The 55,592-nt window shown below is 40.8% G+C and overlaps 2 protein-coding genes across 5 annotated transcripts; one reads left to right on the top strand and one right to left on the bottom strand.

Moving 5' to 3' along the window:
- Positions 1–5,981: 5,981 nt before the first annotated feature.
- LOC131592975 (E3 ubiquitin-protein ligase Mdm2-like) lies at positions 5,982–24,060 on the top strand. Of its 3 annotated transcripts, none has more exons than XM_058865016.1 (11): positions 5,982–6,026; positions 6,548–6,620; positions 9,277–9,351; positions 9,716–9,849; positions 10,009–10,058; positions 11,333–11,400; positions 11,548–11,641; positions 14,194–14,354; positions 15,360–15,515; positions 16,871–16,948; positions 18,472–24,060. In XM_058865016.1, the coding sequence occupies exons 2-11, from the start codon at positions 6,552–6,554 to the stop codon at positions 19,036–19,038; spliced, it is 1,452 nt and encodes a 483-aa protein (XP_058720999.1). In that variant the 5' UTR covers positions 5,982–6,026; positions 6,548–6,551; the 3' UTR covers positions 19,039–24,060. The 3 variants fall into 3 exon arrangements, with proteins under 3 accessions (XP_058720999.1, XP_058721000.1, XP_058720998.1); XM_058865017.1 differs by lacking the exon at positions 5,982–6,026 and adding an exon at positions 6,123–6,456 and having other exon boundaries at positions 14,197–14,354; XM_058865015.1 differs by lacking the exon at positions 5,982–6,026 and adding an exon at positions 6,125–6,456.
- Positions 24,061–25,286: 1,226 nt separating this feature from the next.
- On the bottom strand, positions 25,287–53,907 carry LOC131572703 (carboxypeptidase M-like). 2 transcript variants are annotated; one of them, XM_058825987.1, is made up of 8 exons: positions 53,837–53,907; positions 53,533–53,689; positions 30,847–31,019; positions 29,209–29,393; positions 28,788–28,958; positions 27,830–27,982; positions 26,645–26,793; positions 25,287–25,972 (listed from the first exon to the last, which is right to left on the bottom strand). In XM_058825987.1, exons 2-8 carry the CDS (start codon positions 53,584–53,586, stop codon positions 25,733–25,735), a joined length of 1,125 nt encoding a protein of 374 aa, XP_058681970.1. In that variant the 5' UTR covers positions 53,587–53,689; positions 53,837–53,907; the 3' UTR covers positions 25,287–25,732. The 2 variants fall into 2 exon arrangements, with proteins under 2 accessions (XP_058681970.1, XP_058681969.1); XM_058825986.1 differs by lacking the exon at positions 53,837–53,907 and adding an exon at positions 38,180–38,277 and having other exon boundaries at positions 53,533–53,669.
- Between the last annotated feature and the right edge of the window lie 1,685 nt (positions 53,908–55,592).

Genomic DNA, 55,592 nt, shown 5'->3' with positions numbered 1-55,592 from the left:
AGTAATTGCAGAATACTTTGTGAGCTCTTAGTATGAAACTACTTTTTATAGCTCTAGAGCATGTATATACATACATATATATATAAAATATGCTGTGGAAATATTGACACAATCTGAAAAGCAGAAATTACATGGAGGAGAGGAGAATACAGGAATATGCAAGTACTGGGAAGAATACACTGTTGGAGGCAAAGTGGAGAAAATCAGAGGTGAATGTGAAAAAGAGGCTCAAGACAGTGTTGGTCATTCCAACCAGTGTCTGCCATCTGATCTGGAGGATGCTGAGTTTCCACTTCCTTAGTGTTTCTTACTGCAGATGTGAGAATGTAAAACATGTGTCAGAGATTTTTCCTTGACCCAGGGGAAAACATGACATTTTCCCTTGATTTCTGTGACAGTCATGTTCCAGGGCCTTGGAACCCAGCTTGGAACAAGCAGGTAAACCATCTTTGTTGTTGCAGTGGAATTGTGCTGCATCTCTGTGGGTCACAAAACTCCTCCCAGGAACACCCAGTTCTGCACCAGCTCTCTGCTGAATGCTGTGCTGAGGTTGCTATTCCCTTGCTCCACAGAGACAACTGTTTCATCATGAATGTGCTCCTTACTTACATGCCATTGTTCCATATTTGTGTTTAAACAGGTGCTAACTCACAGGCAGGCAACTGGGCACTGTAAAAAACTTCTCTCACTTGGCAACAAGCTATTGCATACCAGCTGCTGGGTGCTGAGGTGACTTGTGATCAGGATCCACCTGAATCAAGAGAGGGCATATGGGCAAAAGAAAAAAGACAGACTGGGTAAGCAGTGTGGTTTTTCAGAAGGATGACTTAGCAAGATAAATCAGCTTGTTTCAGGAGATACGTGGATTTATGCCTCATTTGGGGGTATATTTAATCTCAAGGAAACTATTTGCAGCAAATCTACTTCGAAAGTGGGCTTCAGAATATACATGCAAGGTTGATAACTTAGCCCTGTCTGTGATGGCAATGAACTCTTGGAGGGAAACTACTCTTACTTGCCTTGAGAGTTTCAGGTCAAGGCTACATCAGACACTAATGCCTCTAGTAAATGCTCCAAACTACTTGTCTAGCTACTTGCACTATTGTTTAACTACATGTGCTACAACTGTATGCTAAAACTTGTACTGAAGAAACTGTGCTCCCAAACATAGAGAGCCAGCAGAAAAGTGACTTTGTAATTCATCTGTAAATCAATTGTATTAGGAAAGGAAGAGGGCTGAGGCTTTTTTCAGGAATGGATGGTTCATCCTGTGTCAAGTAAAATCATACACCAGTCAGTAAGGCTACATCAACCAAACATTAAATTGTGGAGTGGAGCACAAGAAGGTCTGCAAGGAAGGATTTTATAGATCCTGTGATCCAAAGCAAAGCATATATTCTTTGTATAACAGGCAGCTAGAAAGCAAGTATAGAGCATGCAGAGGAGATGTGGGCAACTGGGTCAGCAAGACTGGGACAATTCTGGGAGATAAATGATCAGGTACCTAGAATGGGTCTGAGTTAAGAAGCTGGTTGTGTAATAAAATCCCTTCTGGGTTTTGTTGTTAGAAACTAACAGTTCAAGTAACAGATGGACACTTAAAATATTTTTTTGTCTTTTCTTCCTCTAACCTAGACTGCAGCCTGACTTGAACAGTACTTCAGGCCTGACCTCATCATCAGCTGTAGTTGTCTCCATGCATAGCATTCCAAACAGACTGGATTTGGATTGCATGTTGTGTTTGCTCTCAGCTTCTCCTGGATCTAGGTTGTCCCTGAATAAATTTCAGTTTCAGACTGAAAGATACCACAATGTTTCACATAAGTCCTATTAGCCTGTGCACACCCCACACACCCTTCTGGGCCACTCCCTTGAAGAGAAATGGTTTTTTGTGCTGGACTGAACAGCACATTTGAATGACAAATGAGCATTGAATTAAAAGAACAATTCTAAACTGAACTGGCATTATCCTAGTTTGATTAAATAAGGCAGATGAGCATGATTATACTGGGGCTTTTCTGATCTAATTGCATACAATCAAGTATTTCTACCAAAGGAGAGATCACTGGATTGTTTAATTTTCACAGTTTAGTGAAGCAGGATATGGTTACAACCTAGTCACATAGTTCACTCCTGCTTAAGAAGAAAAGCATGTTTCTTCACTCACTGATGTGCTTAACAAAAACTATTTGAAAGCAAGAGGAGTCTTTTCCTGAGATTTCTCCCTTTTAGTTCTTTAGAATTGTTCCATTAGCTTCATTCAAAAGTGAGGACTAAGCAGAAAGCTAGAGTGGGAAAAAACAGCCGAGCCTTTCGTTCTGTGATGGATATTGAGCTGTGTTGGATATTTGAGTTCAAAAGAATTGGTTTATATTTTTGCCAGTTGGCTTCTCTTCAGAAAGCATGCTCTATTTTTTGTTTAATTGTGCTTGTGGCTGACTGCCCTGCTGCTAAATAGGAATCAGATTTGGGCAGACAGATTACCAATGTCTCCCAGATGGATGAAAAGTACACCAATTAAACAAAAGCAGAAGAGCTGCTGTTTTTTGATGTGGGGTAATTCCACCTCCAGGTGGTTTTGAAGCAGCTGTAGTTAACGTGCTGGAGAGCAAACACACATGAACTGAGTGCCTGTGGGAGGAAGGTAAGAGCTCATGAACAGCTGCCAGAAAAGTTTTTTTTTGAGACCCTCTTTTCCAGTACACCTGAAGTAATTTTACATTTTTCAGAATAAATACCTGAAGTTATGGAAGTGTAGGAAACTGGCGATCTCGTATCCAAAGCACTCACGGGGCACATGGTGTGATTCTCAGAAGTGTCCTGTGCAGGGCCAGGACTTCGATTTTGATAATCCTTTTGGGTTCCCTTCCAAATCAGAATATTCTGTGATCCTGTGATAAGACACCACAGCCCAGGGTGTGCACCCAGGTGAAGCTGTAAAATGCCTGCTGTGCCACACAGCCTGCAGAGTAACTGGGGTTGTTTGGAATGGCAGTGCAGCCCTGGGAAGCTCAAACATGCCTCCTGTACACCAGGAAAACACAAGCTGGACAGCAAGGAGAATTTACTGTTCCTTGTTAAACCGCTGCAATAGCATTGCCTGTGGTTTTGGGGTTCTCACTGCTGCTATGAGCTGCGCTCTTGATTCCTGCCTGTCTGTTCAAACTTGCTCCCAGGAAGGTTGCATCTGCTTTTCACTTAGTAGAACCTGAGTGTCATTTCTAGTAAGAATTTCTGGTGGAGGTGCTGACAGACCTCTCCACTGGGATAGGTGTTAGATTATGAAATATAGTTTCACTGAATCAAAAATGCTATTACTGCCATGAGGATTTCTTACTGCTGTGCTTTTTCTTACACAACAGGAGTGTCAAGAAAACAACAAAATTCTTTCTCCTGTATTTGTATAGAATTGTACTGACCCACTGTCTGGCACGTGGGGTCACAGCTGCAGCAGGCAGCCCTGGCAGAAAGCCACATTAAGCAACACATGTCCCAGCTGCATTTCAGCATCTTTCTTCCTTTGTCCTTTTCCCTTGAGATGCCTGATAATCTGCAACACACAATGGACCCCAGACCCCAGCTTTATGTCACAGTAGTAGAGATGCAGTCTAAGGCTACAGAAAGCATATATCAGCACAGTGCAAAGCCCAGGAGGGTTGCTTTGAATGTATTTCTTTTTTTGTCTGGGTGCAGTTCACAGACAGTACAAGATTATTCTATCTGATCAGGAGCAAATGGCTTGGAGATGAGACCTGGCAAACCCTGGCCACCTATGCCTCTGATCAGCATCATGTATGTGCTGGATGCTGAATAGGGAGCTGCTAGGAAAAGCTAAGTAGGACATGTTGGGGGGCAAAAAAATTACAGTGAGGAACAAAAATCAGAAATTGAAGTGTTTTAATGGTTCATCCATTCACTTGAGTTGAGCACTCCTGCAGAACAGGGGCCCGACTTTCTTCTGGCGCATGTGCCTATAGGGAGACCAGATCCATCTCAGGAAATGATTTAGCTGGTAAGCATTAAACAGGGAAATGTCTACAGTTAGAATCTGAATTTATATTAAAAAGGGTCTCATACAATGTTAGTTAACCACAATGTAAAGTAAGTTAGTCTCTCCAGTTAAGGCAGCTGGGTCTTAACTACTCCAGATATTTTCTGTAGCACTGTAAGTAAAATACACAGGTATAGTGACATCTCCTTTTCTTTTTACAACCTTCAAATAGCGGAGAAGCCAGCTCTCGTAACTATACAAGCTTATTACTCATCCTTCAAATAAAACTTTTTAATTATACTTGTCCTGAATTATCAAGCACATAATAATAAGAAAATAATAATGTATGTTGATGACATAGCAACACCAGCGGTATTAGTGACAAACAAGGGTTGCAGCACTGCATATCAGAAAAAATCACCCTTTTTACTTAAGCTAGCACAGACAGCATATTTTACCTACTTGCAGTCTCCTTTAACTCAAGATTAGTCTGTTGGAGAAAAGAGATAAGATTGTCCTTGAAGACTGATAAAAATTCTAGACAGAAACTGTTGGGGGTTTTTTATCCTTAGCAGTTAATGAGTGGGTAAGGGAAATTATTATTTAAATAGTCTCAAAATCATTGGTCACAAGATGCTTATTGGTAGAGAAGTGGGAAAAGCAAGTCATAGTAATGAGTTTGGCAAGTCTTGGACTGCAGAAAATTTATTGCTAATTTAAAAAAGCTCTTTAATTTCCAAACAGCCATAGCAAAATGGTACTGTGCTTAAGACAAGGATCAATAAATAATGTGATAGCTTGGGGAGAACTACATTAACAGTTTGGTTTGATTTCAGTTCAGTAAAATATATTTTGCATTGGAATTAAATAGTTTTTGTGTTGTCTGCATGAGGAAAAGGTTGAGCATCAGTAGTAGAGCTGTTTAGTAGCTATTCACTTCCATCCTCTTGTATTTTTGTGTAGATGGAGTTTTCTCCTAACAATGAAATTAGCTAGCTAAGGATCTCAGGAACTGGGGTGCTGGGTGGAAAAGAGCAGATATCTGACTTTGCTGCAGGACATTCTTGACTCCACTTGAAACAGATTTCTGTTTGCCTTGAAATCCCAGCACTAAAAGGAGGTGAGCAGGCTTTGCAAAATTTTGGCAGCTTCTCGGTTGTCCCTCACTAGACCTTGAGTTTTATGCTCTAGAGGGACAACAAAGTCATCTTGAAAATCCATCATCACACAAATATCTAGATTTAAACAGTTGCTGGAATTTTTACAAGGTGCCATGGTTGCTGAGAAGCTGTATTTGGCCAGCAGACAAGTCCAGGCAGTTATCCGCTGCTTGTTTGGACAAGTTAGTTGTCATGGAAAATTTAGCGTTACGATCTCCCTGCTCTAGCCTATCTTTAAACACTGTCTGCAGCATTCATGTTCTCTGACAAAGCTTTTCATTATTCAAAAATAATTTTAAAATGTCAATGGGCAAAGAAAAAAATCTGAGAATTAGAAAAGGCAGGCAGAATAAATACGAACCACTTTAAGTTGGAGTGTAGCAACTAATAAGTACCTGTAAAAGTAATATACTTCCAAACGCCATACATTTAAAAGATACAGAAAATTATAGAATGGGAGATGACAAGAAATTAGGTCGACAACATCCAATTATCTTTGGATGCAGTGTTTTCTCCTACTTCCATCTCTTAAATATATCTGAAAAAAAACCAACAAAAACCCAAACCAAAACCAAACGACTTAGGAGGCATGAACGGCCGCTGGAAATGGAAGCGGTGTCCGGAGGCGCAGTTGGGCTGAGGCGTGCGGCCCGGCAGCCCCGGCCCTGGAGCGCGGCTGCCAGCGGCCGCCTCTCCCTCAGGGCCGCCTCCCGCCGGGGCTGGGCGCGCGCGCCGCGCCAGGGGGCGCTGCGGGCACCGGCGTGGCGGCGGGCGGCGCGCGCGGCGCGGCGGGGCCGCGGTAGAGGGCCCGGGCAGCGCCGCGGCGGTCGCGGCGCTGCGCCCGCAGCCGGGCAGCGGAGCGGGCTTGGTTGGCGGTGCGTGGGAATCGATCGCGGCTCGCACCGGGGCCGAGGGGGCGCCGGGGGGTCTCGCTGGTCGCTCGTGCGGCCCTCGGTGCTGGGGGAAGGGCTCCCGGAGGGGCGAACGGGGCCAGGCCGCGCCGCGGCTGGCGGGCGGGGGGTGCGGGAACGCCGCGGTTCGTGCACGGCGCCGTCTCTCCACGCCGCCGGACCCCCCCGCCTTCGGCGGCCGCGGTGAGTCAGCGGCGGGCCCGTCGCGCCCGCCCGCCCCCCGCGGTGACTCGGCGGCGGCGCTGCGGATCATGCTCAGGCATGTCGGGCCGGGCCGGAGCGGGAGCTAAGCCCTGACTTGCCTCCTGGCAGCGCTATATAAGGCCCGGCTCGGCCCGGCTCGGCCCAGACACCGCCGGCGGGGTCCAGCGTGAGGGCGGGACGAGGCACCGAGGTGAGTGGGCCCCGCCGGCGTGGCGGCTGCCGCCCGCCCGGGTTGTGTGGCTGAGGGCCGCGTTCTGAGGATGTTCTCCCCTTAACTGCAGGCAAATGTGCAATACCAAGATGTCCTCCCTTACGGATGGCTCCTCTGTCGCCGCTTCGGAGCAAGAGGCGCTGGTCAGTAGCTCTGTGGGGCGCGTGGGTTTTTTGCATGCTTTTTGCAGAGTTTTTAGTTTCTCATTCAGAAGAACCGCTGTGCTTAGCGAGCGATGGTTGGAGAAAGGCCAGGAAGTCCAGCCAGTGAAGGGTGGTCTCTCTTTGGTTCTGTAGTAAGCAAATCTTAATCATAATTGAGAGTACAGGGTGATGGTGTAGATGTAGACTGTTTCCTGGAAACGTTTGATGTTTTTTGCTTTCTGTTAATAAAAAGGATCCTATGATCCGATTTGATCGTGGTAAGTATTTCGGGTAGAAATTGTTAACAGATCATAACTGAAGAGCTGTGGAAAGTCTCCATCGTACAAAACATACTGTTGGTGAAATAATCTGAAGATTTTCGACTCCCTTCTCTATTGGAATTTGTAAGACGGTTGTAAGAATCACTAGTCTTCATTTGTATTTATGGCTTTGCATTTCCAGGCTTTCCATGATACAGTGACAGTTCTGTTGTTTTGTCTGTAGTTTTCCTGAGGATGGAAGCCTTTTACACCTGAAATGCGAGTTAATAAAGTACATACGTACAATGATGGCTGAACTGGATTATCTTGTGTAGAAGAGTAAAGCTTAATGTGGACTTTGCAGTAGAAAAATTTCAAAAATTAAATTGCAGAACAGCAGACTGTTCAGATTTGATTTTTTTTTCATTTGTGACTTGCTTTTTTTTATGTCACCGTATCGTGATATTGCTGTCTGCTGTCAGATCTTCAAGGCTGCAGTTCTTCATGCTTTGAGGAGTCAGGAGGAGAGGGCTTGGGAATAAAAACAGACTTAGTTGTGGATTCAGAGTTCTGAAACCGTGCCTTGGTACACTTAGCTGTCAGTAGTACTTGAATAAGTTGTTTGCTTCCTTTATGAAACTCTAATATATATGCCATATGTTCTAAATAATTTCGTTCTTAGGAGGGAGTGAATGGACAGTTAATGTTGCCCACAAGCTCAGTTATTTTTTTCATTATGTGTAATTCTTGCAGCTAATACTTTGTTAACTCACTAAAATGTAAGGTTGGTTTTAGCAGATCTTTGGGATGTAATGTAGGGTAGTTCCCCTCCTCCACCCTTCCGTCAAACATTTATTCCTTGTCTCATGATATTCTATTCACACTTCTCTGTTTTGGTTTGTTGTTTGTTTTTGGTTTTTTTTTTTTACTTTCTGTGTTTATTTTTTATATTTAATTTTAGGTAATTTATCAGGATAGCTAAATATTAGCCTGGTTTTAGAATGGTTACACTATTGTTCAAGAGGTGACATGAGAATATACTGTGCTGGGAGTATCAGTGGCTCCACAGGCTTTGCTGTTGTGTCAGCCCCTGCAGCTTGTTCTCATCTGCTGTACTGGTGCTGGGCACAGCTGTGTGGGACAGTGCAGTTTGTAGGCATGGGGGAGGTGACTTTTCTTTAACTTTCCTTCCTCTGCCTTGGAAACTGTCATAGACTGACTGTACATTAAACTGCTGGCACGGTGGGTGGGAGGCCACTGCAGAGGTAGGAGTGAGTGAAGTATCATGGAAGGGACAGGGTGTGCTTGTCCCAGAGAAGAAAAGTGTTCAGAGGTAAAGCAGCCCAGCTGGCAAATGCAAAACAAAAACCCCAGAAACTAAGAAAGAGGTGGACAAGTGTTTTGCTTTATGACTTGCAGTCTGGACCTGAAAGTTTCCTGTTCCCATTCTCCCTCCCCTTTGGGAATCATGGTAATGGTTAAAAGAGTAAAGCTGAACTCCAGAGGACCTGGCCCTGGACTTGGAACTAATAAACAAATCCTGTAGCTCTAATTAAGGAATTTGTATTTACCAGTGTGTTGAGGTTTAATCCCAGCTGCTAACTAAGTAGCATCAAGCACCTTGTTTCCTGCTCCCCAGGTCCTTCACGGTGGGATGGGGGAATCAGAAAAAAAGGCAGAACATGTGGGTTTAATAACTGCAGTGTAAGAGTAATAGCAAAGAAAAGGGAGAGTGGTTAAATCCAAGGAAGACAAGTGTTGCACAATGCAATTGCTCAACACCTGCTGATGGGTTCCCAGCCTGTCCCCCAAGCATCAGTCAGCACCTCCTGGCCAGCTCCCGTGTTCATAACACTAGGCCTGACATTCTGCGGTATGGAATATCCCTTTGGCCAGTTCAGGTAAGCTGTGCTGGCCATGTTCCCTCAGGGCTTGTTGTGCACCTCCTCACTAGCAGAGCATGGGACACTGAAAAGTCCTTGATTTAGTGTGGCTACTTAGCAACAACAAAAACATCAGTGTGTTCTTAACATTATTCTCCTGCTAAATCAAAAACACAGCACTGTGCCAGCTACTAGGAAGAAAATTAACTATCCCAGCTGAAACCAGGGGACAATGAACAACTGGGGTTTGATCTAAGATGTACAGTGTACAAGAAGATTAGTATGATTTGGTTCATATTATTTGCTTTTAAGTTTGAACTTTGCAAAGTGAAAAACTTAAGTGAAGATAGGTTTTAATGCAGTTGTATGTTTGCATATCAGATTAATACAGAAGGAGGGAGACAACCTGTATAAAAAAATTCTGTATTCTGTATAAATTCTGTATAAATAAATAATGTATATTTTTTTTTGGTGAATGATTAGTGCATACTGTTTCTCTCCTTCCACACACAGGTTAAACCAAAGCCACTGTTGATGAAATTGTTAAAGTTAGCTGGTGCTGAAAAGGACACTTTTACTATGAAGGAGGTAAGAACTTTTAATCACTAGAGGTAGACTACAGTGAGTACAGATAGATTGTTTTGGGTTGGGTAAATGGGGGGCCAGTGTTCATAGCTTTTCTAGAAATTTAGTTAAGACACTGTGTTTATTCTCCTGCTGACTTGTAACTGGGTGTTCAGCAAGTTTCTCAAAAATCTGAACTAAAGTTTCTGGTGATCAATAGAATAGCAGTGTTCTTCTAGAATGATAGATGAAAATCTGTTGGCTCAAAGAGAGTTTTAGGCAGAGTTTGAAGAGCAAATTACAATGTATTTAATGTGCTTTGTCTCTTACACTTAAACTTGAAGCAACAACCTGGGTATTTAACATTTGTATTTCATTTATTTCACAGGTAATATTCTATATTGGACAATATATTATGTCTAAGCAATTATATGATGAAAAACAGCAGCATATTGTACACTGTGCAAATGATCTCCTGGGGGATTTATTTGGAGTAACAAGCTTTTCAGTAAAAGAACACAGGTAAAATGGGATTCTTTTCTGAGAATCTGGTTGGGAAATAATGAAGAACAAAGTGCATATGTCCCTTTTTTAACTCTTCACGTCTACAAAGATGGTAAGCTCTCTTTTATGGTTATGTGTAGCTAACTTGTATCATATTTTTCTTTATCCCTATTTAAGGAGACTATATTCAATGATTTCCAGAAATCTGATAGCAATCAATCAACAAGGTAAGCTTGTTTAGGAAGGTGATTTGTTTGGGAGACAGCAGTAGGGAAAATAAAATTTAGAGAATGTATCTTGGAGGTAGTGATCAGATAACAGTGAGCTCTCCCATTATTAGCTATTTGGCTTTGCTCACTATAGTCCAGAGCAATCACAAATAGTGAATCAAAGTAAACACTTGTTTCTTCAGGAGGAGAAAAATACTCTGAACAGAGCATTTGGGTAATTTTTTTTGTCTAGAACCAGAAAAAACAGAGCTGAACAAAAAGGCTGCTAAGTTACAAACTGAAGTAATGTGCTTGTATTTGTTACTAATAAAGCCCTAAACAACATATAAAGTTTTAATATGAAAAATTAGCTTCTTGAACATATGCCAGTGATGAAATCAGGGCAAAGGCTTTTTTTTTTTTTTTTAATGTTGAAGTTCTATTTTAATTTTCAATTTTCACAACTGAGTGTGAAGTACATTTAGAACTGGTCATTCTTAGCTATACTCAACCCCGTTTTAAATGGGCTGTATATGTTTAAATAAAAATAGCTTTGTGGTGGTGCTCTGGAAAGCCACTCCTTCAATGGGAAATTGTTATACAGTCCTGCAATATAAAAATGCTCGATGTAGCTGTAATTTTTTGCCTAATACTGGGCATGAAACAGAGGTTAAACAATGGAAGCCATTTTGTGTAAATTGTCCTCTAAATCTGTATAAGGATACCCTTTGTTTCTAATTTTTCCTAAAGGCAAGTGTTCAGCTGCTAAAGATGGGAAACTTGCTGTCTTTGTCATCCCCATTGTTAAGCTTGCAAGCTTAAATTTATTTTTCTATTCTTTTTTCATGAAACACTCTTTATTAATTCAGGATCTGTCTTAGTAAGCATAAATCATTAATGATAGCTAATTTTCCTTCCATTATATGTCTTTTTAACTCAGGGTTCCCATAAGATAAGTAGCAAAAAGCACTTAGGAGAGGAGCAAGTAATTACATTTCATGCCTATATTTTTCATATCTGCAGAATCACAGTTTATGCACAGACTTAATTTCAAGCCATTTATAATAAAATTCTGACCTGTTTTCAGTTGACATTTCTTCTTTCTCGGTATTTCCACTTGAGTAATGTTACAGGGAAGGTGCTGCACACACCTGAAAAACAAAGGAACAGTCTTTTTTTTCATTGTTGCAAAATGTCTGGATTTTAAGTTTTACTTAGAATTTATTCTTTGAGCCTGAAATTTACTTTTTCTGCTATATTGTATTATGGGTTTCATTTTGGTTTGGTTTCAGACTCTACCCTTGGTGACACACCTGAGGATGATGCCGCATCTCCACTTGAGGAAGAAAATGTTATTAAGGTGCTATTTTTATTTCATTTGAATACATTTTATTCAAATATTCTATTCAGTTTTGCCTGATAGTGTCAGTGGTTTAATGCAGTAAGTTGAATCTTAGCTCTTTACCTCATATTCATGCTCAGGCTTACTCTGTCTTTCTGTTATCAGGAGTCTATGCAAGAGCTAGAAGAGAAGCAGACTTCATCAAATGTGACTACCCGACCAACTACATCTTCTAGGAGGAGGACGCACAGTGAATCTGGTATCTGCAGATTTATGATGCAGAGCTTTCAGTAGCATGGCCACTTAGGGGGGAAAGCTACATTCTCTTGCCTTGCTGACTTGAAAGATGCTGATAAATATTATTTGTGTTTCTCTGCTTATCTAAAACAAAATGTTCAGTCTGAAAGAAAAACACAATTCCTTTTATTGCTCGAGTATCATGTTGCAGTTTGGATCTCTAGAATTGTTAGTAAGATGATGGAATAACTTGCTTCACAGCTCTGTTAAACTTTTTCACATCAGCAGGACTTTATCAGTTGTATTATCTTCATGATGAGAACACTTTTGTTTGTAATCGACTGATACCATCAAATTCATTTTAATTCCCTCTGTAGAAAGCCACAAAAATTGGCATTTTGTTGGTTCACTAAAGCCAGTTTTCTTTGGATTTCAACTGGTGAGAGGCATCAAAGGTGTGGTAGTAACACAGGATGATTTTGGATATATTCAGGTACCTCACCATTCATTAAGCACTTGTTAAAACATCTGGTGACCTAAGCATCATATTCGCCTCCCCTTTGTCTTTACTGTGGTTATTCTATAACCACTGGCAGATACATTTTCAAAATACAAAATGTTTCTTCTGATTAGTAGCAATAACAATCTGGTCAGCATAAACCTGAGTAAGTTTCTCAATGGAAGTGTTCTCTATGGTTCTACTTAAATATTATTCTCTGGAATTTCTTAGGTTAGTTTGTTCCATCACTTACTGTCTTCCTCATGACTTAGTAGTTGTAGTTACCTGGGCAGTGATACCCTTCTGTCACTGTGTAGAACTTCCTTTTCTTCACTTGCTCAGGGACATTTTTCAGTTTTTCAGCTTTCAAGTAGTATTTTTTGTGTCCCTCATAGGCCACTGTTACATTAAATCAGTCCCAAACCAGTGCTGCGTTGCTGAGCGGTTTGCACTAAATTAAAAGAACATTTTAATGTTGTAACTAAAACTGATGAAAGGATGGAAAGTCTCAGTTAAATATCACAACCTGTAATATTTAGGCATGACACAGAGCACATAAGGTCCTGTGTAGTGCTTACTTATTGTAGGTTTGATTATTAACTCTTGTCTTTGCATCCATTTATTAGTTTGTTACAACCTTAAGAGTTCTTTTAATATAGTGTTTTTATATACACTTTTTTTCTAATTTATAGGAAATCTTCCCTTTAAACCACTATTCTTGTTAAATTGGGATGGTAGCGGCTCCTTTGGAGCCACTTAAATAGTGTGTAGAGACCTTGTGGTGATACAGTATCAGTACGGCATGGAGCCATGACAACTAAATGAGGACAACGATGGACAGGAGCAACCTTTGGGCCTGGGGGCACCAAGTTTGGTGGGGCTCTCAGGGCGGAAAAAAGAAAAGAGAGGGGCTGAGCCAAGAAGCACCAAGGGAAAGTAAGAGAAGTCTCAAAGTATGTACAAGTGTTTTGTTCTCCTTTTTTTTTTTTTTTTTTCAATGAAAGATTCAAGACTTGAAGACTTGTGGATTGTCACAGTGTGATTTGCAAGGCGAGGGAGAAGCTGGGCAGCAGAGGGTGGGTGCAAAAGGCACCTGTGGGAGGGCAGCAGGCTCATAATGAGGCCTGTAGAACCAAAAGTTGTTGGCAACTTAGGAGGTTTTACTCTGCTGCACTGAAATTCTGAATTTACAACGCTTTTTTATATAAAATCATTTTTTACCAAACGCTCTAGAAGTCAATGGAGCTGGATTTTGACTTGCCTACCCCTAAAATGCTCTACCTTTAGTCCTTGCGCTGCTGTAGTTGGTTGTTCTAAAACACAGTGTATTTACAAAGCATTGTCTTTTTGCCGTCAAACCAAGCATGCTTAGTAAGCAGAGCTTAAAGCAATGCTTTCAGAGTTCAGCTTTTGCATAGTATGTCTTGAAGATTTTCTTGCTGGGGTGCATGACAGTTCTAATAGTTTGTTACAAAAGTCTTGTTGAATAAATACAATTACATATAGTGCAACTATTCACTGATAAATATGTTGAGATGTCTGAAACTTGAACCTGAACTTACCTTGCTTAGCACAAGGTGTTCTGCATGCATGTGACCTGGGAGCTAATTGCTGTCTCCCTACAAATTCTGGGATGGATTCAAAAGCTCTCTGAAAATGCCTTTCTGTCTATTGCCGGTAGAGGGAATGAGGACAAGTAAAATTCTAATTGTATTTCTTAAAATTAGGAAGGGTTTAACATGTCACGTATGGAGTAAAAACTCTTTCAAATTTGCTATTGTTTTCCATGTGGAGTCTGCCATTCATAAGCTGTACTGGTGGGACAGATGGGGAAAGCCAGCCCCTGAAACACTGGTTTCAGAAATGTTTCACACTGTATGGGTTAATAAGTGTTATTGTGTCTTTTAAAATAAGTCTTCGTGCCTTTTTGCCCCATTAAAAAATACTGAAATATTTTACTTTAATTATTAGATTTCTTTATTGTAAATTATATTTTAAGCTTCTGTTTAGAATATTCAGAACTGCACATTGCATAGATGTTTTTGAGTAATAAAGAAATTCTTGACTATGCCCAGAAGAAAATTCTTCAGATGATCTGCACAGTGAGAGAAGAAAGCGACACAAGTCAGACAGCATTTCATTGACGTTTGATGAAAGTCTCTCATGGTGTGTAGTCAGTGGTCTGTGCCATGAAAGAAGCAATAGCAGCGATTCAACAGATTCTCTTTCCATTCCTGTAAGTTGAAATAGAAATGTAAAGTATTTTTGTGGTATAAATTTTGCAGATGCCACAAGTGCAAACATGCATCTGAAAACACAGTGTTCTTAATTAAAAGCAGCAGTGCCTTCAGTGGTGTCTGAGGAAAGAAAAGAGGTTGAAAGAAAAGTAGGTGTGTGGGTGGTGGGGATTTTCGTAGGTCTGCTGGCAAACCTGAGGTGAAGTTTTTTAAAATATTGACCTTGAATATTCTTTAAAAACCAAGATCCTCGCTGCTTGGCACAGTATGGAAAAAAAATATTTTGTGGTTTAAAATAAGTTTCTTAGAATGCTAGGAGACAAAAAGAGTCACAGACTTCCCATAATTCAGAGTTAGGTGGTAGTTCTGGTACAGCTTTGGTAACTGTACCAAATGGTACTGTATCCAGTGGAATGGATGCTGGTGGTGCATTGTATTCATTTGCCATGCCATTGTCTTGGAAATTTTATACTGTTTTTAGTAAACACCAAGGCAAATTATTTGTGGTTTGATTAAGTCATGAAGAGCTGAACTAACAGTGTTCCTAGTTAAATACTGTATTCTAAATTGACAGAACTAATACTGTATCTTCAGTCTTCCTGTTTTGTAATTGTTAAGCCATGGTCTCAGACTAAACAAAGTTTATGAGTATAGAGAATTTAATGATATAATGCAGCCAAAAGATACCATCTTCTTGTATCTGTTCTTTCACTTTTTAGGAGGGACTTTCGAAGCAATAACTGCAGCCTTTCAGCTGCCTGTAAGCTGAGTGCAGTTTCTTATTACAGAGCCAACAAAAGGCCTCCAGACCTAGCTTTATTTTTACCCACCTGTAATTTGTTTATCTCATAAAAAGTACTGTGTCTCACAGCAGCTGGTCCTTTCCCTTCCATATCTAATTATACAGAGTAGTACAGCTTTTATCCTGAGAGTTGTTTTAAGAGTAATGTTATGTATATGGACTGGTGAACTTGAATGTGTCTTTCTTTTTTTGTTCTTTTCAGGATCTTGATGGTAGTTCATTAAGTGAAAACTCTGATTGGTTTGACCACAGTTCTGTATCAGACCAGTTCAGTGTTGAGTTTGAAGTTGAGTCTATTTATTCAGAAGATTATAGCCATAATGAAGAAGGGCAGGAGCTCACAGATGAAGATGATGAGGTACTATCTGCTTTCCTTGTTTGACCCTGGGGGTACAGGATGATAAATAGAAGGAATTTCAACATGAAACATTACTGTAAGTTTCCAAGGAGAACTCTTCAGGTGTATTTTTGAACTGCATGTGCTGGTGTCACAGTCTGCACCCAGTTGTTCATTAAATCAAATTACACATCGATGCATCTGGGTCACCGTTATACAGCTCACCAGCCAGTGACTGAAACGGTGCTGAGACTTTCTGTAGGCTCTGAAACAGGCTGGGTAGGAAAGTCTGGGTGCTTAACTTCTCTCACTACCTGTTGGAATCTGTGGCAGAATGTGTACTTTAGTCTTTCTGCATTTTTAGTTCTAGAAGTATGTGTTGAGCTTTGACAACACTTGATACCAAAGGAAACCTTTCTCAGTAACTTTTTCCAAAGGGATATGTCCAAGTTTTTTGCCTCTTTGAATGTGTTTCATAGAGATGCTGAACCAAAGTTTTAGAAATCATTATTAGTAGGCAAGAAGACAGAAAAATTTGGATTACCACAATTTTAAAGAGATTTCTGGAATGTCGGGAATGAAGTGAGAATATATGTGGGGTTTTCTTTCTGGGTTAGTTTTCTGTTACTTTAAGAGAGGTTAATCAGCTCATGGCAAGCTTGGGTAAGTACCAGAGGCAGAATTCACCAGGGACATACATGACTGTGGTACCTGAGAGGCTGAATGGGACTGACCGTACTGATGAAGCTGTAGTGTAGTGCAGAGCTGCACCCTGAGAGGGGATGGTAATTTGGAGGAAGACAGGATTGAGGTGTGCCCCTACTCCAGACAGTATTTTTGGGAGTTGCAGAATGACTGGTGTTTGAAGGGGCCTCTGGAAGTTGTCTTAAACACCTGCCGTGGCTCAGGCAGAGCTGATTGCCCAGGTCTGTGTCCAGATGCCTTTTGAATATCTCCAGGGATGGAGGCTTCATAGATGCTCAGGGCAGTGTGTGCCAGTGCTCCTTCATCCTCACAGGAAGAGGTGTCTCCTGATTCTCAGAGGGAACCTCCTGTGTTTAGTTTGTGCTGGTTGCCTCTTGTGCTGCCACTGGACACACTGAAGAGTGTGGCTCTGTGTTCTTGATGCCAGCCTTTCAGGTATTTATGTGCATTGATCAGGCACCCCCTGCCCTGAGCCTTCCCCAGGCTGAACAGTCCCAGCTCTTTCAGCCTTTCCTCACGTGAGAGTTCCTCTAATCCATTAATAATCTCAATAGCCCATCCCTGGAGACTCTCCAATGGCTTGCTATCTGAAAATCTCATCAGGTTAAAAATATTTGGGGTTTTTAATTAAACGCCAAAACCCAGTTATGTATTTTTTAAATTTAAACCAGGTTTATCAGCTGACTATTTACCAGGATGAAGATAGTGATGCTGATTCCTTTGATGAAGATCCAGAGATTTCTCTAGCTGTGAGTAAAAACTTGTCTGGTGATAAATTTGGTAAACTGACATGGAAGAGATGAAGAAGTATAGATTAATTCTATTGCTGTAAGTGATTTTTTTAAGAATTAAATTAACTTCCATGTGGGAAGGTTCCAGTACAATATTTTAATTACTGAAAATGTGATTATTAAGGAATCTTGGAGGTTTTTTTAATGATTAATAAACTTCCTAATCCATTAAAAAAACCCAATCCCATGCTAATTTACGATTTTGTTGACTTAATGGAAGTAAATTATTTAGAGCCTAAATCTGACTTCCTCTACAAAATGGAAAAAACTTTAAATCTTAGTCATGTGCATTTAAAAAACTTTTCCTATAAGTTAGAATACCTGATTTTATTGTCCAGCTTGAACAAAGGTATCTGTAACATACAGATGTGAAGGCAAGCCTTTTTTCACAACACTACTGTAGAAGAGGCCTTTACTACATTCTGTGAGACCATTCTTGAAGAGTGGGAAGAAATTTACAGTCTTGAGGCAAAGTATGGAGATATTTGTGAAAAGACACTGCATTTTAATTCTAGAATGTGCTATCTCCTTATTTATATTTGCTTTTCACATTTGATGCTTGAATTAAAGCTGTTATGTGGAACCGTGAAGTGTTCAGCCCCTTGATAGTCTGTTGGACTGAGGGACTTTGTGTGCTAAAGAGCTGGCCACCTTCTGAAAACATAGCAGTGCTTATGTGTGGAAAAAGAGACCTGTACATTATTTTTAGGATTTAAAATTGGTCTTACAAGCTTTTGATGTTGCTGATGTTATTCAGGACTTACATAAGTTTTGGGTTGTTTTTTTTTTTTTTTTTTTTTTTTGTTTTGATTTCCCCTACAGCCTGCATTTTTTCTAAGAAGGGTCTCTGTCCTTAAAAAGAAAATGTGTTTTTAACGAAATAGTGGTTTATTTTCATTGCAGTATATGGAGTAGCCTCTGAGAGGCTGATGCACCACTTTTTTTTTTTTTCCGTTTTATTTTTTTTCCTTCCCCCCTTCTTCGTCCTTTTTCGCATTGGCCGATGTTTTGTGTCCTGCGGCTGTGTCTGAGCGCCCTCGCGCGGCCGTTCTGTGCACCAACAGCTCCGCAAACCGCAGGGGAGGGGTCCCTCAGGCTGGAATAGTCCCCGTTGCAGAAGTCCGTAGTCGAAGGGGAATTATGACCTTCTTAACACGTTTTTCAATTCTTACCCTGAAGAATTTTGTGGTCTGTTTCCTGCAGTTTTGCATAAGAAATAATAAATTGCTCTATTCACAGACCTAACTGCAAAACGAAGGAAAGGCAAGGTCTTTTTAAAATAGGAACCATTTTAATCTAGAACTGTGAAATGGGGCCAAAACCACTGAATGGAATTTTAAAATTGTAAACAAGTTGATAGTTTGACATAATAATTATTTTGGCAGTAATAAATTGTTTATAATGTCTGAATACTTCAATTGTACTTGAATTTGAGTACTCCAAAAGTAGCTTAAGCTGTTCCAACCTTTGATTCACTAAAGGATTATTGGAAGTGTCCCGAATGTAATGAGATGAATCCTCCGCTTCCGCGACATTGCCACAGATGCTGGGCCCTTCGTGAGGATTGGCTTCCAGATGAGAAGAGTGAGAAATTGGAAAAGAGCAAATTAGAAGCCTCCTTTCCTGCAGAGTCTGGAGAAGGTTTTGATGTTCCTGACTGCAAGAAAAAAATGACTGAAGAAAAAGAGCCAGCAATGGATGAGAATGAGGATAAAGCAGTACAGTTTTCTGAGTCCCAGGAAAGTGAAGGTTATTCCCAGCCATCAACATCAAGCAGCATGTTCTGTAGCAGTCAGGAGGACTTTAAGGAACCTGAGAAGAGAGAAACACAAGACAAAGAGGAAAGCATGGAATCCAGTCTGCCTGTTACCAGCATAGAGCCATGTGTCATATGTCAGAGCAGACCTAAAAATGGCTGCATAGTACACGGCAAAACAGGACACCTCATGTCATGTTTTACGTGTGCAAAAAAGCTCAAGAAGAGGAACAAACCCTGCCCAGTGTGCAGGCAGCCCATACAAATGATTGTATTAACTTATTTTAGTTAGACACATGTTGACTGGAAAGCTGCAAAAGAAACTTCATAAACTGGTTAAGAGAGTAAGAAATTATTTTTGTATGCTTATTGGAAAATTAATATTCTGTGTCTCTTGGCATTCTGTGTGAAAAATAATTGCTGACATAAATGCACTGGAGTTATTAAGAGGTTTGCCCTATACTCATAAGTCAACTTGGAGATTTTAAATCCCTCTCAGTAGAAGTAACCAGGTCCTCTAAACCACCTGCCTCTCCAAGTGTTTATTGTTCCTTGCAAGTTAGTGACATTTGTTTTATTGAATTAAATATATGCATTAAAACCCCAAATTCAGTGATTGTTAGAGGACAGACATGTTGAAGTGTTTATTTCTGCAAGTTCCTCATTTAAGAAAATAGATGATTATCCAGGTTCCTGTTTTTGTTGCCTGGTGAAGACATAAGGCTCAATCAGACCCTTCTGAATAAGTCAATAAAATTAATAAATATAATCTTTTCTTAAATTCCTCCAAGTAACCAAATTCTGTGGGAGATCTTACCAGGAAGTAGAGAAAGATGTGGTAGAAAATAATTAATATTTTGGAAACAGAAAAGGGTATTGTGTGTCTTTTATTTTTATAGTCTGCAATTGTAAACTTAAGGGCTGCATGTCCCCCATGAGAAGTCATTGATCCAAGCTCAGTCATACTGTTCTCTCTCAGATATCCTGAGAATCTGACATTTGTGGGTTTGTAGGTCTGTACTGATTATGATAATGGTTATTATTAGTTTAGCAGCATTGAGCAAGTCTCAGGCGGACAAGATAAATGAAGGATATGCTATGAACTGTCATGTCAGGCAGTATTAGGGGACAGTTGTTTTCTTTTTCCGCACTTGTTTCTGACTTAGCAGAATACATTCAGCTGCATTGCTGCATTCACTGTAATAAAAATAGAAAAGAAAATCCATCTTCATCTGCAGAAACAATTGAGCTATGCAGTTCCTGTTCACAATCTTCAAGTGCAGTCATCTTTCCAACTCATTGTTCTTATCTGTATCACAAGAATTCTGAAAATCTGAAAATCATTGGCCAACTCAAAGTTGGTCTCATTGGACCTGTTCTTTACTGCTTTTAGCTCTTGTCTCCTCGCTGTACTTTGTCAGAAACTTTGTGAAACTTAACAGTTCTGTGCCCGGGGAGCCTGCCTCAGTTCTGGGGGCCTTCAGGCGAGGTAGTGTGAGTGTGGGAACCAGGATGCGGTAAAGATCACTCAGCTGCTTTTCACGTGGAGTTTCTGTACCCAGTGAGTGATAGTTATTCCTTTGGAAAGCTATGTTACAAGAGGAGTTGTATATTTTTAGCACGTTTTATTTTTACAGGTGGTTGCTGATTGCCTGTCCAGTAGGGAATGGCAGATAAACAGTCAGGGGAGTGCCAAGAGTGAAGGTGTAGTCCAAGTGCAGGAATTGAGCTGTGTTACCATCTTACAGGCCAAGGCTCAACAGCTTCCCTAACACCAGCAGTACAAAATTGCTGATGCCTGTGTGCTGGCACAGAGACTTCTGCTGCTCTTCTTAACTCCAGGGCTGCAAATGCCTGCAAGTGCCCAGGAAAAGGATATAAAGCAAGGACAGGAGACTTAGTAAATCCTTGGTTGTGACTTGGTTGAAAAGTAGTAACTTCATAGGTAAAGACTGAATTACTGGGATCATTCACATTTTGTTCATACATTTGAGCTATTTCTTTAAGAATACCACTAAAAGATACTGGTATACCTGAAGTTTTAACATAGTTCATTTTAACTAAACAAAATATAAACCCCAATTGTATACATTCAAATTCTTACTGGCAAGTTTCTTGCCTCCTGCAGTTTGTAAAGGGGCAGCAGGTAGCTGGAAGCTCTTGGAGGTTTTTTGATCAGCAGAAACCTTTCATGGGTTTTATAGGATTTGATAATCCTTCAGCCTGAGATAGAGAAGGCCTTTGGGTAGATAGTTAATTTTTCCAAGTAGGAGTACTAATAGAGGGCTACCTGCCTTACTTTGCACTAATTAAAAATTAATGTTTTTTTAATTTTTGATTTGATAAACTTAGGTGCAGTGAGGCTTGCAGAGGCTCTTCATTGCACGTGCAGGTGAGGGAGAACTGTAGATATGTATATGCAGCAGCATCAATAACATGGGGACTGTACTTAAAAAGTTACATCTTCTTAAGAAGCTTTGTCCACTGCATTGTCTACCATGTCTTCCCCTCTCTCCATACGATGCCTTCTCTGCCCTGCCTGTGTAACTGCAGTGCTGGGGGAGCAGCTGTCCTTACCTAGTTCCTGTTGGGACAAATTGTACCATCCCACTCTTGGCATTCTTTTCCAGTCACATGCCTTCTGTTGCAGAGAATAGCCCTGGAAATACCTTCCACTCACTACAGTGATGAGGAAATGGGGAATTTTAATTTTTGCATCTGCAAATCACTGTGTCAAGTATTTGGGTTTCAGTTACATTTTATGGTTTAATATGCTTACTGACTTCTAGTACAACTTCAGTTTGTTTGGTGTGGGTGCTTGCCTTCCGAATGGAAGTGATGGGTATTGATGCCGGTTCCTGTTCCTGCTGGGGACACTGGGAGTGCAAGTGCAGGCCTGGTGCCCGGGGGCTGTGTTACAGTCATTCCCCTGGTGACTCCCGGCTCTGCCTCCACCCCCTCTCCCAGCATGGCCATGCTCTGTGTGTGGGCACAAGCAGTGAGCACCCTGCTTGTTCTGGCCCTTGAACACGGTCCTGGCCTTGGGTAATGGCACAAAAATCAGTAAAGTTTTGGTACAAAAGTTGTTCCTCCTTGGTGAGGTGTTTGAGATCCTTATTTAATATCGCACACATTTTAATCTTTAATTTATTGCTGTTTGTAAATATCCTTGTGCTCACAGTTGATGTTTTGAGCTCTAATTTATTGAATTAGTCTACTGGTACGTGTATAGTTATATAAATATACTTATTTAGTAAATCACAGGCACAAGAAAAATATTTTAAGAAATGTAGCATTAAAATACAGAGAAATAGTCTTTATTATATTCAGATTGAGAAGGGCACAGGAAGATTAATGGCTATGTTTCCTTTTTTCCTTCACTTAACTCTGCATTGAACGTGAACAAGATTTATTAAATAGAGATAGAGCTGGTGCAACATTAGCATAGTGAAAATATTTTGGTGGTGTTTTGCTTTCCTTTGGAATGCTTTTGCATCCCTCAGTGCAGGCAAGGAGCTGATTGCTTCTGGGTGCTGGTAACACTGGGGGTGATGGTCTAGGAGACACAGGACCCGGTGATGAGAGTCTTTAAGGTTAATTTGCAAAGGTTGTAATGGCTTTTGCCTTTGCACACGTGACCAAGAAGCTTGCAGGGGAGGCCAGATGCCCACAGGATGTGGCTGTATGTGATTTTTGGTAATTTTCTTTGTCTCTTCCTTCTTGCACATCAGGTAGACAGTAGTTACATACAAATGATGCAAAAACTTGCATTTATTTTTTTTTTAGGAAGTACAATGAACCTACTTGTTGCTTAAATACAAGTCTTTAACTATTTACCTATTTGTTAGTATTGCCTTTATATTAGTATTGAAATTTACCCCACACCAGCAGGATCGTGGGCTGTGCCATCCTGTGCCTCTCCCCTTAGCAGATGATTTAGAAGGGTTAAAGTGTTTCAAAATGCTCACTGGTGAAAAGCTTACATTTCTTCTAAGAATGTGGTACTATTTTTATCACTGAGTTCTCTTTGCTGCACTTTTGTTCAAATGTCACTGTCTCTGACGTGTCTATGGGGTATGAAGATGCTTGCAGGACTTCAGGCAGATTTTTTTTTCTTTTATGACTAATACGAGGAAGAGAAAATTCCTCGTTCTTACAGAAAGTGTCAACAAGAATAATTGTTTAAAAAACAGTATCTTACAAAAGAAATTAGAAAATTATTAGGAGCTTAATGAAACTGAATAAACCGAATAAATAGGATGAAAATAGGGGTGAAGATTTTTTTCTTCTCCATCTTAATCTAAGGCTGCTGTTGTGTTGAGGCATAACTTTAGGTAGAGTATATTTTAAAGCAGGTAATTCATTCAGCATATTAGTTTGCCACATACAGTGGGGCAGGACTTACCCCTTATCCCAGGAAGATACAACATTTCGTTGTGCAACATTTGGCCTGAAAAGGGGCATTTGCTGTTGTGGGGCTTCCCTGTGGAAGAAGCATTGGACACGGGACTTGAGGGTGGGCAGCATTGTTGTGGTGGGGCTGTAGGGTGGCCCTGGTCCCGCAGCACAGCAGAGCCTTGCTGGAGCATCAGCCCTCTCCTCTTCAGGGGATTCCCTGCCCTGCCTTTCCTGCTTCTCCATACCAGAGTCTGAGGCATATCTTGCTCTTTAAAGGTTGCACAAGCAGAGCACAAACCCCAGCTTAAGATTTTAGCAATGGATTGCACTTACTGAACATGAAAAATTTTAACTAAAGTGTGGGGGGTTTGTTAGGGGTTTTTTTAGCCCAGATGCACTGAAAGCTTCAAGTGAATGCTTCTTTAGTGTATCTATAGCTATATTATACATGTGAAATTTGTCAGTGATACTTAAAAAGGTGGTGGCTCTCCTTTTGAGTAGATGTTGTTTTAGCTTAACAGCCTGCTTTAAAAGGACAGTAGTGGCTGTTAGGATGATGATAACTGAACACCTAAAATACAAATAGCTTTTCTAAAACCAGAATCTCTGTTGTCTGACTACACATAGCTGGGATGACTGTTGAACAGAGTAGTTCATAGTGAATTTAAATAACTATGCAACGCGCTTTCAAGAGCTTGACCTGGTGCATTACTTTCCAGCTACCCAGTGCATGTATGACCACAGTCAGTAACCATTACAATGCAAATATCCACTCCAACTGCACACAGTATAGACCCATTTATGAAGAGTTTCACATGTTGCATTTATCTTTCAGTTTTGAGTTTTTCCTTTTCTGATGAAAATTGAGTACTGTGTTCTGTTTAAAAGCTTTAAATAAAGATTTGTTTATATACTCCATGGTGCTCCTTTTTTCATGTCAGTTACTTGATTGTTAGGAGTTCTGGTACTTTGTCTTCACACAGATTATTACACAGGCTCTTTCTGCCCCCACTCAGCTGCTGGACTGCTGAATTCTATCAGATTTCTTTGGTTTGGGAAATTTTAGCTCAAGGAATCTCTTTCTTCCTGCTACAAGTGGCAGGATCAGTGATGGGATTTAGTGGCTAATTACTTCTCTGTGTGGTAAACAACCCACAGCAGCTCAGGATGAGAAAAGGTAGAAAATGCAAATGGGTATGAGAAAGACATTCAAAAACCAGTCTCTTGCACACACAGCTGTCATTGCTATCAGCATTGCTGTTTCAAGTTCTGAAGTGGATTCACACTGAATGTGGCCGTCTGGCAGACAGGCAGCTGATGCCCAAGCTCCACAGTCCAGCAGGTAGGGCTTGGTGTGACAGGAAGCAGTGCCTCAGGAAAGATTTTAAAAGGTACTAAAGGATTAACTGCATTCCTGCATTTTTTATTTACTGTATACAGGAAAAGATTGATGTTTCCAAAGATAATCTTTGCTGGTTTACTTTTGAAATTGCTTAAGAAAATTACTGGCACATAAAGCTTTAAAATAAACACAGGAGACGGTACTAACTGGCTTTTCTTGATAAATTTTCTGTTTATTGGGCAGCTTCAAAGGGCCCTGAAAATGACTTGCAACTGGCCAGGCAAAAGGAATCTGCTAATCCTGTCTTGCAGTACAATGCAGCCAGGGGAGCACTGAAACCACCCTCTGTAACTGGAGCTGGCTTGTGCCTTGCTGAGTGTGGCTGCCAGCTCCTGGCATGGGTGTTAAAACAGTCCCAACAGTGGAGGAGCAGGGCTGCGAAGCTGTTGGAACAGTATAAAGCCATTGCTAAAACTATTCAAAGAATTCTGAATTGTATGTGGTTCTGTGCCACAACATAATCAGTTAAAAACGGAGAAGGTATAAAGCTGTCAGTGACTCTTTCCACATTGTTTTCAGCAGCTCTGCTGTAGAACACTGTTTTCAGAGCCACAAATTCCTCCCTTTTCCCTGTTGGTGCAGATTATCATCCAGCTTCCACAGCACGGCCCTTTGGCAGATACATTTAATTTTCATCTTCTTGTCTTAGAACATGTCTGTGTTACTGGTCTTTACCTCATTTGAGCCCTGAGCAGTCCCATCTGTCCAGGTAAGAAAGAGCATATATAAAAATGCCATTCTTCATTTATAGCAGTGGCTTTATTATGAGAAATCAGTATTGAGCTGATGATTTACAGTTGTGTGGTAGCTGAGCTGTTGGCTCAGTGAGGAACCTGAGCTTGCATGAAACATTGCAGTACAATCCTCAATGTTTTTGAATTTGGGAAAAGTCTTTAAAATGTATTTGTACTTTCTGCATCAAAATTCTGTGGTTATCTCCATAGGCTGTACAAAATTGTGTCAGAGTAAAATACATAGAAAAATATGAGTCTGTTACAATTAAAAATACATCTGCTGTAACTAAAGTAAAACATTCAACTGTCAAGCCAGTATTTTACAAAATACAGTAAACATGATTGTGAATCCGAGAATTTGGTTTGTAAAAACATACATTCTTTTGCATATACAATTCCTTCTCTGAAAGCCACATTTGTGCAGGAAGATTTTGCCTTTGCCATTCCTGACTTTATTTGAAAATTACCAGCATAACGGTCATTAAAACCAAGATGTGTGCAGTTGGTTTTACTGCAGATGAAGCCCGTGTGAGCTCTTGGTAGAGGGGAGTTTTGGGGCATGAAGTAACTCTTGATCTGATTTGATCTGAGACCTCTGGGAAAGAGAAGTCCTGTTTCAAAGCACTGAAGTTTCCAGTGTTGTCAGGTATTTCCACTGTCTTCAGCATCGATCTAAATCCTGGTACAGTAGCCTAAGAACAAACACAAAAGTGTTCTTCCTTGGTTTGAAACACTGAGTTCAACTGTGAAAAAGTAATTGTTTACACTTTAAATGTACAGGGGAAATGTTCTAAAGATACACTTGAGAACATGGAATGGGAAAAGAGTAAAGTTTTCATGTTATAGCAAAAAGACTCTAGCTGTGCAAGAGTCAGAATCCTGCAGTGATGCTTAAACACAAGCCCTTGGCAGCAGGCAGAGCCTGTCCATCATGGGCGTTCTTTGGACTTCCACAGAGAAACCATTTTGACACAAGGCAATGACAGTCACGGATGGTGGTGCCAGCCTGCTGCTGCCCGGATCCCAGGCTCCACCCTCTCACCCTGCAAGAGCTCTGTGGTTTGTTTCAAACACCTCAAGCTCCTGTTGCTGTGCTCCAGACACTCATCTCAGCTGGCTCCACCATCAAGGTCCAAGGAGTGCTTATCTCTGGACATTGAGGACTGTATCAAAAAATATCCTTTCTGCTGACTAATATTTAAATATATGTTGTTTTTTTTTTTTTTTAAGTCTGCTAAAGAGTGTTTACACCTCCTATCTATGACTTGAGCAGTTCAGCTCACCCACCTCTAAGGCTGCAGTCTCACTGTGCTCAGGGACTCAGTGCAATTAGAAACAATACTTCAGTAAGGCTGCATACTCACATTGATCACATAGGTCCCAGGCAAAAGGAGAAGAAAGTACTCCCCTTGTTCATTTGTTCTGTAGGGGCAGACATGTGGCCTTCCTTTGGCTTCCACGATAGCGTTGGGAATAGGATTCCCATTCTTATCAGTAACTTGGCCTTTGACACCTTTGAAAAAAGGGAGAGGAGGGAAAGATCATGAACTGCAACTGGTGAGCCTCTTTCTCTGAGAAAGACAGATTGTTCTGTTGCTGGATGCACTCAAAGGCTATTTCACCACATTTCAGCACATCTAATAATATCACTAGTCACTTTGGCCTTGCTCAAGGGAATTAAACCAGAAAATTCTTAGCTGTTGTTGTTAGTAGCTTACTCTCATGTTAAATTAGCAGTATTGTAATCTCCTCTTCTAAATCTCATTTGCTGAAGGCATCATGCACACTTATTCTATGTCCTTTACTGAAGGGCTTCAATCTTCAGTACAGGTTTGGCAGTTTTTGCACACAAACACCCACCCACCCTTCTTTTTTGTGATTTAAAATAAGTCAGCCTCTTGTCTAGTACTTCCCAAAGGCAGAATATCAACACTGTCTGCTTATGAAGTAGTTTCCCTTAATTCCCACACACCATCTTCAAGGCAGCACAGGCATTAGGCAGAGATAAAATAGCAGTAAGATATTTAGGGCAACAAAATGCAAGATAAGCAACAGGTTTGTGCAAACCCTTCAACTCATTGTTAAGCACCACAGCTTCACTAAGCAGCATTTTTTTCCAAATATGAAGTCAGATCACACCTAGAGAAGCCCTTCAAATTTACAAAATCCAAGCAAGCAAAGACCCGTGACACTTGTGCTGAGGCACACATACACTTAGAAACCTCTGACATAAATGATTGTCCCAAGGCTGCTCAGAAAAATGAGGGGAGTGGGGGAGTGCATGGTCAGACAGCCCCTAGGGTCTGTCTCTTGCTCCTGCCCCACATTTTAAGCCCCTTGCACACCCGTAGTAGCACCCATTGCCCCTTGCCTGACACACTTGTAAGTTCTCCTGCCTTACCCATCCATGGCTTTGTAGCACTTCCAGTTCAGGAACTCCCAAGTTAACACCAGATTTCTCCCCTGTGAGCTGTGACACTGACCCAGGCTGCTGAGGAATTCCCTCTAAGCTGCCTCAGTTTTCACTCTGTCCCCATTGGCGTACCCACCTAGGTGTACTTGTTTGATATATTCGATCAGAGCAACTTTGTTGTCTCTCCAGAACTTTTCCAGCTGGTCTGCTGGAGGATATTTACAGCATGACAGCTCCAATGTAATTTCAAAACACTGTCCCCAGACATAGTTGTAATCTTGCATTCCACCTTAAAAGTGAAATAAAAGGGTTTTCAGCTGCAAAGAAACACTAAGGTCAAATTAAAAGACAAACAGGAGAATTAAAACGTTGGTACTTGCATCATACTTGTAAGAAAAGTAAATCAGATAAGGTACTCCTCAATGCCACACTTGTATTTATTGCCTCCTGTGAAAAAACTTAATTATTTACTCATAGAGTGTTGTTTTCTAAACCATACTTCATATTGGAAATTATGATGATTGTGGCTGAGAAAGAGTGGGCCTTAGACTTAAATTCATTCAAGCTTTCCCAACTGAAAAGGGACAGATAGGCTGGCATAGGATTTGTTACTGCCAAAGCCATTCCAAGACCCTTTTAAGTATTTGAATTCAGACAATGAGAACATACACAGTGCACAAGCCCCATATTCTATTTAGCTACACATAAAGAATTTATTTCTTTCACATTTATTTCAGCAATTAAACATTTAAAAATTGATGACATATGAATAGAAGAATTCCTTCTTTCTGAAAGGAGAAGATCTTGATGCCAAGCAATGTGTGCACATGTGTGTTATGTGTGTTACAGCTACTGCAGGCCTTAAGCACAGAATCAGGCAAAGAGCAGTGACTGCCTCGTTCACTTGTGTAATTGCTGGCTGGAAGAGTCTGAAAACACCCAGGTCCTGCTCACAGAACCTGTGTGAATGAGTTGACTTGCTCCCCTCATCAGCCCTCTACTCTGACTAAAATCACTACCCTTTCATCATCAGAGATGGCAGGAGAAAGTGAGATCATCTTACCAACTGAATGAAACGTCAATGACATTCTTACCTTCCAGCTGGTACCAAGAGTACCCGTTGGTAATGCCTTCTGGGAAGGTTTGCCTGTTGTCACAGCCCGTCCCTTTGTACATGCTGGCGTGGTTGGAAGAATAGGTTTTTGCCAGGTGAATAAAGACATCATCATCTGGAGATCTGCTATAGCCATTCAAAGATCCAGTAACTGCAGAGTGAAGACAGCCGTTGTGCAACTCTCATTACTGGTAAAACACACAGTGGTGGCTTACATGCAGGACAAACATCTCCCAAAAGGATATATTAGGCAGTGAATTTTGATGAGGTTTATCAAATTCTGCCCATCCCAGCTCAAAAGGTAGAAGAACTTTGCAGGAATCCTTACAAATTTTGCTTTGGTGCAGCCAAAGTTCCTAAACCCAGACAGTTGAGGAGAACAGAGTTTGTCACCAGCTTACCTGGGTTACCATTATCAAAGGTGTAACTGGCAACCAGGGCACCCCCATGCAAGTTTGCCGAAAGAACAAATGTTTCATTTTTTATCCAGTCCATTACTGCCCGAGTCTCTGGCTGAATGCTGGCGCTGTTATTTTCAAAGGCATCAGGAAAATTTCTGTTCAGATCTTCTCCATTCCTGTTGTACCTTTGAAAGAGAGAAGACATTCCCATTACTGTTTTGCCTGTGAATACTTCCACATCACTGGCCTCCCAGTACTCCAGATCTGTGGTGTGCTACTATCTTCAGGGAACAGGCAAGATGACCATTTTTTATTTCTCAATGGCGATGGACTTCAGTTTGCTCTCTGGCAGCTCTGGAGTTTTCATAGGCCACAATAAAACAATTCAAGTGGAAACAGAATATTTAACATGCACAGAGAATGCACATCTACTCATAAGTGAATTAGAAAAACCAGAGCCAGGTCAGAAGGACTTTGTCCTCCTCCTGTGTGTGTTTTTTCCTGCTTGTAAAGAAGGCCAAGGTAACTATCGAATAGTTGTATTCCTTGGGCTGCAGTCAATCTCAACAGACAGAAAAAAATCTGAGTCAAACACAGGATGCATTTTCTTCTCCCTGAACCTTAATGCCCAGCTCTGTTCAAATGCTCCCTTGCTTTTTCACTCAGATAGGTCAGTACAGGAATAAAGAGGGTATTCACCGTTGACTGTGTTAATTCTTTAACTCAATCTATTAAACTCTGTCTATTTAATAGTGAGGGGATAAGAAATACCCCCCTCCATACAAGTCCCATCTATTTGCTGAGGAGTACATTTTTTCGTAATAAAAAGGATGGCCTACTCCGGTCACCTAAAGAACCGAACTACCTAAGCTTTCTTTTCTCTTGTTTCTGAGGTTGCCAAGGTCAGTGATCCAAGAGAACCTCTAGCTCACGGGTTTGCTTTTTCTGCACATTCCGAATTTGTCCTTTGGGCGTTTCTTCCCTTTCTCTCACTGTCTCTTTCCCTCTTCTAGCTTGTTAAGCTTTTCATCCCCTTTTTGGTCTCTGCAATAGCCACATTAAAAAATGCAAAAGTAGCACAGGATGCAATGCCAAGTTATATTTTCTTCTATGTAGGTTTTTTCCTCACCATTTCTATTAGCACAGAACCTATTATACCAGCTCTGCTTGTGTAACTCCTTACTAAATCCACATTCAACATGATTTTTAAACACATTGCTGAAGTCCATTCAACAAGCTTAGACACACCTTTTCTCATTAAGAAGGGTTACAGAATTCTCCAATGGAAATAGATCCTTGCACGTGGAATTTTCCTTTTCTTGTAGCACTCCAAAGGTGCTACAAAATAGGGAATTGTGCTCATATTCGCAATCTGGGTCTCCTGCCTAGAAGGTGAGGTCATTATACCATTCTGACCAATTTTTTCTGGCCACACCACATATAAATACCCTTCTGACTCAGTTTTCCAGAAACTCTATGCCATAACAACGTGTCTTCAGAAGAGCACAGCCAAAATTAGCCCAAGCACATCCTGTAGACTCTGCTCTCCACCAAGCATGATTCAGTCTTCTGGCTATCTGTGATTATTATTCCCCACCCATTTATTTTACCTCTCCCACCCTCCTAAGCCACCCTTACCTTCCTCGTGTGTAATAACAATCAGGCACTTTTGTAGCTTCAAACCCATCAGGATTCATCGTTGGCATGATATGAATCCGGGTATTATTGAGTAACCGGGTAATAACTGGGTCACGTCCATAGCTGGTCACCAGGAAATCTATCAAATGGAGCAGGATTTCTCTCCCAACAGTCTGTGTAAAGAAGCACAGATTTTACTTTGATTTTGATAATGGAAGAAGAAGAAAATAAATAAATAAATAAAGATCCACCACCTTGAACTTAGAGGTTTTTCTTATGGACTACACGGACATACCAGGCATATGAGAGCACTCTGATCAACAATGCTTTGTTTTATGCCCTCCCCTAAATATATTTAAAGCAACTGAATAGATAAAAGGAATCACTGGAGGGTTTTCACAAGGGTTTTAAACCCAGATCAACCAGACCTTTTTGTATAATGGGAAACTGACTGTGTCAGATGCACTGCTTAAATCTCGCATGAATAGGGAACAGCTGTAACAAAAACTAAAACTGCCTGATAAACATCACGTGGGCTTGGGAACACCTCAAAAACTGTGTTTTCTCAGTCCCACTGCAGGGTCCCAGCTCTGTGCTGGTGCCTGAGTGACCCTGCATGTGAGCACCAGCTCTGTGTGGCACCACTTGGCACTGGTGCTTCAGAGGGAAGGGAGGACAAGTCTGCCACAAGTTTTCCAGGATGCCACAGAACAGGATTTTTTTCTTGTTGATCCTCTTTTATGGGAAGTCAATATTAATACATGATCAAAGAGGCCACATAGATACTTCTGTTACATTGCTTTCTTTTAACATCATGAATGTGTGCATTGGGGAAACCAAATAAATCCTTAGAAAAAGACATGGAAAGACATTTGTATACAGACTTTAGATCAAGGAGAGGCAGGGGCATAGAAAAAGTTAAACACATATTTTTGTTCATATAAGTTTGTGCAAGTCATGAAAGCTGACATCTCCCTTTAGTCTTTCAGATTTTAGGCAAAATAGTGTCATTTACCAGATTCAGAGTTACGGACCATCCTATTCTACCCCAGAAACCACTGCTACTGTTCACTGGACCATACTTTCCAGGGGCACTTTCCACAGCACTGTGACCCATGCCTCAAGGGTGCTTTAGGGTTCCTAAATCCTGTTTGGAAAGGGAACAAACCAAGACTTGCAGGTAGATGAGTTCTAGAAATAACTTATCTCTATCTCCAAGAACAAAGCCTGGTATATCACAACAGGATCTAAACCAGCACCTGAGTATGTGAAAACAAACTGCTCTGCAGGTTTGATAAACATACTCTGTGAAATTTAAGAAGGGATGCAACAGAACCTGTCTTGTACAGGGAGCTCTTGAAAAGAGTGATAGACATCTTGGGAAGCATATAAGGGTGGGGGAAGAAAGGAGAGGAGAGAAATCAGCCAAATCATGGCCCTGGGCATGATAGGTGAAGTTACCAGACTCAGAATCAGCAAGAATGGCTCTACCACAGAGACAGCTAAACTACAGACAAGACTGGACTGCTGCTGGAGAAACTGGGAAAGTGCTCATCTCCTACTGTACTTCTCTTCAGTGCCTGACCAAAAGAAATCCCAAAAACAAAGGGTAGAGAAGCAGGAACAAAAATGGGGAAAAAGAAAAGTAACAGAAGAATGTGGTAGAAAAGAACAATGTTTACAAAGGATGAAAGATGACCAGATTTTCACAGATGACCTTTTTTGTATTTAAAAGCTAATCCCAGGCTTACTTACATGTACGGTATTTTACAAACTACTTTATAGGTTTCCTGGTTGTTGGACTCAGGGCATTAGGTGATTCAGATTATCATAAAAGTGTTGGCATTTGGGTGATTGCACAGAGAGGAAAGAATATACTTATTACCACTGTTTTGGTGTGGCAACAGAGGAGTGGTTTTGTTTTGGTCCAGAGCAGCCTGCATTGCTTGGGAAAGCACATCTGGAAGTATCTGAGGGAAAGTTTTTGTTTCTGGGAAAGCTCAAGTTCAAGGTCGAGTTTTGATCAAGGCCTTGGAAAGCATCTGCTGCTCAGTCAAGCTTTACCCTGTTACTACAGAGGTCAGGTGTGCCTGTGGATAAGAGTTATGAGTCAGTTTTATTTTAGAGCTTCAAATAAAGGATCTAGACACACTGAAGGTAGATTACTGACAGTAAAGTCTAGGACAGACAGCTTCACCTGCCTCAGGTTTAATATGAAGATAATGAGAAGAGCAGGGGACAGCATGAATGTGTTCTGGGGCTTTGAGAGGACATGAACATCTGTTTTTGATTGCAGTATCTCAAGGGAGATGCTGAGGTGGATTGTACTACTGTATTTCACAGGAAGGATGACAGAAAAGCAAAGGCAATCCCTTTCTACCACCTCTAGGGATACAATTAGACATTAAGTTTCTCTGTGCACTTTCAGATGTCAGCTTCCTCCTGTGCCTCAAAGGGAGAAAGTCAGCAGGAAAGGCATTCAGCGATCCTCAGGGGAAGCCTTGAATGAAGGAGCGTGCATGTGTCAGGACATGGATCAGCGCTGTAGAAAAGGGCGCTACTGCTGCTTCTGTACACAAATCCTCTAAAGTTCCTGACTCTGCCTGCTGGCAGGGCTGTGTCAGCACCCTGCTCAGCTACCACAGGGATTACTCAAGAAGCTCGAGCAGCAGCCAGTTAGGAGATTAAGGTTGGCTCCAATTGCACCTGTACCACTTCACTGCATCAGCCCCGGGTTTAGAACAGTGTTGTTACCACATGAGAGAGACCTAACACCAGGGGACTAGGGGTGGACAGACTGCCCATTTTTGTTATTAAAATTCTGTCCTTAAACATGGCCTGTTTTTTAAGTTGAACAATGTTGAAAGAAAGATCCAAACCATCAGGTAGGACCTGTTTCAGGGCACCACAGTCCTGCCTGCCTTCTTGCTCCAGCCCCAGCTGCTCCACAGGCCAGGTTCAGCATACCAGCCACAACCCCACCTAAGGAAGCGGAGAAACCAGTAGGCCATCCTGGTTTCCCACTGAAATGCCACACTTGCAAGATGTTATTTTTAACACTTGTACAGCACTAATTGTTATGCACCGCTAGGACACACCCCGGTGGGTTAACACAGGGTTAAAGTGGCTGTTTGTGCGAGTAGTTTGGCACACATCCCTTTATTTCTACAGCAGCAATCCCTATGGACATCTGAGAAATACCATGGGTATGGCAGGGAAGTGCAGTTCTCTGGTTTATTATTGAAGAAAATGGCAACACAAAGCCTGCTTTTGATCTAGTAACTGGCATAAGTTGTTACCACCAGGACAAACTCCACCAGCTTCTGGATTTCCCTGGCTGAGACATGGATATCTTTTTCTTTTCCCACTCAGAAGAGTGTGAAGAAAGATAAGGAAAAAAGTAACTGCAGCAAGGCAGTGTTAAAATGTGCTGAAACAGACCTCAGCAACATCCAGCTTTTTTCAAAGTCTGTTGTTAGCATTGAGATTTGATTGTTTTGAATTTTGAAAGCTATGGTACTTCTGACCTTTTTCACAGTACATCAGCTAATACTGAAACTAGGTGGGAAATAGTTCACTATGCAATAAAAAGGGTTTTTTTTCCTAGAGAAAATACTGTTTCCCTGCATATCGCTTCAATAGTATATCACACAGGACTGATGACATAGGACTATGGGCTTACAATTCCCTGTAGCAGGTTGTGCAGTATATGCAGTACTCTTTTTGTGCAATTAGATGATCAAAAGAATCAGCCTTTTTTCCACAGAGGTATTTTGATACTGCAAATGAAGCTTCCATTAATTTTTTAGAAGTAAGAGTAAGAAATTCTGCACAAGAATCTTTAGTTTATTGTTTGGTGTTTTTTTAAGTGTCCATTATATTGATCACAAATGAATCAACCTACTCCAGTCCTTATTCACCTAAGCCCTAATATTTCAGGAAACCCTACTCTGGATATGACTATGTCTATGATGACATAGTCATATCCAGAGTCATGACATGATGATAAACACATCCTTTCACATAGGCTAGTTCAGACCTATCAGTACAGGCTCAGTTTCACATAATGAAAGAAGAAAAATACTACTATTTAAAATAATATTTTATACTACTATATTGTTATATTACGTATATTAGTGTTCTATTTATATTATTAGAAATTATTGTTTATTATGCATAAGCTATTGTATTATTTAATATTATTTGCATTGTTGTTATTTTATATACTCAGAAAATAAAGAGATCAGAAGTGGACACTTTAGGAAAATAGGACTAATATCAGCACTGCCATCCTGAGAGTTTATCTTGTGATGGTCCAGATACACTACAGCTGCAGAAAGTTAAAGCTGTAGGGTTACAATATTCAATACATTAAAGGGGGGGAAGCAGAAACACACAGGAAGTTTGCAGTTTATTCAGATGTGCTTTTCCCTAAAGGATTTTCCTGCAGTGAGATACATGATTTAGGAACAGGCTTCCAATTAGATCCTATTCGTTCAGTTGTATAGAATGGATTTAAGTCACTGGCACAGAGGGTCCAAAGGTGATAGTTCTGCTCCATTTATGATTTAGGAGTATTTAGGGGTTTGGTTGTGGTCAATGTTAAGCAGGAGGAATTCCCCCCCAGGGAGAAATGCGTGACCTAGAAAGAGAAGATATTTCAAGTAAGAGAGGCTGCTGTCTAATTCAGAATGGGAATTGCCCCAGAAGATCAGGCAACCTCTCCTTCACCTTGCCCCTGAAGACTTTACTAACATTTCACAGGCTTATGAGTTTTGTGCAGTCAATTACCACCATCTTGATTAAAGTTAGCTTAAATCAGTTTTAAGTTGGCTCAGGTTATATAAAAAGTACTGCTAAAAATGGTGTCCAGCTTCATACAGGCAACACAAAGAATGGGAGAAGTTTTTGTTGCCTCTCAGTGGATCTGGGGAAAAAGCTCACTCTATCTGGCTACAGTGAACACAAATTAAAATCTTTTAAATCTTGGCTACTTATGTCTTAGAGTACCAAGAAAAATGAACTTACTAAAAAAATAATTTTTTTCAGTTCTGAAAAAAAATAATACTCCTTTCCTGGTATTGTGTACTCACATTACTTTATTAGAGCTTCCCTATTGGGCAGCTTTCCAAATAACCTAGATTTTCTTCCAGCAGCATGTGTGAACAGCCCACACACATGTAATTCAGGCTCCACCCCAACTTTTATGATTTTGGAGCAGTAGGCCAGCTGAGTCAAAGTTAAGTGTCATATGTGTGATCATAACAGGTTAGAAGGGCAGCAACACCAAACAACACCTGGGAACAGAACGTCTCACTTTGTATCTTTTGTGGAAGACATTACTGAAGCACAAAAGACCCAATCAATGAACCCATAATCCTGTAATTCCAATTTATGAAAGACTCTGGCATACAGGTTGAAGCCTGTTGGATAATTAGTGCAAAATTTATCTGCTTAATATATTGTAGGGATTAATTGAATCTATCCCCAGTGACTGGTACAGCAGAATCTTAGATTATGGGAAAAAATTATTCAAGTTCACCAATGCTTCTCTATATGAGGAATTAATTTCCTGCCATCTGAAATACATTTATGATCAGATAAAAAAATAACCAAACACCAACTGTGTGTTACCTGTATGCTCCAAAATAACCCATAGGGCAAAAATCATCATGAGGGCCTGAAAAGGAGGAATAGCTCTATTTCTGGAATGTTCCCTAGGTGTGAACTTGGTCTGACAAACAACTGGAATGTAGGACCTCTTAGCTAGGCAGCTCAAGGACCAACCCTGCTCAGACTGTCTGGCACAGTGTCTGACTTTAAAAGAAAATCTTGCTTCATTTCCTCATGTTGTCAATAAAAACTTAGATCCTAGGCAGTGATCCGAGTTGCCAATCCCCAGCAACTCCCAGCCCTGTGGATGTGCAAACAGTGTGTGTTTCTATGGTCAAAGCTCTTTCTACACATCCAGTTGGGCAGTGATAATGACAGGGGTGCTTCCTTGTGGAGACTTCAGTATGTGTGGCCTTTTGCAGTCCAGCAATATTGGATTTGCAAGCCAGCCCATTCTGGATGAGATCATATCCTGCCCTCCACCTCCTCCCCGTCAAAGCTGGGCGATTTCCAGTCACAGGTTTGCAATCCCCTCCAGCAGTCTGCAGGGACTGCAGTATGGAGCCTCAGTTCCCAGATGCCTTGGTGGCACACAGCGGGTTCCAGGAGCTGCAAACCCCGTCGTGGGCACCCAGTAACAAATGTACCCATCTGACACCGTGAATCAGCTTCCTCCCACACAGAGTTAAATTCCCAAGCAGTCAAACTCCCAGCAACACTTTGAGCAAGGCCAGTGTCGAACAAGGTGAAACTAGTCTAACTTGGGGAACATTCTTGGCACATCATGTCACAAGTGCCTGTAGGCGTGCAAGTGCTCACACACAGTATTGTTAACAGCAACAACTCGTGACACCTTACCCTTTGCACAGGATACACTTTCTTCTATAGCCATTTTTCTTAGATTTGGGAATTCACAGTCTAGCACATACATATACATATATATCTTGCTCCTCCTGTTATATTATTTAACCTGCACATGAAAGACTGCATGAAAACATACTGCACAGTTTAAACCTCTCCTGAAGATGACTAATATAATCAGCTAAAGCTAAACAATAGAAGAAATATAAAGCAAAAAAAGTATTATACAGTGAAGCTTTGATTCTTTCTGATTCAGATTCAAGTACTGCACTAGGTAGGCTCATAATCACCATTTCTCCTTGATCGTTAATAAGTGGGCATTATTCCCAGAGCAAGTTTATTATTCTGGCATTGCTTTTCCTTTCGTACTCTGTGTTATCTCAGGTGAATCTAGCTGTTCCTAGCTTAAGGTTCCCAAGATAAATTTTCTTCCTACAATAAATAATTTGATGCTTCACAGCAATTATTATTTAATCTTAGTATGTGTTTGAAGAGCTCTATCAGTCATATTTCATGCCTAGGCAGTAACAATGTACAAGCAAACTACTGCATCTGACTCACTGCTAGGCAACTTAAAGCCTCTGGGTTTACTCACTTGGAGAAGACAAAGCTCTCTACTTAAGAGAGGTCTTCAGTGCAGGATTGTAGGACTCTTCACCATGATGTAAGGTCTCTTAAGGCCCTTCCACAAAAACAAGGGAACTTTATTCTGAAGATTCCTCAATAAATACACACATATTTTGTCTTCCTTGAGTTATATCATGCCTCAGTAATAAGAAGCACATGCCTGAGAGGAGCTCACTCTAAACCTCTGGTAAGTGTATTTGGTATAAATGACATTGCAAAAATTGAAACGTACCTCATCCCCATGCATATTAGCAACATACTTGAACTCTGGAATGCCAATCTTATGATGGGTTGGAAACCTTCCCAGAACAAGAACCCACAGGTCTCTACCTTTAAGAGGGGAAGGGGAAAGGACATTTTTTAAAACAAGTGTAAAATCATACAAGCCTTAGAAGAATAAAAAGAGTTGGTCAGCAAGACCATTGTAAAACTTCTCATATTTCATTGGTGCCCACTCAGTCCCATATATAACATATCAAAGTAGACTGTGGGGATCTTTTATTCTATGAATATCTGCAATATTAGTTATAGAAATAAATATGCCTTGCCTTCTGCCCAAGTCTGTAATAAGCCCTGCAATTTCTAAAGCATTTAACCAGGACTAGAAAAGAAGGCTCTTTTTTTTGGTAATAAACACTTTGCAAATTAAATTTAGCAAATAAGACCACTCTTCCCCCTCCCTCCCCCTCCATTTTTAAATCATAAGGATTTTCTAAAATATATACAGAAGTTTTCATTATCACAAAGAAAGAACATCTGGTTTTGTACTGAAGACAACACAGAAAAGCTAATTGCATGCATTATTGCTCAGAAAACAGGAGGTACTAGAAAGAGCTGTATCAGAGACATATCTCAAGTATATTAGCAGGGGAAGAATTAATAGCTACAGAAAGATTATTAGTTAGAACCATTAAAGCTGCACAAGAAGCTGAACTTTAAGTAGCAAAATAAGCACACACATTTTTGAAGTCCACACTTAAGCAGGGGAGAGGGAGAGGAGAAGGCATTTTTTGTTACTATTTTTAGTGATACTGTGGCATTTCAGACCTCATCTGCAAATCTGTGCTTCCCACTAGTCTGCTCAGTGAGGTGGAAAACTCAAGTTTCAGTAGATGGCAGCAATGAAACTGGACCAGTTCCTTGACAATAGCAGTGCCAGGCTATGGATTGCTAATGCCCAGACCCTGCAAGCGTGCTAGCTGTCCCCAGCTCCACAGAGGGCTCGCTGGGACCCACAACCCACCTGGGAGGAGCCCAGCCACCACTGCTACTTGCGGGAAAGAAGAACGCAGGAGCTAATATATGCAGTACTATAAAAAGCCTTATTTCCTAAATCTTTGTGGATCATCAAATCTGAAGTAAACAAACTCTGGAGCATATCCCATTCCTGAAGGCATGACCCCTGTAGTCATGCACATGCCACAGCATTTTTGTTTTCTTTTCTAGCTATGCAGCTGACTCACAGCAGCTATACCACAAGGGTCATGGCTTCGGGAACCAGAGAAAAACTTGAAGAGGACTGAAGCAACACTGCAAGATGCACTGAAACAATTGTAAGAGAGGTAAAACTGAAGACAGTGGTTGCCAAACTAAACTCTCAGTCAATAGAATCAGAGTCTTAGGCTTAGGATCAAGAAGCAGCAAGACAGTGCTGAGAGCTGACAGATTGAACAAAGAGTGATCTCAGTATCCCCTGGTTTTACAGCTGCTCTTGAAGATCCTGGTGTTCAACCCCTGTAACCATGCTGTGCACAAAGCTGTCAGATGATGCTGCTGACTCGTTCATTAAAGGACAACATGAGCAAGCCGTCCATACCTTAAAAATAATTTTGTGCAACTGATTTGGTAAGAGCTAGTTATTTGGCCTTGTTGTACGTAGAACCACTGTTTCATTAAAAAGAAAGAAAAATTTTAATTTCTGTAAGCTTAGACAAGCTGCCAAGTGGAGAACCCAAAGATACTAGCTTTAAATCACATTCTTCTTTAAAAAGGAAAGAAAGAGAACACAAATCATCTCACCCTAGCCCTTCTCCTCTCTAAAACCTTCATAGGTCTCCTCTAATCTCAACCATCCTGCAGCTCGGTGAAAACAGATGCAAGGTTTGCTGCAGTAGAATATGTTTGGAACTGAAAACAATCCTAGTAGTGAAAAAACTGTTATTCATAATCAAGTGTGGACAACCACCTCAACATGCTTTCCAACTCTGCAATGTGTCATTCTCTCTATAGTTGTATCCTGGGGCAACTTGCAATGAATTACCAAGGAAGTCCTTCCAGAATGCTCTTATGATTCTTCGTCCTTATGCCCTCTAAGCCCTGCTTCCCAGCTTCATTCCCTCTACTGGAAGGCAAATTCAGACATCCCTCCTTGGTGTCAGTTGCTATGTGGACTTCTGCACCAAGAGGAACACACCTGCTTACAGCGGTGACTGCAGCCTTTCCACCACAGCCCAAACCTAAAGGTGGCTGCTACAGCCCTACAACATGCACCTCATGATATATACTCAAGCAGAGTCCAAGTAGAGCTAAAGTGCAGTAGATGTTTCCATCATTTAATATTTTCTACAAAAAATAGCATATTCTGCTTTCAAATACAAAAATAATACTTCCACTGTCTTGCCATCAGCAGTACTCATTCCTGCTGCTCTCACTGTGAATCGCACTCATGGGAAACACAAGGAAGAGCTAAGTATAGACCAATATTAAGTCCTGATGTAAATTGGTCTTTCCTGCATTAGTGTTCAGACTGTTCAGTTTGTGTGAGGGCCATCTACACTATAAACACTCCCATGAACTGGGATACCAATTATTTCCTGGCATTTCCAGCTTGTAAGAAGTACTAAACCTTCCATTAACAATTAAAATACATTCCTGGGTCTGTTCAGCCTGCAGTACTGGATATTGTATCTATGAGGGATGATGTAAGATTTCTTTCCATACGGCTGTAATTAACTGCATATAAAAAGATTCAGCATATGGATGGTTTCCTTTAATCAGTAAAGCCTAGATAACTATGGTTTGGTACCTGAAGGGAACAGCTAAGCTTCCTCTCATGCTTTGAAAAGCCACTTCTCACTGCCAAATTGCCAAACCAAAACTGACGTCAACTAATTAGTGAACTATATTTCAAGTGATGAAGACAAACGTGTGTTTCTAACTGTGTGTCTCAGGACAAGTAACAAGACTTGTTTTGGAGCAGAGCCAGACCACACAGCTTCTAGCAGAATAAGAAGCCTTTTTAACTTTTTACAAAGTTTTCTAGCATTGCCACTAGTTCGCAATGTAGTGTCAAGTATTCTAAACAGATGTACAAAAACTGGTAATTAAAAGGAAGAATTGAAGCTGATCTCCAGATCCAGTGGGAAAGAAACCAAATCAATTTGTAGATGTTGGTGACTGGATTGTGCTCCCTGTTTTTGTTCTGAATTTTATTTCTGCTTTTCTTCACTTTGTTCTTTACAGCTTCATTTATGAGAAACATGTCATTTCAAAGGAAGTTATGGCTAGGAAATGAAGTGAAATGACTGGGGAATGGCTCAGACCCCCTGTCAGTACCAGTCAGACTAGGGTACTGATTCAAGAGTTTGAAGGGAAGACCACTGTGTCCAAGAAAAGGCTTGGAGACTGACTACAGTCCTCCTGGGTTGGCCGTGAGTTGCACACTGGCTTCTTGGGTAGGAACTGTAGTAATGCTCATCTGTGATGAGGCAGTTCCTACCTATAAAGATGCAGGACAGAGAAGAGGGAAAGAGACATTAACTCTCATTAGATTGCAAGGTCCCAGAGCAATTGAATCATAGAACCAATCTCAGGATTATTGAGCAGCCCAGGCTAGAAGGAACCTCAAGAGATCATCTGGTCCAACCCTACATGGGAAAACCGAGATAAGATTATTCAGCATTTTGTTCATTTGCATCTTTAAAACCACCAGTGAGGAGGACGCTACCTCATTTCCAGGGAAGTTGTTCCAGTGAATGATTCTCACTGTAAAAAACTTTCTTATATTGAGATGAAACCTCTCATAGTGCAACTTGTGCCCATTGCCCCTTGCTTTTTTCCATGTGGCTCCTTGCGAAGAGAGAGAATCCACTCAAAAATGCATTACAACACACTCTTTTTGTAACCACTCTTCAAGTACCAGAATTCTGTGATAAGATTACCCCCTAAGCATTCTCTTCTCCAGGCAGATGAGCCTCCTCAGGGCAACATTGTCTTTCAGTAAAACACTACCACAGCTAATGAAGGACTTCAAGTGTAATTCCCTTTGCTAAACCATCACCAGCAGCACCCTTGCCCTGAGGTACTCTGATTTGTCATCACCAAGTCAATTTGGAAAATCTAAAGCAACTTTGGAACTTTTCTTCTGCAAGGGGACAGCCCAACAACACATATGGCTTGATTCACATTCTAACAGAACTTGACGTACCAGTACATTACTTGTATAACCAGAAATGGTTAATTGGAATGACTGATGTAGCAGTATTGCAGAAATAGCTTATAAACATAAACAAACATGTGATTTTAATCTATCCAGACTGAGCAAAACACCCCCAAAATAAGCTACATATCTGAAGCTGAGATCAGACAAACATCTGTAAGAACAACTGGTACACCAAATTATTTTGTGAGTATTTGTCCTTACTTTCAAGTGTAGCATGGTCCACTGAGAACAGATTATGTAAAGACTTGGCCTGCAGTAGCAGTGGTACTAGCAATGAACAAAGTTTATATGCCCAGAAGAGCTAGGAAACTTTAAATATAAGAAAGTCTTCAAGGTATTTTAAAGAATTAAGAGATACAGATCAATCACATACATCAACCAGGCATATCTGGCAATATTCAGCATGGTGCTTAGGTAAGCAGAAAAAAAAGCCAAAAGACCCCAAGGTAACATTCAGCTACAGGTCTATCACAGCCACTGTGTCACTATGTGGGGGCCACTGCTAAACTTAATACTTCTGGCCCCTTCCCACAAATCCCTTATTACAGACATAAGACACTCTCTCTTGGCAAAAAGTAAATACAAGTATAATTTTCCCACTATTTAATCAGTTCCTATCTACTCCAAGAGATTACACTAGTCACTCTAAATTAGAGTCAGCACCATATAAGCAGAATAAACTGTCAGAATAAACGACGACTCCAAAAACCACTAGATACTGTTTATTTGTATCCAAAGCACTTGAGAAAGGAAGGGAGTCAAAACAATTCATGGTTCACATGCTTGCTTATCTTCCTAAAGGCTTAAAAATCTTTGGTTGATTGGGACATCCATAGCTGCTTTGGACACTTTCACAAGACTTGTATCTTATGAGAACAGCAAGCCTTTCTTTCCTATGTGCATGTGAGTCATCACTGCACCATTTCCAGTTCTCATAATCAAGCTGAACACACTCTTTATGCACAAAACCACTAAAAATTGCCAATGCAGAGCTCAGTCTCTACAATAGTACCTTCCAGGTTATTTGAACAAAAATCAAGAAATAAAAATAAATTTGCCATAGAAAAGCCACCCAGAGGGAATACTGTTTTTAAATTAAGTTATACTAGACTTATTCAGTATTGCTCACTAAGAAGATGAGAACACCACAGACACATAGAAATAGTCTGAGCAGGCTTTTTCTACTACTTACACTGACTGCTTTCATATTTACACCCAGAAACCAAATAGACTATTTTCCCTTTTCACTGACTCTTGTTTCTATCACCAGAGGGTTTTAAAACCTAGTTCTAAAAAAGGGTACTTTATTTTCTGAGAAAGCTGGGAAACTGGTATGCATCTGGTAATTTTCAGAAAAGCTATTGTATACATGAAAGCAATAAATATTACCCATTCACAGCAGTACCATTGGATCATCGTGAATAAAGTGATTGCTTATAACACAAGCCAGCCATAAGGGAGAGGGGTGGTTTCTTTTAAAGTGCAATTTATCCAGATTCAACAGTTCTGTTTAGCCTATGCTTTTACCTCCAGATGCAGTCAGAACTATTTCTGCCGCTTGAAGGTAACAGAGGGACTACACTACAGGTTGTGGTTCACACGTGGCTGAGAAGCTACTGGTGCACTCTAATTTCATTTCACTGAAGTACCTCACCAAGAGACTTGCTACACCTATCCTGCAAAAATCCTTGTGAGATCTCAGACATTGTATTTGCCTCAAGAATAGGAAGTTCAAAACCATGCATATCTCAACACTGACAGGCAGACAAATCCAGACACTGAGTGGCTCCCCTCCCCTATTTTTTTTTAACCCAATAAAGGTGGGAAGAAATGGAAGCTAGATTAACTTTTTTCAAATAATCCAGTCTTTGTCGTGATCATCTGTCTCTGGTTTAATTAACAAACTACATTACCTTGACCAGTTGTTTCCAGATTCTGTCTTATCAAAATGTCTCTGTAGAAACATTAGCAACTGGCTTTCAGAAAAGGTAACAAAGACACAAGGCAACAGCTAAAATGTTAATCTTAGTTAATGTTAATCAGGCTGTGTTACTAGCTGCAAGAAATTGGTCCTTGGTCTCTTGAACACACATGTTCTGATGGCCTCTGTTCATTCTTGGGATTTTGAGATCAGCCTAATGCAATTGTGTATCAAAGCAAGTTTTGTACTTTAGGCACAACATGAGCAGGAAATATACTTCATCAGAATCATCCTGCACATTGCACATTGCTTGAAGTGCATACCAGGGAAGGCATCTGTGCCTACCTTATTCCCATAAGTTTCTCTAGCTGTTCTTTGGAAAACAGAATATTGGACCAGACTGAACGTTTGAACTGACACAGTAGGACTACATTTCTTATTGAGAACAGAATTTGCTTTTATTTTAGACTTAGGATAAATGTTACTTTTTTAGACGTGCTCAAGCTCTGTGTAAATGCCCCAGGTAACTGCAGGACCATGGATGTAGAACACACTGGCTAGGGACAAACAGGAAATGTAACTCAACTGTCCTAAATCCACTGTGAGCTCAGCACGTTATGTAGCAGCTACAATAATTTAATTAAGCAACTCCAACTGCCATGGTCTGACCTTTCCCATAACAACAAGTATTTCCTAGATATCAAACTGAAGAATCATCTGCTTAGAAACATCCTCTAACCTCTTTCTCACATTTAAGCCACCGCATAGCTTATAAGACTGAGCAGTTTTACAGGGAAGGTATTCTCTCAGATGTGAGAGGAAGAGATCTACAGCCAGCCCAATGCATTATCTTTTTCTATATCCACTTCATGAAATTAATCTTCAAATTAATAGAAGGTTCCAAAAGCGTAACTTTCAGAAAATTTAGAAATCACATGCACATTCAGATTTCATTCAAAGAAAAGTCTTGGCCCTAAAAACTATCTAGACCTCTCTTCTACGCAAAAACATGTACAGAACAACTGTCTAATGAACAAATGTTTCATTGTAAGAAGTCTTGCAAACAATTAATTAATGTCATGGAATATGCTGGGCTGGAAGGGACCCATCAGGATCACTGAAGTCCAACTCCTAGCTCTGAACAGGATATTCCCAAGTCACACCATCTGCCTGAAATCGTTGTTCAAATGCCTCTTGAACTCTGTCAGGCTTGGTGCCATGACCATAAGTAGGTCTCCATGTACTTATGTGAACACAATATGCCATAGCTACACACAGCAAACCTTTAATTAGGTGGCCCTGAAAATAGGCAAGACTGGTTCCTTCAAGGGTTTACAGCCAGAGGTCCTAGGCAGAAAGGCTGGGCAGAAGGGATGCAGGGCACACTGCTCTTCTTCTTTTGTGGGAAGTGAATGGAAAGCTACTAGAAATGCTTTTCTGCTAAAAAGTCTCATTGCCTGGGGAAGGAGGGATGTGTTATCAAGTTCTTCTCAAGCTGAAAGGAGAACACAGGCAAGCTGACCATCTGGGTAAAACTGAAGCACAAGATAAGAGTTTAATTTCTTTAAGTTTGTGATTAGAATCACATTTCATTTACAGGGCTAGAAACCTATGCACAATGCTCCAAAATGCAGACTCCTACAAGGAGTGAGGCGGGGAAAAAACACTGATTTACGTCCATGGTGCACCATTGTTAGTATCCTGAGCTCTGTATTTTAGTTAGTTTTAAAACAAACAAAACCCCCAAAATATAAATTGTGTTACATATTTACTTCCTCAACACCAGGAAAGGATATGGATACTGCATCCACCAGCTGCAATTGCTGACTCTATGCTACATGAGCCCCAGAGCATTGCTAACTTCACTGGTGTGAATTACAATATCCAGTAGTCAATTCTCCCCAGTTCTAAACAAACACAGAAAGCTGCAAAGTCTTGCTGATGGAAATCTGGAAGGCTGCAGCCTTAAGCCCGTTATTGCTCTGAAAAATAGTTCAGCAAATATATCCTGCAACCAAAGAACTACAAAGTAAAAGGTAGAGAGGATGCAGGAGAACAGAGATTTTTCCCACAAGGCTGATTCTAAATAAATGCTGCTCACATAAACAGTGTACTACTTCTAAACCAGATCTTTCCATTTTGAAGTTACAACATGAAAATTTCAGTACCAGATAACAGTTTATATACGAGAAACATTTGATTTATATTGTTAGTGTAGGTTCCTCTCACACTTATTTATTTATTTAGGCTGGGACCGAAATCTCTGATACAGCATGTTCCACAGGAAAAAAACAAACAAACTTTCCCACAGAATTTTCTGCAAGGAGTGTATTTAAGTAGGAGAGATCATAGAAGGCAGGACGAAAATGATTGACCAATTTACAGCAAGTGTAAAGAAGAGAAGACTTAAGAAAGTAATTTTACTTTCACTGCAAGAGAATAGGAATGTGCTCAGAGTAAGTGACTGCATCTCCAAGAGTAAAGTCTAAGCTTATCAATCTTTTAAAGATCTGATGTTGACCAAACGACATGCTTCTTATAAATGATTCATATAAAAAGCAAAAAAGAAAAAAAAGAAAAAGTAAAGCAAAAGTTAAAAAAAGGAAAAAAGGAAAGCAAAGTTAAGTCTTGTTATCATCAGATAAAACCTTAGTACTTGGCTGTTGGAGGACTGATTGCACACAAACTACTTGTGTCGCATCACAGAAGTCAAACTGCTAGAAGATGCAGTCAGATCATATATGAATCTATATTTCAGTGCTAAAAGAACTTTTAGCTTCAGTTAGGACAAACAGGCTTCGAATTTAGAGCTAATATAGTAATGGTGACTTCTACTTAAACACATGATTTAAAGCAAAGCTCAGTTGGGAGCTGAAGACTTAAGAACACAAACTAATACTTCTTGTTTTTAAAGTCATGATTTAGCTTTCACTAGATAAACCAGGAAGGAGCCAGTACTCCTTCTGTTTTGTTTCTCTTTCCCATCACGGTGATTCACATAATGTGCTACAAATAGAGTTTACAAGCCTATTAATATCAAGCCCACCCATGAACCCAAACGCCTTTTTAATAATTAAATGAACATATAAACCTACTTAGAATCTTGTTAACATACATTTAAATGCCCTACATACTGTCAAAGACAAGAACAAAGATGGTTATGAGGAAAGACATGAAAAAGAGCAAGTGACACATAACAGGAAAAAAATTCAGAAGCAGGCAAGCATGGATAAGAATGTAACTATCACAGTAAGTTTTAGAGTGCCCATTTTTACATGGAACTCTGGACTGGAGACAAGCAACTTTAGTATAATTTGCATCATGGGGCCCTCAGAATGGAAAATGTCTCATTCATTCTTGTTTCTCAAAACGAACTTTGAAAAACCTCAATGCTTATATTATCTATACACAGCATACTTGCATGAGGAGCCTGTAAGGAAATTTGTGGGGTGGGGATAAGGAGGAGGGAAGGGAAGAAGAGACACTAACAAGGATTGGAGACAGGAGGAAAGTCATCTGCAGTAGTCAAATGGAACAAGCCTAAGGTAACAATCTTCTACACAAATATAACCCACATAATGTAACAAAAAAAAAAAAAATCTGCAATAAAATGTTTAAAGACAACATATTTACTATGGATTTTCATCTAAGTAATTTGTTTATTTTTAAGACAAAAAGAATGCCCTGTACTACCTTTCATTTTTCTTCCTTCTTTTAAAAACAGTGGTACTAGCATTTAATAATGGGTAACACGAAGAAACTTACCTCCAAGTACAGTGGGCTGTATAAAACCTCATTCTATTTTTGGGCAGTGCCAGAACCCCTGAGCCTACCCAATAATAATTCCAGTAGAATACAAACATTTTATGGATAATGTGTTTCAGCTTTGTTTTCTCCAGCAGTAAAACTTGTTTTCTAGTACTTTAAACAAAGTAAAAACATCCAGAATATAAAAGTCTGTAATGTAAATTCAATAGAATTTACAATGCACTCTACTGTTGATGGTAGTAACTAAGGCTTCTTCCATACTGTGTCACATTAAATAATTTAAAATGAGTTCCTATTTTTTCCCAGCTACATACACAGACTATTAATGTATAGAGGAGATAAGTACAATGCCTGGCCTTTTATTATTAAATATTTTCACTGAAGTGCAGTGAACCTTAAATCAATACTCCCCTGTTCAATAGCCACCCATAAATGCCTAAAGGTTTTAATTGCACTGTATCAGAAGAGTGAGGAGATTCAGGCTGACCTCTGGCACATCTTGGGTACACATTCCACAGATGTTGGTGAGGAACGATGGGCAGGCTAATTGCCTGGGTTTTCTACTGACTGTATGACCAGGCACTACCTGAGTCCTAATCCCTAGCACGCCCTTTTGCTGAAGTCACAGCTGCTTATCAGATGGAAACCTGGGCATGCTCGTTCCCTCCTGTTTGCCAAGGAGGAAAACACAGGAATGCAGGCAGGAAGGAGACACAATGTGCTCCAACAGGCACACTGAGAAGCCTGGCCTGCTGGGAGCCCTGCTGAGCACACCGTCCCTGTAGTCCACAGCACAGTCCATGCCTGCAGCCACGGGACAGTCCTGCACGCACTGTAAAACTCACAGCAACCGTACATACAGCCCCTGCACATTTCAGCCTCTCTTGTTTACAGAGCAGGGATAGCACAATGCTAATAAGCAAGATTTACTACTCCCCTAAATTTAGCACTGTTTAAGATTAATGGATAGAATGTGTCTGTCCAAGGGCGACAGAGAGAGCAACTGAATATTGGTGTTCACCGTCAATATTCTGTTCATCAGAATTGGATGACTAAACCACATAGTTCTCAAACAAAGAAGCTTTCAGGACAGCTCTTTTGCAAGGTATTTCTGAGAATTTCTAGTGGAACCAGAACAAAATCAGTTTGTTTTAGTTTTTGTCTCTCCAATGATAAAATCTGCCAAAAGGATATTAATATCTAAAGTCAACTTTGAAACTTCACTAGGTAAAGACATGGGTACTTTAACCATACACAACCTTACCCTCAGTGAGCAGAATCTGGCCTGAGGATGTTTACAACTGTCCCAAGTCAACTGGAATTCTAAAAATGCAGACTGGCCTCCAGAAAATCTAGATCTAAACCAAGCTGTAATTAGAATGCTATCACTTTATCTCAATCCAGAGTGTATCTGGAAAGACTTTTTAGAGTGTGGATCTACTACAAAAGTTACTCCACTCCTCCAATACCTGGCTGGTTTTGTCCTCCTAGGGAGGTCATCAAGTCTGTTAGAATCCTTAAGTCGGCTTCCCGCCACCTTCATTTTCTTTTCAAAGAATAACAGCAGCACTGTATCTTGAACAATGCAAAGCCACAGATCATGCACATGCATTGACTATTTTCCTTTTGGTAATGCACTCTAAGATTTGCTTGCTGAAGAGAGTCTGTTTTTCACTGGGGTGGCATTAGGCAGGATGGGTTAATAGGATTAAATATGACATGTTTAGTGAATATGACACCAGGTCCCATTCTCCCATCCCAGACTGATGCAGCTCCGCAGATTCCTCTATTATTATAGAGTGCACACGCTGTTCTGATAGTGGACATATTAGAAAACTGAACTCCTGACTAAAAGAGTTTGTAACTTTACTCAACAACACACCTGAAAAAATATAAGAGAATTTAGGTATTTTCTGGGCCATCACATACCTCTGCCTATCTACTGCAAAGACCATGTCAGGTTTCGCACACACAAATCACCTACAAATCTTGAGGGATCTGAGGATACCTATTAAATTAGAGCAAAAGGTAACACTCAGTTTTGTCAGCCAGCAAGCTACATATTTTAAACTCCTTTCTCATCCTATTTAAGTATAGCAGCTTGGCAGATGAGATACATCATTAAATATCATAGCTTCCAAATCAGATCTGGAGACTGAACAGGCTATTGCCTATCTAGAACACATTGTTCCCAGTAATTTGGCAGAGGTGCTCCCAGTAACCTGGCAGGGGGGAATTTCTATATGGCAATGTAAACCACCACAAAACAAATTTGGCATCTTTTCATTCATTTTCCATTGAAGATCTTGATACAGATTCTGTTGCGCACATTGCTATTACAGCCTACATGCATCAAATAAACACACTATGTAAATCTCACCTCAAATTTATCCATAACAAATCACACTTTTTGGGTTTTATGCAGAAATTACCGACTTAGTGAGAGGGAGCAAAGCAACCTATTTCTTTAGTCTTGACCTTAGCAAGACTTTCAGCGGAATCACAGATTCAGATATTGCATGGGACCTCTGGAGGGCACCTTGTCCAACCCCTCTCCTTAAGCAGGGCCACCTACAACCAGCTACCCAGGACTGTGTTCAGACAGCTTTTGAGTGCCTCCAAAGATGCTCCCTGAGCAGCCTGTCCCAGTGTCTAGTCAACCTAATGGTGTCTTTGCAAACAAGATGGGAATATGGATTAGAGGAATAGACTACAGTAAGATCAGAAGCTGACTGGACTGAGCAACTGGTGGTTCAAGAGACAGCAAATTAATAGCAGCATTCCTCAAGGGTCACTACTGGGGCTGATGCTGTTTCTTATCTTCATCAGGGTCAGGGCTGCCATTCAGGGGGGCCCTGGTAAGCTGAAGGAATTTCTTGACAGCAAACTCATGGAGTTTGACCAAGGTAAATGCAGAATCCTGCACCTGGAACAAAAGAACCCCATGTTTGGGTTACCAACTCAAGAAAAGAACCTCATGCAGGTATAGACTGCAGACTGGCTGGGCTGCAGCTGCGTAGCCTATGGGCTGCAAGGTGGCTCAGGTACCCAGAGAGTCTGCAGAACCTCCACCCTTGCAGATATTCAGAAGTAGAGTGGAGAGGGCCCTGAGAATCATAATTAACTTTCAAGTGAGCCTGGCTTTGAACAGGAGCTCAGACTAGATAGCCTCCAGACCTAAATGACTTTATGATCTGCCTGAAGCAGGCGAGGTTTCTGACATGAAGAGGGTTTAGAGACTTCTCTTGAATACATGCAATCACTTTCTGAAGTGGTAATACATAGGATCCTATCACTCTCCACATCTGGGCTTTTAAGAGTGGATTTTTATATCCTTGCAGAGCTCTGGGTCTACACGCACTGACCAAAAGTCAGGCCTTTATTTCACATTCTTCATAATTGAAGTCTAGATGGCAGTATAAAATATTCAATTATTACATAAAATTGGAGTAAAACATAGGCTAACAAATAACATGGGAACAATAGCCATTCATGATAATAACAAAATAATGTCTGTTGGCTTTAGAGGTGTTACTTTGATCCATGGGATATTGTATTCATCATCAAGAATTTTCATATCAGGAATATCAACTCACTATATAATATTGATCTCAGTTTTATAGTACTTAAATTAATTTCTGTTTCTCACTATCAAGAAGTACATGTTGCTATCGTGGTTTAGCTAATTGGCAGGAAGACAACACTAGGAAACCCATACAAGCATTGGCACGCTCAGTCCTGCTCACGTCAGCTTAGCTGAGAATAGAGGAACAGAACTTCAACCCATGGATCAGAACTGAAACTTAATTTTCACCAAAATTATATAACCACTTCTGTCATAAAACTTTATATTAGTATAAGGAAAAAAACCAAATTAGACCCTAATTCAGTACTGTTCCCTACCATATTCCAGGTGACTCTGAATGCTCATTTCTCAACAAAGATAGGAATCTCCTAACATTTAGAGAAAACTGAAAGAATAGAGGAGTACTAAACATTTTTCACTGCCATTCTGCTTTATGTGACACTGAGAATAACAGCAAGGAGAGCCCACACAGTTCTCTTAGAGTTTGGCAAAGCAAAAGGCAATATATCAAAATCTGAATGATGCGCATTGCTCAATCACCATCAAGAGATGATGCTTTTCCGGTTTTCATGCTGATGGAACTCAGACAAGTTGAACACCTCATGTTATCAGCTTTCAGGTATCTAGATATGTAAAAGCCAAAGTTTCAATCTCTCAGGTTGGATGAAAGGTTTTTGCCTACCTGCACAAAGATAAGCCAGTGAGTTCCTGGCATAAAAGTCATAATCTAGTCCTATCATCAGAACACTAGCTCAGTTCTCTAAAGGTATGAAAATGAGGATGTGGATAATTGCTAGTTTGTACTGGAGGGAACTGTCCTTACAGGAACTAGCCTCTTGAATGGATGAATAATATAATCCAATCTAATTCTGCCTTTGATGAAACCAAAACCAACACAGTATAAATAACTTTAAGATTCCTTGTCTACTTTGAGATAGATGAAAAGAAGAAGAGAAGGCACGAAAATGTCTTCATGATCATTTACCAAGAATACAGATTTTTATTTTTTGAAACACAAGCATGGATTTGATAATAGATGCTACAAATGCTTCCAGTGGTACAAAATGGGATTAGAGGAACAGATGATTTTTCTAAAGAGTGGATTTTCTGTCTAGTTTTATAGCTCTTCTCAGAGTGATTTAGTTTCTCAAATTCAAGTTTAATAAAGCAGTTTTGGGGGGCTTTTTAGTGGGTTTTTTGGGTTTTCTTGTGGGTTTTTTGTTTGTTTTGGGGTTTTTTTGTTTTGTTTTTGTTTAAACAGGTGTACAATAAAGTCTATATGCTAATAAGCACTAATCTTTTAAATCTCTTCTAAAAACTTAGCCACTCCCCCCCCCCCCAAATTTATAGTAAAAAAGTACCATAGTATCATAGAGAGATGAATTAAAACATTTATATAAGGTCAGAAAGGTGATTATTGATTTCAGTACATTTTCCTGTGAGGATCGAGACTGAAATCCTATTCTTCATCTACAGCACAGGACCTTGTATCAGAAGGTATTTTTAACACAACCACAAGACAGAAAACACACGTCTTTAATTACAGTCCCACCCAGAACGGACACTTGGCAAAGGGGTCCCACATATTCTACGCTCCATAGAGACGGTCCTCTTTCTGAAATTGCCACTCAGGACGTTTCCAACTCTCAGAAGCCCAAGTGTTGGGAGAACTTTTACCCTGATGACACGTACGATGCTTCAGCCAGAGTGTGTTATTCACGCTTAAGCAAGAGGAAGACGAAACTTCACAGAGGTTTGTTAGAGCAGCCCCGCCGCCAGCAAGCGCCCACGAAACGCCACCTTTACCTACACCTGCCACGATTAAATTAGAACAAAAAGCCTTCTCTCCCCTCGTCCCACCGCCCTTACCTTCCACCGATCGCCCGATGCTGTGCAAGTGGGTGAGGGAGGGGTTGGCGGCATGAACCCCCTTCAGGTACGCCTCCAGCTCCTCCGTGTGGTGGTACTTGAAGTCCAGCGCGGCCGCCGTAGGAACCAGGCAGAGGATGAGGATGCCCACCACGTCCTAGAAAGAAACAGATGAAGCTCCATCCGCGGGCTCCTCGCCGTGCTGCTGGCAGCGGCCAGCCCGCGGAGCTCCCTCCCTCCCTCGCTCCCTCCCTGTCCCGCTGGCCGCCTCCCGCCCTGCCGGGAGCAGGTGCCGCCGCCCTACCCCGGCCGCCGCCCGCATGCTGCTCATGCTGCTCCTGCTCCTGCTGCTCCTGCTGATGCTGCCGCGGCCGCCCCGCCACTGCCGCCCCGGGCCGGGCGGGGGCCGCCATCCCCCGCCCGCCTCGCCCTGCCCCTGACTGACGCGGCCTGCGGCCACTCAGCTCCCCCGGCCCGCCCAGGGGTCGGGGCCCCGCGGGGACACCCCTCCCCTTGTCCCTTGTCCCCTCCTCCTCCCGCCCCGCCGGAGGTTCTCACCTGCGGGGCGCGGCTCCCGAGCGGCCCGGCCCTCCGCACTGCCTTCTTCTCATTGCCACGGCTGGTTTCCCCTCGGTTTTCTTACAGGAGCGGGGCAGAGGTGTCTGTAGGGATTAAAAAACCCCAAACAACAAACCGGGGAGGGGTGCAAACGCTCACGTTTTGACTTTCGGTGTTATTTCGATTCACGAGAAGGGTTGTTAAATAAAACCGAGCTCCTCCTCAGCACCTGTGTGGTCCTGGCGTGTGATCAGGACGGCAGCACCTGGGGCACAGAGACAAAGCCTGCTGCATGGGCAGTGAGAGAATTAATCTGCAAATCCAACAAAATCTAGTGCTATTTTTTGCTTTGGCTTGTTTTGTTTAAAGATTAATTTTTAATAGGCTTGTATTTGCTTACTAAAAGGATTCTATCTACACAATTAAGTGCTTTCCTTGGTTCTGCACTAACCACATTGCCTTGGGGATATCTTGGTCTTGGGATTCACCACAAAGACTTTTTCATCACCTTTTGTTGTCTTGAAGATTGAAAAGAACTAAGAGAAAGAAAGTTAAGCTGGCTTCCAGCCACAAAAACTAAGATAGTGTCCGCATTTATTTTAGAATATGAATGTGGATACAGCTGAGTATTAGAAAACAGCTGCTTGTAAATTCTGTATAATTTTACTGAGAAAAAAGTCATAACCACCAGTGGGATTTCATCTGCTTTCTTCTGAAATTTACTATGCTGGTTAATGTCAGAAAAGGATGTTAAAGCAAATGAACCTATAAGCTGATCCTAAATAACAAGTCCTGTGCTCCAAATAGAAGACACTATATTTAACAAAAGTTCTTGTTGAACAAAAACTGTTAAATTTAAAAATGCCTTTTTTTAAGAAAAAAAATGTTGAAACAATATTTTAATGCAACTATCTGTAGTATCCCAATGTACCAGAGGCATATATATCTAAAAATGCATGATGTCCACATCCAGACCACACTTCTGTATCATATATGGCATACAACAAGGAGTGTATGCAAATTATGAGGCTACTTGATTAAAAGAGATATGTAATATTATATTTCTATTGAACAGGATTCCTTCCACTATGGTATTCTGGGGGAGGGGACAGATCCAGAGCCTTTCTCCAATACACTGACTCCACCTCATTTGAACTCTTATAATTTAACAAGACCTTCTCTCCCTTAGTCACAAAACAAAATTATTGTGAGACTTATGTATGAATGTCTTTTACATTCTGTTAAAAAAAAAAATTAAAAGTTGATAGTTGATTTTGGTTATAGTTACCTTCTATGTCAAATGGGAGAGAAACGGTGGGGTTATACTGTAAACATGTCACCAGAGAAGCAGAGGGGAGAAGTCAAGTATGTGAGCTTCATATCTGAATTTATTTGGGTACAATATACACATTTATAGGCTCCTTGAAAGATGATCTGGACACACCACTTGAGTAAGCAGGGAAGAAAATACACTCAGGTGGTAATCCCACATAAACATACCT

Source organism: Poecile atricapillus, chromosome Z (assembly GCF_030490865.1).
Source record: "Poecile atricapillus isolate bPoeAtr1 chromosome Z, bPoeAtr1.hap1, whole genome shotgun sequence".
In the NCBI taxonomy this organism is placed as follows: Eukaryota; Metazoa; Chordata; class Aves; order Passeriformes; family Paridae; genus Poecile; species Poecile atricapillus.
Note: the sequence above shows the minus strand (reverse complement) of the source record. Positions and strands in the feature narration are given on the sequence as shown.

Coding starts and splice junctions, on each gene's coding strand:
- LOC131572703 (XM_058825987.1), bottom strand. CDS start 53,586: ATGCCGCCAACCCCTCCCTCACCCACTTGCACAGCATCGGGCGATCGG. Junction 26,794..27,829: donor TATCAAACAAGTACACCTAG/GTGGGTACGCCA, acceptor CTTTTTTCAAAG/GTGTCAAAGGCCAAGTTACT. Junction 25,973..26,644: donor CTGGGACCTATGTGATCAAT/GTGAGTATGCAG, acceptor GTTTGTTCTTAG/GCTACTGTACCAGGATTTAG.
- LOC131592975 (XM_058865016.1), top strand. CDS start 6,552: ATGTGCAATACCAAGATGTCCTCCCTTACGGATGGCTCCTCTGTCGCC. Junction 9,850..10,008: donor TTTTCAGTAAAAGAACACAG/GTAAAATGGGAT, acceptor TCCCTATTTAAG/GAGACTATATTCAATGATTT. Junction 16,949..18,471: donor ATCCAGAGATTTCTCTAGCT/GTGAGTAAAAAC, acceptor GATTCACTAAAG/GATTATTGGAAGTGTCCCGA.